Here is a 72,089-nt window from a genome sequence, read left to right on the forward strand (position 1 = left end):
GGATCGTGTTAGAATAGAGAATATGGGTTTTGGGTTTTCTGTTTTACATCATTTAACAATAATTATGTGCGAGGAAAGTACTCTCGCTTGTTTTGTAGAACTGGGTCATATGTCCTTAATTGTTTTATTAAGTGGTTAACCTCTTCACGACGAAGGGAAACATTTTTGCCCATTTTTAAATTGGTGATTGTCATATTTAATTATTGGTTATTTTTGGTATAAAACGCAATTTGCCAGTAACATGCAAAAGGCGGGAAAAATGAAAAGATGTGCAAATTGTACTAAACGCTACATAGAAAAAGGACGCATAATATATGCAATGTTCATCTTTGCTTCACAAAAGAAATTGCTCCGTAGAATATCATAATTAGCACATCATTTTGTATAGTAATTTTATTTCATAATTTTGTATTATTTTCGTTAACATTTTGTTATAATAAACCAATAAATGAAAGACAAGGCATAGTAGGCCTAACCAGAATTTGTGTTACCTTTATCGTCCATTGGGAAAAATATTTTCCATAAAATTCCAAAAAAACTACACATTGTTATGTATTTTCCTTATGATTTTTATTTATTGTACGTCCGAACGAACTAAAATAAACAGTCACATACTAATATTTACTCTCAGCAATCTTATGGTCCTGTAAAGGTTAAAGGAGGTGTTGCAAGTATGCCGCGGTCTAAAGGTACCGACTTTTATAGCCAATATGCCTGCAAATTCTAGCGGTCTCGGTAGACCTTCGATTAAAATATACAATAACTGAAATCTTTTTAAACTATGGAACCCGACACCATTGAAATCAAAGTAACTCTGAGGAATTTGTACCAGACATGAACAACGTAGCGAAACAGCGTAGAAGTGTAGAAGATGTAAAGTCCCATTACATGTACCAAAATACTTTGAAGGATACCATATGGTCGGAGACTACTAATTTACTGTAAATTATTATAAATTGGAATTAAAATTTATTATAACCTATAAAATTATAAGACTATTGAAACTTATATTAAACCTTTCCTGTTCACTAATAATTCGTTCGAAATCATTTATCAAACTCCTCACAAAATTAAACCAGCTATACTTTAGCATGAATTTACGTTCCGTAAGACGTGTGCCCTGTTGTTTTTTGTGGCACACGTTATTGAAACTTAAATCGTAGGGCAAGAGGTTAACACGATTTGTTTTTGCAGACGAACGCAAACTTGCCATCGCACCTGTAGTCGTCCATCCCATCTGTTATATTAGTCCCCCAGATGATCGCACAGTGTTGTAAGTTTCCGGAATTGTTGGGCTCGCCTTTAGCCCACGGATAATAGTCCAATTCATCGACCAACTCGTCGGTCACAGTCGTCCACGATCCTTCCTCAAACAGATCGTGGAAGCCTACCCAGAGAGCTCTCAATGACTCTCTAGCCAGCCGGCTTCTCAAAATGGCTTGCTTCTGCGCGGAATCGATCACGACCAACTGACCTATAAGATGAATGTCCTTTACTCTCTTCCTTTGCAAACATGCCGTGGCTTTGTCATACTCAGTGCAGTCAGGAAAAGTGACCACGCGAGGCGATGCATGCGCAGGGAGTCCCGCACAGCGGCGTAAGGCGTCGTTTAGAATTACAATTTACACCCGGTAAACGATTCACGCCGCTCTATGGGACTCCTTGCGCATGCGTTACCTTGCGAAGACACTTTTCCTGATTGCACTAGCCATACCTCCTTTCATGAGGCAAAACTTTCGAACAGCGTTCCATGTTTCCCGGCGTTTATACAGCTTCAAAGGTCCTGTGTCCTCCGTTGCAAAATAACCGCTCTTTTTCAGAAACGAATTTTCTAGAACCTCGACTATTAAAAATTGTTGTTACAACGATGTAATAATCATAATCTTACTAATTCTCGAAGCAAGCATAATATTCACCTTTGGACTCTGTGCTTTCGTTCTTGGTCGATCCTGAAATGTCCGTGAGGACCTCATCAGTAGCCTCACTGCATGGAAACACTGCAATAAAAAGTGCGGCTACGGCAAATGTCAAAAACGACAGCGAAAGCTTCTGCATTTCGTCAGCGTTATGCAACGAGTCACGATCTTTCTATCGCCTCGATTATTCTAATCGGTTTAATTATTGTTCTAATAAATACGGTTCAGCGAAAGTTCATCGATCACGATACGAGACGTTGCACTGAGCTGGTGATGTTAATCGCTTGGAAGAGATACCCTTATATTTCTATCGTCAAACTGATAATGCATCAGAAGTGATTAATTTATTACTTCGCGTAATCCCGAATGCAAATAGACAATTTTTTTTACGGTATATATAGTTCGTTCTCCGAGAATGCCTGTGATTCAATGCTTATTTGCATTCAGTGATGCGCTTGAACGATTACAAAAGCGATATCCGCAAAACACCAACATGTAGAAAAGACATGTGACTTCAGCATAGAAGTGAATTGAAAATTTTCTATTATAGTTGATCTTTTGTAACCTTGAACGATCTTCATTTATACATCATTATATTCGTCTCGAAAGGCTCTATCAAAAAATATATACATAGAAAACAATATTATCCCACAAAGAAAGAAAACCACAAGTTTAACCTTCATATCTCCTCTACACCTCCACTTATAAAGAAAAAACTATCGATACGACATTATGTACCCGTGAAATCGAACAACTATTGTCCGACACTATTTTTCTATTAATAAAAATAAGAAAGTGATTCAGGTGGCTTGTTTCAAGTTTCAGGTGGCCTATAAATGTACGAAGTCTCAACAAAATCAGCGACCTCAATACCTTGTGCTCTGCTTGTTAGTTTATTTTAGTTATTAAATTAGCTTTGTTTTTCTACATTCACGAATAAGTTTTGATTACAAATCTTTATGTTTCAGGCGATCCAACGATATTTGGCAACTTGAAACCACCAAAGGAAGCGATTGATAAAATTATGATACATTTATTGAATTTATTAATAAGCAATCCATAATAATAAGCTTCTTGATGAAAGTTGTCTTATAAAATATTTTAGGTTTAATATTAAGAAATAGCTAATGCTATTAACATTTGAAATATCATGGATCATTTTGATGGATGTTTATAAGTAAACATTACTATTGTGCAGACTACTAATAGTCTATATACTTTCTATATACTTTCTACAGACTAATAATAGTCTAAATATAGTAATCTTAAAATATCTTCTAAACCAATGATCCTTCGCAATAAAAAGGTTAGTACATTTATGTAGAAAATAACGAGCTCTTTGATTGGTGCAACAAAAAATATATGATTTTATTTAGAAAAACGAAATTGACTTCCATATCTCCTTTAAGCATCAGACTACGTGTTCCCTGAAATCATTCAACTTTTATTTGAAAAATTGTTCAACATAATCAAAAGTTTGTATAATACGTTTGACTGGATCGACTTGAATTGGTTTTACTCTGTATATACAGGGTGTCCCAAAAATGTCTCGCAATCTGAAAGTGGCGAGTTCCTCAGGTCATTCAAAGCAACTTTTTCCTTGAAAAAATGTTCTCCGAGGCACCGTTAACGAGTTATTAACGAAAAACAATTATCAATAAGTGGCGAGCTCGGCTGGCGCGAGGTGACCGAGCCCATGAGCGGAACTGGGCTTCGTGCGCTGGTTGGCTGGGCCGCCTCGCGTCAGCCGTACTCGATTCTTATTGGTCACTGTTTTTCGTTAATAACTTGTTAACGGTGCCGCGGAGAAAATTTTTGTAAAGGAAGAAGCTGCTTCAAATGATCTGAGGAACCCGCCATTTCCGGATTACGAGACATTTTCGGGACACCCTGTATATTAAATTTTCGTTATGCGAGACTGGGGGACTAGTCATACCATCTAAAGAAAGTTACTTGGTAAAATTTTAAGAACGCTATTCCAATTTAAATGGTGCCCAAATATTTATGTGTCCGATTATTTATTCGCCTCTTTCCTTTTCTCTGCAATCATTTGTTATCCTTGTCTACTGAGATGAGGTCTCTTGAAATTCTAGACTCGAGGTGAATGATGAGGTGATGAAGATTGTAATTCTGAACTACGATGGCGACGTTACGTAGCGCCTCTGTCCGATCGTAGTTCAGAATTGTAATTACGCTTGGTAGACGCACCACGCCGCTGTGCGGGACTACCGTGCATGCGTCGTCTTGCGTAGTTATTTTTTCTGATTACACTGAGAGTGAGTCTGGACAGTGTTGCTAGATATAGTGAGATTTCAGTGCTTTTCACGGTTGGGAGCAGGAGAGGGCTGCTATAATAGCAGCACGTCATTATCCCCTCCACCATGAGAAACACCGAAATCACACTGCTGTACAACAATTACATTTGTATCTCTGCAATTGTAATATTAATATACTTATATAATATAATACAGTAATTAATGTAATATTACATTATTATATTCATTTATTTTGTATAGTACTAATATTTTTAGTATTATTTATAGTATTTATAAATTTTTATTATATATAGTATTAATTAACTGATAGCGTTACTATCCCGTTTAAAATTATAGGTTATCAGAGGAGTAAGGAAGCCGTTGCAGAATACAGTTCTAACGAATTTGTGAAAGTGAGACCTGAGGTGCGTGAAACCCCATGGAATTTATGATGAACCTATTATGTTACCTATTTATGTATTTAGTATTGTATTTACATTATGACATGAATTGTGTTTTTATGGAATAGCTTGTGCGCATAAAAATAAATTCGTCTAAATGTATGCAAATCTTCATTGAATCTATATACATGTATGTACTTATTATACTGTGGTGAAATGTAATTTTAACAAGAAGTCAAATTTCCGAATTGAATTATTTTTTGTATTTTAACTGTGAAAAGGTAAAGCAGTGGAATATGTAAAATTCCATTATTCCAATTATAAAAATTGAATTCAATGCAAATTCAATGAATACGAGAAGATCATATATTATGTGTTACGAGCCGAGGGCCAGGCAGTTTGGGTGGCCGGAGGTTGCATGCAATTGGAATTTTTGGATGAGGTGCGTAGACCAGCCGATGTTTACTTCGACACGGGTGGCTACCTTTAAGGTTAGGATAAGGTGTTTGGAGAAATTGGTATTAGGGTGCCTCGTAACTTTGTTAGAAAAGAAATAAAGATATTACCTCGAGCGGTTAAGATATATCTTGGTGGGTTATACCAACTACTGGTTTGAAACGGGAGATGGAAATGATTCAACTAGAAACGAAAGAGAACTGGTAGAAACTAATTTATTACGCGTTGAGTTTTAACAATTGTAAGTGAGCGTTCGCGGACTCTAACGCGCTCTCAGTTTCTCGCACTGAACCGGCAGGGGCTTCTGACTTTAGGTTGTTACCTCGGAGATTGCTCGAAGGAGAATTGAACTCGATCTTACTAATGTTTACGCCTCGACGAATGTCTCGAAACTAGCCCAAATCCCGGTCGCGTTTGAGCCCTTTATATAGTGAGATTTTTGTGGAAAAATGGTGGTGAGGGCGTTCCTATGTGGTCCGATTCCAAAACGTTCGTCGTGGTACCCCCTCGGAGGTACTCGACTCACGATATACAAATGCACCCCCGGCTGGCTGGCGCCAGCCTGACGCATGCCTTCAGAAAGGAATATAGAAAATTCGTGAGAAGATTCTCCGTACGTTACATATACGTACATTGATGGTCAAAAGAGTATATATCATACTATACGTATATCTTGGAAACACAAAATTTTTAAACAAAGTGCAAAATTGAAAACTATATATCAAATAAAGTGAAGAGATTAAAGATGCAAATTAATGTAAAAATACGAATGAAAAGTGAGAATATGTGAGTAACTAAAACAGATTTTTCTTTATTAATTAATAGAGTTCTGCATATAATATTCTATTTGTCCGCTTTAAACTTCAATTGCAATAGATAATTGCCTTGATGCAACTAAACTGTTAGAAATTGTTTATAATCGAATATCATTCAATAAATTTATTTACCATTGTATATGTTTCAAAAGGTTTTCCTTGTAAATATTAATTTTTCGTTACTTTGAATCTAATGGTTCCCAAGAATTTTTAATTACCTTGGCACATAACCGGTGTCGTAGTGTCTGGGGATGTACACACAAGAAGTATTTTCTCAAATAAATGAAGAAAATATGCTCGATGCCAGTTTGTATTAGAAACTAAAAGTTTAATAATATCGAATCACTTTGTTGAGGAGTCTCTCGGACTCTGCAACACCGCTTATGTAACAAAAGTGGGACAATACCGGTTACGGGTTGAAGTTGGGAGACTGTGCAGGAGAATTTAATTGGTTTGGAATGTGTTCTGTAGCGACCAATCTTTAACAATCTCCGCGGTAAGTTTTGTGTCTCGATCTTGTTACCTAATTGGAGTTACTATATTGCAATACTTGTTCGGTAATTGGAGTCTTCTAACACTTTCAGTAAATCTTCATTTTAAAATACCTAATTACCCGAATATATCTGTAACACTGTTAATGAAAGGCACACACAATTATTCGAAATCATAATTAATATTATCCGTCGTATTTGACGATATTTACATTTTTGGGTTTTACTTTTGTGTTCATCAATTTGTTGATACATACATTTTTTAATACTATTTATCCGTAAATAGTATGATACCGTAATCATATTCCGATACTCAAAAGTTGTTTATATTGTAATCTCTTACGTAAGCGAAACTTACAGTATTAAACAAGTTGCTGTGATATTGTATGCTTTTTAACTTTTAACATATTATTATGATTTGTGATAATGTGGTAATCCATCGATTACTAACAGTAATCGAGTAGTTATTTTTATTTATATCGTATGTTTCAGGATAAGTGACAATGTAAGTAAAACAAGAGAAAATTGTGTGAAATTCCTATGATAAATTGATAGAGCTTTCAAGAATTGATCATCTGATTAATATAATATACATATAATTGTTATGCTATAATAGTGTATGTAACCAAAGTACAAATAACATCTGGACATTTTTAAATCGAAACTAACCGAAAGTGAAGAAACATTTTTATGTTGAAAACGCATTAGAAATATTTATTGTAGATCATTTATAGATTGTAATAAATGATAAAGTCGGCGACCGACCGTCACTCCGCGTTGCTCACCACGCACCTCATGAGATTCACGGTGGGTGGACTGATCAGCTTGTGTCTCGTAAGGAGGTTGCCGTGGACGAGGATTTGATCCCAAGTTTGTTGCGTCGGCGTTCTACAGTGCGTGTTGAATTTCTTAACAGAAACTAACTGAACTCCACTGAATGTTCAGAGGATTCCGAAGTTTCTAAAACAAATATCGTTTAACTTGGCTGCATGAATGCCACAACAGTTTGAATAGCTTGAAACGGTATACACTCATACACGAAAGTATTCGAACGCTTAACATTCACTTAATAAAATATATGTGTTAAACTGAAGCATTTGATATAATACGACACATACAACCATAACGGATGGATCTTAAGACTGCGTAAGCAAAATTAGAAAATAATTCAACAACATATAGCGTTTTTACAGTACATTTATTGTAAACACGTACCAGAAATGGCTCACAAAAGTATCCGAACGAAACAATTAATAGTTATTTAAATTCAACGATTAAAGGTTTTAACAGGAAGTTGATCCACCTTTTACTTTTGTAACAGCCCTAAGTCTGTTATCCATTGAGTGGACCAACTTAGAAGTGACATTTGCATCTATTGATTGCCATATTTCAATAATATTTCGTTTTAACACTTCTTTCGAAGTAATAACCGTATTTCTTAATCATTTTTCTACTTCATCTCATCAATGTTCAATGGGATTTAAATCAGAACATTCTATAATACCCATTCTTTGACTATTTTAGCGGTATGCTTCGGATCATTGTCAGTCTGAAACCAATAATCGCTAGGTGAATTCAATTTTGATACACTGCTTTTTAAATTTTTTGCAAAATTTTTAAGTATTTCGAATGTCCATTATCCCATCGATGAACACAAGGTTTCCCACTCCACTAGATGCCATGCAGCCCCAAACTAATACAGATTCACCATTATGTTTTATAGTCGGCCGTAAATTTCGCGGTTCTAATTCTGTGTGTTCCAAGAAGAAAGCCATTTATTAGCAAGAAAAGTAAAATTGTACGTTTAAAATTCGCCGAAAAATTTATTTATGAAAATAATTCATTCTGGGACAAAGTATTATTCTCTGATGAGAGTAAATTTAACGTTTTTGGTAGCGATGGACGTAAAAGTGTTTGGAGGAAAAAGGACACAGGATTAGGACCGCGAAATCTACGACCGACTATAAAACATAATGATGGATCTGTATTAGTTTAGGACTGCATGGCATCTAGTGGGGTGGGAAACCTTGTGTTCATCGATGGGATAATGGACATTCGAAATACTTAAAAATTTTGCAAAAAAATTTAAAAAGCAGTGTATCAAAATTGAATTCACCTAGCGATTATTGGTTTCAGACTGACAATGATCCGAAGCATACCGCTAAAATAGTCAAAGAATGGGTATTATAGAATGTTCTGATTTAAACCCCATTGAACATTGATGAGATGAAGTAGAAAAACGATTAAGAAATACGGTTATTACTTCGAAAGAAGTGTTAAGACGAAATATTATTGAAATATAGCAATCAATACATGCAAATGTCACTTCTAAGTTGGTCCACTCAATGGATAACAGACTTAGGGCTGTTACAAAAGTAAAAGGTGGATCAACTTCCTGTTAAAAACTTTAATCGTTCAATTTAAATAACTATTAATTGTTTCGTTCGAATACTTCTGTGAGCCATTTCTGGTACGTGTTTACAATAAATGTACTGTAAAAACGCTATATGTTGTTGAATTATTTTCTAATTTTGCTTACGCAGTCTTAAGATCCATCCGTTATGGTTGTATGTGTCGTATTATATCAAATGCTTCAGTTTAACACATATATTTTATTAAGTGAATGTTAAGGGTTCGAATACTTTCGTGTATGAGTGTATACCGTTTCAAGCTATTCAAACTGTTGTGGCATTCATGCAGCCAAGTTAAACGATATTTGTTTTAGAAACTTCGGAATCCTCTGAACATTCAGTGGAGTTCAGTTAGTTTCTGTTAAGAAATTCAACACGCACTGTAGAACGCCGACGCAACAAACGCAGCGTTCGAATACTTTCGTGTATGAGTGTATATATACGAAACAGTGCGTTCTGTAGGTCTCGGTAAGTTACATGCATGTTAAAAATGTCATCTAAACCGGTTAATGCAGAGTCAAGTTATAAATATTCAAAGATTAAAAAAGCTGCAAAATTCTAACAGTTATTGGTCGAAAGTATCAAAAATCGTGACGAAACTGCGATCTCCGTAATCTTTTGAATCGTTTGCAGTTCATATCAAGTTTATCCGATTTCGATGCAATTCTTACCATGCATACATATGTATATGTTACCGAGATCTACGAACAGAGGCGGATTTAGGTATAAGCTAAATAGGCTATAGCCTAGGGCGTTGGTAGCTGAGTATTTGAGGAAAATCCCGCTTTAAGTTTTTCTGTATACAGTAAAAAATTATGTGACTTTAAGCTGTTTTACATTTGATTATTACGAATTAAACGAAAACTATTAATTATTTCCTATATATTATATTATGAATCACTTGATGGAAATTGACATCTTGTGAGGACGGGGAACAAGATTTATATAATAAATGATATGTATCTATGATTACGATTATCCTTCCTCTTATCTTTCCTTGTCATTGCGAGACGGCAAAAATGTATTAGCCTAGGGCGGCAAAAATCTAAATACCTCAAAAAAAGACTCAGATAAGAAAGTTATTAAAGAACGAGAGTTTTTTCTATTTTCTTTTGGCGTTCCAAGTAATATCAAAATTTAAAACAGCATTTTAGTCATTGTTTAGTAGACTCTTGATCATCTAAAATATATCATTTAATCCAGTTTCGAAAAAGCTACACCTTTTTTCAAGTGGTCTTAAATATATGACCGCCATCATATATAAGTTAACGAAATATACAAAATGCATTTTTTAAATTTTCATTATAGGCCTGGATAAAACAGTTGAAGAAACATAATTTCTTAATTCTTTTATCATGACCACCAATTGCAATTATAAAAAGGTGCACTAATACTTTGTATACCGACTGTATCTAACATTAATGCCCGAAATATTTTACAACACCTTTAAGTTCAATCCATTACGTTATCCAATATGATTGACTTTTATGTACCATTGTCCAAAAACCAGAAATATTTCAAAATTGATCTGATATTAAAATTATGCACCACAGTGTATAAGGTATACAATAAGCTATAAATAACAGTTTCATTGAAATTTATTGTTTATCACGTTTATCACGTTCCGAGAATTTATCAAAAATTGTAACTTTCATTATCTAAAATATCCAATCGTATATTACTGCTTTGTTTGACAAGATAACGATTGTAACCAGGTGCAAATGCATACGCATGATTATTATATTCGGGATATTTATAATATCCTTATCAATACATGTTACATTCACTATTTAAAAAATGGCAATAAAACAGTAAATTGCAACATAATACCAGACATGATGCCCAGATAATTTTAGACAATTTCTCCCCTTTTCTCCACATAAACTATTGGTTCTTCTTTGCCACTCGTGATTCTCTTCCTAGTTCTCGTTATACCGCTAGGTGTATAGCTGTCTAGTTTCTTATCTTCTCCTACCTCTCGACCTATTCAATCCCTTCCATTACTCAGCTCCTTCATTTCACATTCCTCTTGTCTCGTCCGATTTTTTCTTAATCCTTAACCTGCAACTCGACATTTTTATTCTCTATTCGTTTCTAACTGGAAATCCTGTTAAATTTGTTATACTTAAAAAGATTCTGCTACACGTTTGGTTTTATTTGGTTTTATTGAAGAGTAATATCGTACAATCAGTATACGCTAGGTCTACGTATAAAAAAACCTTGATAACTTCGGAAAGAAAGAAAACCATGTTATTTTAGCACAAAAAGTTTCTCGTCGAACCATTAGCATCAGAATAAATTCAGCTCACTTTACGTGGTCCACCCTGTATATTACTGATTTTGTTTCTTTTTTATATTCTGTTTTGGTTTTTTCTCTTATACTTCTGGGTAAAGTGAAACAAACACTACATATATGTTTATATAAATTTATGTTAGTACTACATTATTACAGTGAGTATTGCGTAAACGAAAAAGATTGTACCTTATTTGATTTCTACAGAATTAATTTCAAGAAATATTCTGTTTTACACATCACGCTGTATGGTTAAGTATTCTTAATCCTTCACTGGCATGCTGGGGACGTGAGTGACCCTAACTTCGTATTTCTATTTTATTTTGTAGTGAAAGCTTAATTTTCTACGTTTTTATTATTTAGCTAAGAATCAAATACAACAGATAGTTTATCGAGAATTAGAATTATTTAGTGTAGAATTATTAAGTGTTAAGAATTATAGTGACTTCAAAAAATATTCACGCAATAAATTTTGAACCTTTTAAAAATTCACATTACTTACTTAGATGATATAATGGGTGGGAAACGAAACATATGCTTTTCATAAACAATGCTACAGTTTGAAACGTTTGGAACATTTTAAAACATTGGAAAATTTGTATTGCGACATATTGCTACACACATTGCTATGCCTTTGGTTTGTTTACTGACATAATTAACTTTGTGTTTATCGAGTAAGGCATATGAAAGTTTTTTATTCTTTTGTTTTGTCTATTTTTGCATGAAAACATTTAATTCGTCGTATTCGATAAATATAAAGTTAATGACGCCCGAAAACAAACCAAAGAGACAGTAATTGTTCACACCACAGTAACTGACTCCACTATCCCAGGTTTGCACATTGGAGCTTTCTCTTTAAAAACCATATTTTATATATGATCCCGAACATCAATTGGATATTCCGAAAACGCGGATTGCGTCAATCTCTCAATTCCTGTGGCTAGAGCAGAAATTGACCCCCCTTGCCGCTGTTTGCACGTTTGAAACAGGACATAATTCAATTTGATAAAATTTTTATGTCCAAAACGGAATTTAAATGCCGAAACTATCTCGCGGGAGACAAAATAGTTATCAGCGGGAAGAGAAGTTAATACTTCCCGAGCTGAATCATCTAGCGAAGCGACTGAGACGGTAGCTGTCCTCGCCCCGTCCCAACCGTTTATATTCGCGACTATCTCGAATTGGATTTAGTACTCCTCCCATGACGTGGAACCGTCATAATGCCGTCAGCTTTAACGTGTATCCTAAGGTAAATGTCCCAGTGATTGGACACACCCAGTGACTAGACATCAATTTACATTTTCGTTAATATCGAGCTTTGTATTAACAATCAGACTACTGATAAAACTAAATATATATATACCGTAAATTCTCCCTAATTGACTCTTAGCTTGGAAACAAAGATGGACAATTTGGTAAGAGGAAGTATGATTATTTGAACCTTGCGGATCGTTTTCTTCCTCTCTTCGGATCTAGTTATCGATTGCCAGCAACTATAAAAACGAGCCGCAAGGCTCGAATAATCGTACCTTCTCTTCCCAAGTTGTCCATTTTTGATTCCAAGCTGAGGGTCAATTAGGGAGAATTTACTGTAATGTTTTCAAAACATTTCTTTTTACAAGAGAACGGCCGTTAGTTTTGAGCTTAGAATAACGTTTGTGTAATATATACCTTTAATAATTCTGCTAAGAAAATCTAATCACACTTCTTAAGCATATAATTAATTTGTATTTTACATTTTTACAACAAGTATGATATTTATTAACTCGTTAAAGGATATAAAATCCTTACACCAGTCACGCCCCCACTTCGCTGCACGATACGAGGCAGCGACGGTCGACTTATTCTTTTTTTTGTCTACGCTGGTCGCAACTGACAAGAGCAAGTGTTTTTTGTTTTCACGTATGTTCTAGCACTCAGAAAACTAAGCGACACGTGTATTTTATATATAATTAATAATTATCGCGATAATTCGATTTCAAGGGGTGAAACCCATCTTCAGTAGTTGAACTTGTGACGAGAATAATTAGAATTTCTCGTGGAAATACTAAACTCTTAAATTTTACTGTGTCTTTTGGAGACTGGGTTTCATCCCTTCAAACCGAATTACCGCCGATATAAAAAAAAGACGTATATCTTAACTTTTGAGTACTACAACATATTGTTGCGAATATTACAATATTAATTACAATACTAAATTATACACAATAGCAATTATATAACAGATATTTGATAACGATAAGTTGATCGCTCGATAGCCCGATCTCGACTCACGACTGTCCGTCGATACAATAGTTACGTTCCATTATTTCCTTAGGGGTAGTCCACCACAAGGCAATATTACATTGCAGCGACTTAATTTTGACAAGTCGACGTATCAATATGTTGCAATGAAAATGATCAGAGAGGATCATTTGCAATGAGATACGATAATATTCGAATGCCTCTGAAATGATATAACTTATATGCATGGTGAAAAGTTCAACGAAATCGGCTGACCTCCATATGAGCTGTAAACGATTAAAAATCACAAAGATCGCATTTTTGTCATGATTTTTTACACATCTGGAAATCTACAGATTTTGACATCTTTCAATGCCTGTAGCTTGGATTTGAGTTGTCCGATTTCGATTAAATTTTCAGCATACGTATGTCTTACCGAGATGTACGAAACGCATTTTTTTAAATTTTCGTTACTGGTTCAAACAAAAAAGTTAAAAAATGAAAGTTCTCGAAAATTTTGGAAATAATTTTTTAGCTATTGTCTAGTAAACTAATCCTCCTAATATCTCAAAAAATGTTGATCGTTATTTCGTTTTAGAAAGCATTCGAATACTTTCTTGTCTCACTATACCGAGTGTTCCTTGTGAGTACAGCGGTACTTACTTACAAGACTTTACAATGAGAAATTCCGGGAACATTTTTACATAATGTATAATAACAATAAAAAGAAAACAAGAATTTTCAAGAGTCCTTAGAAAGGTTTAATCCATTAACTTATGGTAAATTTAGTCACAGAAGAAGATACCTAATGTTTCTAGAAACATTTTTTTCTAGTATTTTCGACAAAAAGCGTATTTCTAGTTTCCCACTTGCTATATGATATAAAAAGTTCTTAGATAACAATAAATAATGAATTGTGAAACTGGATGTTTTAAATTTTAACCAGTTTCATTGATATACAACGTATCCCAAAAATTATATTACTTTCGGGAAATTCGGGGGATTCCTGAGGTCATTTTTGAAGTAATTTTTTCCTTAGTGCAAATACAATTCGCGGTTTTGTTTACAAGTTATTAACGAAAAAGATTGACCAATGAGAGGCGAGCTCGACTAGCGCATGACGGCCGAGTCAACGAGCGGACGAAGCCCATTTCCGCTCATTCATATCGGAAACGCTTTTACAATTTCTATTTCTTTATGTTTGAAGGGGGGACGTGATCCTTTGCAGCGGATGTTCTTGCGCGTTGGATCTCTGCATAACAGCTTTAGCACGAGAAGGCCAGAATATCTTGATACCACAACCTGGATTTTCGATCTATCGAACCCTGGCAGAAGGTCTCGGGATCACCGTAAAATCATACGATTTACACTGAGAGCTCCGTAACCTAGTTCTCACAGGGTTTCGATATAACCTTTTCGTGTGAAATATACTTGAATTAAGCGATCTTCCTTCGCATTTAGTGCCACTCTATGTATAATTCGAATGTAATTTAATATTTTAGAAGCACTGTTCATCTATGAAGTTATAATATAGTATAGTAGTTTGAAGAAACATTGATCTTTAGCTGATACGCATTTTCAGTTTTAATGTTGTTGATATCTTACTCGTTATTAGAATTGAAAATATACATACATACATTCTCCTCCAAAAGTATTAGGGCACTCACAGATAATTAAATAAATTTGAGAAATTGTTATAATTTTCCAACTTATTTTAAAGTTAATTGTATGAAACTGTAATAGCATATAAAATATATATATGTAATATATAAAGTAATATATGAAAATATATAATATATAAATTAATATATATATTATTATATATTATTATTATTATTATTATTATTATTATTATTATATATTATATATATTTTACATATTTAATTTTGATTAAATTATTTAATAATTTTTCTAATTTTTCCTTGATATATCCACCGCATTTTTTAATTACTTCTTGGACTAACTTCTGCATCCGTTTCATTAGTTTGTCTATAGATTATAGTAAAACATATTTTTCCTTCTTGTTTTAAAGTATGAACCATGTTGATATTTACTTTGCATTAATAAGCATGTTATAAATCACAATAAATAATTAAAGTCTGAAAGTAACGTCGGCAGTCGGGGTCGGTTGTAAGAAATTTCCACGCCTGATTTTCTTCATCTGATAATTTAAATAAGTACCTATATTTATTAGGTTAACTAATCAATTTAAAATTGCTACAATTTAGAATCATGGATACAAAAGCATGCAGAGATGGTTAGGAACTTTATAGCGTAAGCAAAAATAAAAAATGGTTCCAATGTTGTGGCTGTTATGACTGGGCACATAAAGAGTGTCATGCTGTGTTACAATAATTAATTGAATATTCCTTAATGCACAATAAAACCACCGTAACTGAATAATCTCAGATAAGTGGGTAAGAGATTGTACAATATAATTTTCATTGCAAATACAATAGTTTATGTGTAATCGTGTTCTAAAATCAAAGTGTTACAACTGTCATCAGTCTCCCCTACTTTCAACGGTATGATGCCATAAAACTTAATACTAATGAGAATACTAAATGAGAAATTATAATTTACACTACATCAGCAGAGGTGCCCTGATACTTTTGGAGGGGGATGAATATGTATTGCATAGTGGCTAATTTCGTGACTAAGGTGCGGAGGCTATTTTAAATAGGATTCTCGAGCGAGCTATGCTATTTTAACTCTCGAACAGTGAAAACATGATTGAAAACCAATATTGGATCGATTGTGACAGAAAATCGCATTATTCTTACATTGAAGCTAGGTTTCTGAGTCTCTTAATAGTAGCACTGAATAATTTGCTACCACAGAATCGAAAGCAGAAATTTATTGACCACCAAGTATTACGTAATTTTACGAATAAAATATGCTGGTAATTTTGAAAAGCCTTAGTAAATATAGGTCAAAAGATCAACCGTTTCTGAGATATAAACTCTTTTGTTTGCTAGTATAATGATTGACGTAATATTAACTTTTCGGAATCGAATTCAATATACTTGTCAAATATTTCGTCAGAGATGCGGAATTTTCGAGAGTAAGCACTTCTATAAGAAGATGATACCAGATATGTATAGAAATGGAAGGAGGACACATGGAAAATCTTCTGTAAATTGATCGACCTTTTGACCTATGGTTACTAAGGCTTATTTACTCAGTACTGAGTGCTCTATATACTATTTAAATATTGAATGCTTTTCTTTAGCACCCTGTATATTTCATTCGAGATATTTACAATTTTCCATCCAAGCGTATCAAAAGTATTTTTCTATTATAGGACAAAATATTTGGTGAATTGTATGATTTTCCAACGTCACGTTTGTAGCATGTGACAACATATCTCTGAAATACTTCAATCACTTACACCACTTTCAAAATTAATAGTGAATTCTAGTCATTGACTTACAGTGAACAAAAGTAGTGAATTTTACTTTTATTTTTATTTTTATTTTATTATTGAACTAAAAGTAGTCAATTTTATTTAAAAATACGATAAACCAATAGATTTATTTATTTACTTATGCTTCTGCTAGTAATGTTTATTACATTTATGTTTTTTATAATAATTCGTGAGACTTTTATTTCCTGTTGCAAAACTTTGCACATTTAACTGATCACTTATTGCATATCAGTTAATATATTATCTACAGGCGATCATTTTATAATTTCCGAAAGTCCATAATTTACAGTTAAAAATTGCTTAATAAATAGTTGGGTACTTAGCCACTTGTGAGTTTCATTTTTAATAAGTTACATTTTCGATGTATGAAAATGTAAATGTACACTTCTCGACGAAAAAATTATCCTATTTACAAACATTCAACTCAGGTTTGAAATATTTTCGATTTCGAGAGTGTCGAACCGTGGTATAGTGGATTTCAAATGCTGGAAAACTTGAAATGTGTGCTTTCAGAGCTTCAATTCTATGATTTATACCTTACATCACTGTCGAAATGAACGTGATGTCGCTGCGGATAGAACTGAAAATGATACAATCGTGTCATTGCTTACTCCACGGCTGTGACACAATTTTGTTTATAATATTGAAATATAGATGGTCGTAACATGAGACAAATGAAAATCTCGCTTGTTTTGGTTTCGTGACTTACATCACTTTTAAGATCATAGGCACAAATTAAGATGTGACTAAAGCTGATTGAAGTCGTATATATTAGAGGGTTACTGTTACTTCGCCGACAATTAGAGTAAATTACTTGTTATTTTTATTTCATAAAAAAAACAGCAATGCAAATGATATAGTAAACCATTTGTTGTATTTATAATTTTATTTTATTCATATTATATTAATAACAATTAAATACGTAATATAATATAGATTTTATTAACTTTACTAACAGATACACATATTTTTAATGCGTAACATAACATGAGTCTGATTATTGTATGATATAAACATTGTTAGCAGTTATCGGTGTCGGTGAAATAATTGTCGGAAATCAAAACGTGTCGGTGATATGATTGTCAATGAATAGAATATTGTCGGCGAAATGCGGTGTCGATGAAATCGTATCGGTGAAATGATTGTCGATAAAATAATTGTTGATGAAATAATTGTCGATAAAATAATTGTCGGTAATTTCAACGGGTCCCGTATTTCAGTTTATTTTACCTCTGCATTACAAATCAAATTTAAAGGGCGAAGTCTTTACTTTGATACCCTTGACCTCGGTTTCATCAAAGACCTCTTTTCAGTGTAAAGCGGAGTGAGAAACTGAAATTCCTTTCCTGCATTTAAAATTTGTTAAATTTAAATGACTTCACCGAGCTTAAAAACTGTTTTTCCATATTTATTTTGATGTTACCATATAAAGCGAAGTCTTCTCTTTACAGTGATTTTTCAAAAATTGAACAATCATTTTGAAGTTATCGAATTAAAAAAATTTTGCAAATTCCGAACGATCCTTTGAATTTGTATTTCAAAAGAACGAAAACAACCATAAGATTTTCACTCTGTTTTATAACAAGATAGGGTCTCTGAGAAAACTAATTGCAATAAGCCCAGGTAGAATATTTTAAGACACTTTTACGCTTTTCGGGTAGGATCTGTTCGTAATTAAGTACTCTCGCGTGCGGTGGTAGAAAGTTCTTTTTATTTCGCGGACTATGTCTGCGGACGAGTCGCGATACAATGATCGAGTTTGATCTTTCGTTTTGCCGTTTGCCCTGGTAATATTCTTGAACAGCCCTGATTGGTCAACCCCACGCGTTGGGCCTTTCCAATCAGCGCTGCTCATTTTGACCTTCTCACCGCCCGCCCCTTACGCTCTTTGCGTATTTTCGGGACGGCTCGGTAATCGGAGGGGATGATGAGTCATACGTGACACGTGTGGAAACTTTCCTCCGGGTCACCCACGTCGGGCCACCTGGCCTTTGGGTCGCTGGGCCCGCTTCGAGTACCCTTCGGAAACTCTCCTAATCTATGACGGTCTCTTTAGCTATTGAGGAATTTCTTAGAAAGACTCTACTGTGTAAACATCTACTGTGAAAGACTCTACTGTGCTATCAGGTGGTGAGCTTGTCTTCTCAAAAATAGCTTCTTCGAAGGAGAGTCATAAATTACGTTGGCCGTTTGCACGAAGACTGAAGATCTTATTGTGCGCACGACTGGTCGCTACATCACCCCCTTACCAGTGCAAACGTTACTTAATTCTACTTAAATTAACTTATCTCTAGGTCTAAAACTACTATATACAAGATTTTACTCGGTACTTTTTACAATGGTGTCTACCTATTTCCGACTTGCAGTCTATCTGGAAATCGCACTCGCCTACCCGAACGAGTGCGAGGGGGTTCCTGCGTGCAAGTCGGCGGACCGTCTGGGTTACGCTCGTCGTTCGGTCTCTGTTCGTCCTGTTGAGTCTGTACGTACCCGTCGTTGTCGTCGTCTAATATGTAGGCGGGTTTGAGTCGGTCGATTGAGACCGTAGTCTCTTTACCTCGAACCCGCACTACGAATGTCTTTTCACTTCGCGATACGACCGGGAATGGGCCCTCGTACGGATTCTGAAGAGGGCTTCTTACCGCGTCTGTTCTAATGAAGACGTGCGATGCTGTCGCCAAGTCTTTGAAGACGAAAACCCTCTTCTGACCGTGCCGAGAACCACTCACAGGTCGCATGTCTCTAAAATGATTACGGAGCTGGCGCACCACTTCGGCTGGCTCTGCTTCGCTGGTGCTCTCGTTGCGAAACATTTCCGCGGGTAGCCGTATGCTTTCGCCGTACACCAGCTCGGCTGACGATGCGTGTAGATCATCGCGGTACGCGGCGCGGATACCTAGGAGAACGGCAGGTAACGCATCGGTCCACCGGTCGTCGGCGCGACACTTTATCGCGGCTTTTAACTGTCGGTGGAGGCGCTCGACCATATCGTTCGCTGCGGGGTGGTAGGCGGTGGTTCTGAGATGCGTGCACCCGAGCAACACGCTCAATTGTCTAAAAAGATGGGACTCGAATTGCCGGCCTTGATCTGTGGTGATCCTTGCCGGTGTCCCGAAACGCGCGATCCACCCCGAAACGAAGGTACGCGCGACGGTTTCGGCCTCGATATTCTCGAGCGGTAAGACTTCTGGCCAACGCGTAAACCTATCGATGCAGGTAAGGCAGTATCTATTGCCCCTCGACACAGGTAGTGGTCCTACCAGGTCGAGGTGCACGTGCTCAAACCTGCTCGACGGCGGCGCGAAGGTGCCCACCTGACTCGAGACGTGTCGGCCGACCTTTGCTTTTTGACACGCGAGGCAGCCTCGACTCCATTCTCGGCAGTCTCTTTCCATCGATGGCCAAACAAAACGCTGTTTTACCAAGCGGATTGTCGCCTTTGCACCTGGGTGCGACAATCCGTGTACAGCATCGAAGACTTGGCGTCGGAAGGGAGACGTTATGAACGGACGCACGTCAGCGGTTGAAATGTCGCAGTAGACGGGTGCGTCGTCGTTACACGTGCGTATCCGTCTCAATTCCAACGAGGTATCAGACGCGTTTAGGAATTTTTTCATTTCCTCGTCCTGCTCTTGCGAGTCCGCTAGCTTCGCGTAATCTAGCGGTGCCGTTACGGGTTCAATACGCGAAAGTGCGTCTGCGACCTCGTTGTCTTTGCCGCTAACGTGTTGGATGTCCGTGGTAAACTGACCGATGAAGTCAAGATATCGAAATTGCCTCGGTGTACTCTTGTTCGGTTTCTGTCTAAACGCGAACATTATTGGCTTGTGATCCGTGTAGACTGTGAATTCGCGACCCTCTACCGCGTGTCGAAAATGTTTTATCGCGGTGTAGATGGCGAGCAATTCGCGATCGTACGCGCTGTACTTCCTCTGTGCGGGGGACAAGACTTTCGTGCAAAATTCTAACGGTTGCCACGAACCGCCTTGCCGTTGCTGCAATGTAGCGCCTAACGCGAAATCTGATGCGTCTACCATGATCGCGAGTCGTGAATCGTTGGACGGGTGAGCCAATAATGCTGCGCTCGCCAATGCAGTCTTAAGATTCTCTAGGCCAGACTGCGCTTCGCTCGTCCATTGTAAGGGAGCATTGCTTTTCAGCTTGCGTCCCCGCAACAGTTGATTAAGCGGAGCCTGCAATGCGGCCGCGCCGGGTATGAATCTACGGTAAAAGTTTACCATACCCAAGAAACCGCGCAGTTGCTTGACCGTTACGGGTCTTGGGTATTCTTGAATGACCTTGACCTTTTCGGCCAATGGTCTAGTACCCTCGGCGCTAACCTCATAGCCTAGAAACTTCACCTTCGATTCCGCGAACACGCACTTGCTCGGATTTACGACCATGCCATACTCCTGTAGACGTGAGAAAAGCATACGCAGGTGATTTCTGTGCTCCGTCTCACAACTCGACGCCACTAAGATGTCGTCGAGGTATGCGTAGCAGAAATCAAGTCCCCTTACTACGGTGTCTATAAACCGCTGGAACGTCTGTGCTGCGTTTCTCAATCCAAAGGGCATGACCGTGTACTCGAATAATCCGAACGGCGTCGTTATCGCGGTTTTCGGGATGTCGTCCGGGTGGACGGGGATTTGGTGGTACGCACGCACCAAATCGATCGTCGAAAAAATCGTCCTCCCGGATAGCATCCTCGAAAAATCTTCGATATGCGGAATCGGATAGCGGTCGGGGACTGTGCGGGCATTAAGTAACCTATAGTCTCCACAGGGTCTCCAACCGTTATCCTTCTTAGATACCATGTGAAGGGCTGAGGCCCACTGGCTCTTAGACGGACGGATGTGACCGAGACTCAATAGGTCCTCAAATTCCGCTTTGGCGTCTTTAAACAGCTCCGGCGATAACCGGCGCGGTTTGCAAAATACCGGAGGACCTTCCGTTGTTGTTATGTAATGCGTTACGCTATGCCTCACCTGCCGTTCTGTGTGTTGTGTTGGACGCACCAGGGTCGGGAATTCCGCCAGAAGCTGCTGGTACGGCGAACTCCCCATTATCGCCTTGATGGACTGCGTCTCCGTCGTGGCGATCCTCCCGGTGGTCGTCAGCATCGTGGTCTGGTCCAACAGTCGCCTGCCTTTGAGGTCCACCAGCAGTCCGTAGTGTGCTAGGAAGTCGGCTCCGATTATGGGTTTTGACACGTCTGCGATGACGAACCTCCATGAAAAGTTCCGTCGCAGTCCCAGGTCGAGGCTCGTCGGCTTCAGTCCGTAGGTGCTGATGGTGGACCCGTTGGCAGCGAACAGCTCGCACTTTGCTTTGTCCAGGCTACCCTTTATACACGATCGAGGGTACACGCAGAGGTCCGATCCAGTGTCTATTAGATACACCTCGTTCCGTGCCCTCTCTCGTACGAAAAGGCGGCAGGTTTTCGGCCCGGCACTGACCGCCGCATTCAGTGGGCCCGTGCGTTTCCCGCGCTGTACGTGCACGGCGGCCTGCATTTCGTCGACTGCGGTCCGAATACCTGGTGGTACCAGCAGTGGTCCCTGTTCCTCGGGAACGCGCTCCGACGCCGCTCTTTGGATTTGGAGCGACCACGGTAATTAGGCCGGTCGGATATCTTCGGCGGGCGCGACCGGTCTTGTTCCGCCATTCGCGCCTCTATTTTCTCCAGTCGGTAGAGCACTTGTTCCATCGGATCCTTCCGCGCCGCCGAGACGCTGGCCACTTGGCCGCTGGCCGTTCCCTCATGGATCCGGTCCGCTATATCTGCCAGCGAGTCGAGTGGCAGACCGATTTGCGAATGGATAATAGCTTTCGTCATGTCCGGCATCCTGTTGGCCCACAGCGTCTTCAGGCAGGTTTCAGTCATAGTTTTTCCGGCCAGGCTCTGCATGTGCCGCAGGAGCTGGGACGGCGTACGGTCGCCGATTTCTTCCGTCTCGAAAAGTTTAAGCATCTTCTTACTTTCCGAGGCGGACATGCGCCGTATGAGCGCCCGTTTGAGCGTCTCATACTTGTCAGTCTCCGGGGGCGCCGTGAAGATGTCCCAAACCTCCTCGGCGTATTTGGCATCTAGTTGGGCCATCACATGGCAAAATTTCGTGTTATCCGCAGTGATGCCGCTTATCGTAAATTGTGCTTCGATTTGGTTAAACCAGATCTCTGGTCGGTCCGGCCAGAACGGCGGTATGTGAGTACCTACACAACAAACTTCCGGCGTCGCGGCACTCTCGTGGTTCACTTCGGTATTCATTTTATTGTTTCTACTTAATTGTCTATGTCTAATCGCACTGCACTAATAATCACGTCGGGGTCACCAATTTCGGGTAGGATCTGTTCGTAATTAAGTACTCTCGCGTGCGGTGGTAGAAAGTTCTTTTTATTTCGCGGACTATGTCTGCGGACGAGTCGCGATACAATGATCGAGTTTGATCTTTCGTTTTGCCGTTTGCCCTGGTAATATTCTTGAACAACCCTGATTGGTCAACCCCACGCGTTGGGCCTTTCCAATCAGCGCTGCTCATTTTGACCTTCTCACCGCCCGCCCCTTACGCTCTTTGCGTATTTTCGGGACGGCTCGGTAATCGGAGGGGATGATGAGTCATACGTGACACGTGTGGAAACTTTCCTCCGGGTCACCCACGTCGGGCCACCTGGCCTTTGGGTCGCTGGGCCCGCTTCGAGTACCCTTCGGAAACTCTCCTAATCTATGACGGTCTCTTTAGCTATTGAGGAATTTCTTAGAAAGACTCTACTGTGTAAACATCTACTGTGAAAGACTCTACTGTGCTATCAGGTGGTGAGCTTGTCTTCTCAAAAATAGCTTCTTCGAAGGAGAGTCATAAATTACGTTGGCCGTTTGCACGAAGACTGAAGATCTTATTGTGCGCACGACTGGTCGCTACACGCTATATAAAACACAGGAAACCAAAGATCGACAATTTTTCGGTGATAATTTAGGTGGGGGAATTGTATTATATTTATGATATGGAAAATATTGCTTATAGTTAGACCAGCAGATCTTTATGAAAATGCATATTTGTTTAGAATATAGGTTAATTGATGGGACTTGGAGTGATATTTGTTTCGTCATTACAAGATTCTAAGAATATAGTTTTTATTTTGCATATTGCATACATTTTACATATTACATATTTTTGAAATATTTTACATACAATATTACATAAACAAAGTGATCCACTTAATTTGTTTCAGGCAAATATCTTGCAAACCGTAAATGATACCGAAAAATGTTGAAAATAAAATCTTAATGGTTTCAGGGGGTACATAATCTGATATTAGCATGACTTTTCTAGGCGTATGCGTAAAGAAGACACGAAGGTCAATTTCATATAACTTGCTTTTAGAGTATCGTACTTCTGCACTGCGAGAATACTAAAAACAAAATTTCAAACGAAATTTGAATGGTTTTAGAGTTTAGTACTTCATTTCTTTACGTGGAATCATATATTTTTTATTAGACTAGTCGATTCAGCTCGTCACTCTCTGTATGAAAATGCTAAGGCATTTATTGCGAAAAATCATTGGTTTAGAAGATATTTGAGTTTTAATATCTTTTAGAGACCGAGTAAATCTTTGCAGTCAGGCTGAAGATTGTATTTTTGAACAGCAACTTTAGATATGCGACTGCTAAAACTATGTATTACTAAAATTAAGATATCTTCTAAAATAATGATTGTTCAGAATTCTAAGGCAACAGGATTTATGATGCGAACGTGACTTCGTAGCTGTTTTTTGAGCTCAAAGAGTCCTTCTCGACAATAATGGTTACTTTCGCATTTGGCACCATAAACGGGAAGAAACGCCAAAGCGGAATTAGGAAAAACACGAGGCCCCGAACTTTCGGTTTTTTAACAATGATTCTCCGCGTATTTGATATTCGCGGTTCCCTACGACTTTTCAAGATGCTAGGGATAATAAGCTGAGTTTCTTTTCTTTAACTTGGAATATATTTGAACATTCAACATCGATACAGAGTATAACTTTTAGAGAGTAGACTATTCCGTGTTCGGGTTGATTGTAGAATGCTGTTGTGTGTTGTGTGTTCTCGAAGGTAAATTCGGTGTGGGTGTGTTCTAAATTTGAGACAGTCGGATTCGTGGATTGTTCAATTCTTGCGAGGAGTGAGGGAAACGGTCACCCTGACTGATTCGCCCCAAACTAAGGGTCACCCGCAGGTTGTGCTCGTGCCCTCGGGTGACACCCGCGAAGGAATCCGAGTGTCCCAAGGATAAGCCGTAGCAAACAATGATCCGGAAAATGCCTCTTCTCGGTGGAACATGCATATCGTAAAAAACGACTAGGAATGACATTTGGTGACCAACTGTGGATCATAAAAGAAATACTTGAATAGAAGACGGAAATGGCTTTCAACGAAATTGCTTACTACGGGTGTTCTGGCATTTCGATTGCTTCGTCCAAAATACGCTATTTCCTAGGGCCTTCGGTCCCTGGGTTATCCACATCTGGCAATTTTCATCTTCCCAGGGACGGACGTGGATGGTCAATAACGTTTGACTCGAGGACAACATTTTTCCTCACTTGATTTATAGGGGTTCCGTCATACAACGGAACAAACAACCTAATGGGCGGTTTTTCCAACAAAATCCGTATTGGCTGGTGGGAGTTTCTATAAAACTTAGGGAGTTTCTTGAAACGAAACTAAACCAATCTCCCTCGCAGAGATCGGGTGTAGAACACGGCCACTGTCGACGGCCATCTTTCAAAGCTCTTGCAGGCCATCGTTGACGGCCACTTTCAATACACAATCGTGTTTTTGAACCAGCAAAATAACGCCACGCTCGAAACAATGATATTTTGCAATGAATGTTGTAGTTTCTCGTGCCGAGGATATTAACAACTCGTTCGGTTCAACAATAACGAAATTTATTGAACAATGTTTTATCCCGCACTTGTCGCCGACCGATTCAACATTGGGCGACTATTTCAACGGATCCGTGGTTGGGAGTTGGTCGGTTTAACAATATTTGGTCGATAGCCGTTTATCGATAGCTCGCTCGAATGGTTGTGAAGTCGCGTCTTAATTCGTGTCCCTTTCTTGTCTCTATCGTGTCTCTATCTTGTCTCTGGTTTGTCTTTCGTTTGTCTCTCATTGCTGCCTAGGAGTATCGTCTTTTTGTCGCCTCGCGGAATGCCTCGCTAAGGCCCCGTTTGGGGGAAACGTCATCCCCATTCGCTGATTGACTTGAGGGAGGAGAACCTTCTCGTTAGATCCCCTCTTCGGAGGAGGACGCAAGCCCACCCTCAAGTCAATATTCGGAAACTCCCAAAAAATGCCGAAAACGGCATGAGACTCCCGGAGCGAGACGTTACCCCGAGGCAGCATGACGACGTGGGCCCGAACGGCCCGCCGTGGATTTATGACCCTTGGCCTGGTGACGGTCCCGATGGCTCAAGGGGGCGACCGATTTCTCGAAATCCGACTCCGAGAGTCGCTGGTGGTCTATGGGGAGGGCGGCATGTGTCCTTTCGGGACCGTACAAATGTCGTAGTATTTTTATGAAGAGACCGGAAAGCTGAATCGACTAGTATAATAAAAAATATATAATTCCATTAGAAAAAATAAAGTTACATACTTCATACGTCCTCGACGCGTTCACCTAGAAAAAATGTTATTAATATCAGATTACGTGTCTTACAAAACTATTCAAATTTCGTTTGAATTATTTTTTAGAGTTATCGACGGTTTCAAAGATATTTGACTAGATCGATTTAAATGGGTCACTCTGTATATTTTCTAAATACTTTTACTAGTACAGTGGAATCTCGATATTTCGAACAAACGAAAATTCGACTAATTGTACGACTTGTGAAACTGTAAAGTAGGGTTCAGCAGAATTTCATTCGAATGATGGATAAGAGATAAATATTTAAGTGTTTTCTTCAAATGTTGCATCGGTGTGTCACGCATATATGCTTCCCTAGCCATTGTGCATGTTGGTCGATGTCGGACATTGATATCGGATATCGGAACTATTGTGACCACGGTATTAGTAGCTGAAATTGAACTGATTCTGAATATATTCGCATAAATATCTTCTTATAAAATTACGTAAAAATAAAAACCGTCATCAATTATTCGCATTATTATTCGAATAATTGTAGAATCTCTATTCTAGGAATTCTAAAAAGTAAAGAACTATCGGAATAAATTTATAAGAATAGAGAATAATTTCTGACAAATAATGAGTACTTATTCTTCGAATGAAATATTCGACCGAAGAAAATTCATTTGGAATCTGTTGTAGAAAAAGCTAACTGTAGTTCATAAAGCTAAAACTCAGAGAAATAAAGAAGTGATGATCACAGATCCGTTGATCCTCTTGAACTGATTCACTGATATGGTAGAGGTGAATTTCGATTTGTAAATACTAGAGTTCCTCTGAATTCAAGTTATGCAGGTAAGATACATAATTGAACACACGATAAATCGCTAGAGTTGAAGAATGTTTATATCGGGTTGTAGAGAGAGGTTTTTAATTTTTACAACTAGGGGAGATGGTGAGTAGAAATAAAAAAAATTTTCGACTTATAAAAATGTTCGTGTCATCGAAGTACAATTATGTAATTTTATTTCTTTAAACATTACCACTGATCTCACATTTAATGGGTTGATAATTTAACAAATTGTCCAACATATTACTTTCACGTAAAAATATTAAAATTATATATGCAGAAATACTATAAAATAGGAAATATAATATTGAAGAGCATGAATTAATTAAATGAGGATAAAATTATTAATCTGATATGATATATGGAAGAGTAATTTAATAATAAATAAAGAAGATGAAGCGTTAAGTGCTAATAAAATAGGAATAAACATTCTTAATAACAATGTTGGATATATAAATTGATTTATAACTATAAATGACGTAAATGCATATAACTAAAGGAATTTTGACATTAATAGGTAAAAAGACTATCATAAAATAAGTTATACCTTTCATTGTTAAATATATTCAATAATATGAAGGGAATATTTCTAATTTTAATTATAATCTTAATATTATAATAAAAAGTTTGTTTCTTGGATATAATTGTTTATACATCAATTATTTATAATAATTAATATAGAAGTTAATTCTGAAATAAGAAAGAATACAGTTCTTAATACTTGTTAAATTATAGTTTAATATAATTGAAAAAGTAATTGGAGAAATCTCTAATACAATTCATAAAAAATAAATACATTATTTATATAAATTGTATTATATCGTCTAACAAATAGAATTAAAACATTAAATATACTCAATAATAAAAACATTGAATTTTTATGTGATTTGCATCATCTAAACATATCGAAGTCGAAAATAACAAACGTTAATACGAAAAAGTTTGACGCAGATTTATTGAGGAAAGCATTAATGTTTATATGGAGATTTCATAATATTGTTTCAATCTGTGACAAATATGATATTGCAATCTAAATCTTTCCGCAGATAGCATAAAAAATAAATTGTATACTGCAGTACCAATCATTATTGATGATGAGCTTTAAATATATAGTGTTAGACACTTTTTCATTATGAATAGATCATTAATCAATTAAATCTTCTCTAAAATCATATAGAAAGTACACAAGATAAAGGAAGCAATTTGTATACGCAGCATGAAAGTTTAGAAAACTTGTACGGTATTTTCAGTTTAGCAATTGAGATTACGTATCCTTTATTTTTAACTAACACATTAATGAAGATCTTTGGAATGCTATACTACAGAATTAATGGCCCAGAAGTTTTACAAAAACTTACCTTAAATATGTCGTCTCGTCTACTAAAAGTGATTAATGATAAAGGAAGCTACACCTGAATTACTTAATTTAACTTAAGATTATCCTTAAATTAACAACGCTGTATCGTCAAAGAAATGTGTCGCAATAAATTAGTCTTTATTAGAAGTTTTCCAAAGTTCCATGCCGCGTTTTCAAAGTTTGAATTTCAAATTGTTGTATTTTAATTAAGTGTATATTATTGAGTATATTAATGAAGTGTACACAATTATCTATTTTGTAAAAATATTTTACATTACGTACGAGTCAATTTTCATAAATATTTAAGCAGCAACGATCACATATTTTCAATAGGTTTAATAATATTTCTACACTTACTAATATGCGGAAGGAGATATCTAGACCTATAAACTATACAATATCGTCTTCATATGTTGATTTTAATTTTATAAAAATATCTTCAACTTTCGCTTTATTTTAATAACCAAATCTGAAAACATGTCATTTAAAAAAAAAACGTTGTTCACTTTGAAACGTTGGAACATTGACATCGAAGAGAAAATTTCGTCTTATCGTAATATTGTATTAGCCTCTTTCGCTCGAAATATAGGTTAGCTGAGATATTTCATTGTCCTGATTGCAGATAATAATTCACCTTGCATATGAAATGTAAAACATTATATGCAAATGCAACGACAAAATAATTATGAGTTTATTGATAAGTTGATTATTAATTTTCAGCCTGAGCTTAACTGGGAAATTGACCTAGATGACTTGGAATCGCAAATTGACGAATCGACAGCAGCCATCATTATAAACAATCCTTCCAATCCGTGCGGATCTGTGTTCAGCAGGGATCATATACCCGACATTCTCGACGTGGCCACCCGTTACTATGTCCCAATAATAGCCGATGAAATTTACGAATACATAGTACGTGCTCAATAATTATCTGTTATAATAGCCAACAAATAATTTCATTTTTCATGAAAACTAACATGCATTCATAACTAATTGTAATTCTATTACTTTGTGGCAGAGTTAAGCATTTCTCGACAAAATTTTACGATTAAATTAGTCATTAGTTACAAATGTTTTATCAAAAGTAATTGCTTTCATTAGACGCGTTTGGCAACAATTCTTTCATTAGTCATTATTACATGTTAATTCTTAGTTACGATTACCGAGTCACGACCGTTAGTCATTCATCATTAATAATTATATTAGTATTGAAATTTTCGAACAAGATTTACCGAAGTAGAATAAGTTATCGGACAAGAATTTTGCAATTAGGATACTTATGAAGACGAATTCTCATTTGTTTACTTAAAAAATGCATTCACACTTATACTAGTATACTATTATGCTTATGATGTGTAATTGTAAAAATTTACTTGTTGTATTGTATTTACATAAAATACCAATTTCTGTTAACTCCATTAAGGTAACTAAAATCATTTTCTGTTTACATATAGGGGGGTACTGTTATTTATACATATCCCTACGTATTATTAATTTTAGAGAATGGTTATACCTTCTCATACCTTCATATACTTTCATATACCTTCATATACCTTCATATACTTTCATATACATTCATATACACTCATATGCATTCATACACACTCATATACTTCATATACATTCATATACATAAGACACCAGTTTCTAACATGAATTTTATTATGAATCAAAATGACCCTGCGTTCGTCTCCTGCGACAGTCAAAAACTATTCGTCTTCCGAAAGTTAATATTTATTTTCAACCAATTTTTGCAGCATGTATTAGTAACTATCGATTACCTCTTATCATTTTAATTAATGACTAATGACTAATTTGATCAAGTTTTCACGAATCACAAACTACAGTTAATATTCTAATCAACTACAATTAATATTCTTTAATTACTAGTAGACTGCGGATTTTATGCATTTTTGGCAAGGGTAACTACGTCAAAAGGGTAAAATTGTAAAAACAAACAAATTTGAAAATATTTTTATATTATGTACAACTTATTCAAATTATATTAAAAGAGGAAAGATATTTTCACTTAGACCTTAGTTAGATTTCCGATTACATTTTGTCCAACTTTGCTTCGTCGGTATTGTTTTTCCTTCTTCCCCTCACTCTACCTTTTGCCACCTTGTCTCTGTCTACCCCCTTCCACAACCTTTCTTTCTCGAATAGAATTAATTGGAGGACTAAAGTCAGAGATTCCGAATTAGGGTAGTGCTATGGCTGGTTCGATGGTTTTCCGGGATCTGAGAATGTTTAAGCTCGGGCTTCCAAACTACTAAACCTATACTGAAGAAGTACAGAGGTCCATAAGCTTGCGTCCATGGCTACAGAGTTCATCAAGGTCCTGATCTCTTAGTCCTGGTATCTGGAAACTTCGTATTTAAATATTGATAGCGATCGTCTGACGTAACTAAATCTACGTGATTCAAAAGCAATTGAAAAATTTACGTTGTTTTTACTAGATCAGGAGTTGATTTAAGGGGTTGTAGCGGCCAGTCGGCGCGCATAAGAGAAGATTTATTTCTCGCGCAAACGACTAACATATTTATGACTCTCCTTCGAAAAGGCTATCTTTGAGTAAACTGTTTTCTGTGCGGACGGCAATAAGCCAGTAGAGTTTCTTTTTTACCTGATTCTCGATAGCCTACGAGACCGTCATAAATAACGGGAAATTCCGAAGGGCACGCAAAACGGACCCGAACGCCGGACGTCCGAGCGCAACGGCCCTGAGGAAAACCCAGGCCGTTACATCATAAAAAACGCACCCACTCCGATCACCACGCGGTCCCAAAACGGGACGCGCTCAGGGCGTAAGGGACAACGCGGTGAGAAGGAGATGGACAACGCTGATTGGGAAAACCCATTCGCGGGTCAACCAATCAGGGGGTGTCCAGAGCCCTTGCCGGGGGCAAACAGGAAAATATAAAAAGAGCAACAGTGAGGCGCTCGCTCTCATACCTCGCATACCTTCAATAGTTCTCATACCTCTCTTGCTACGACGTCACGTTACCCGAAAGTGTTTCTACGCAACTTAATAAATAAAGTTTAATAGTTACACCGCACGCACCAGTTATTTACCAGAACACACATCCATAACTAAAGGGTCATGATTAATTAAGAGTTTAAAAAATGGTGTTTCTTGGGAATTTTCTTCTCAAAGATATCAAATAAACAGTTAACTCAATACTTTCAAGGTCACGATTCAACGTATATTTTCAAGTACGAAACTTTCGAATTCGAAACTTTCGATGACTATGGAAACTTTAAAAAAATTACTGTAGAAGAAAAATATACTTGCTGGAAATAAAAAATTCAATACTTTTGATTAATTACTAACTAATTTCAGCCTAACCTCACTTGTCTTCCTTAACCTATTTTGTTTATTTTGCTCCTTATCTCCAAGTCTAGTTTTTAATATTTTCTTCATTATCTCAAGGTTATACATGGCTATGTCTATATTATGTCAAAATTATAGAATTTTTTGCATTACAATGATTCAAAAAGACACATAGGTGGCTAGCATTAGCTAAGAATGATAGCTAAATGAAATATTATTTTTCAACTATTCAAATTAGTTGATGTTCTTTTTGCTTCTATTAGGTTTTTCCTAGACGGAGTTTTTATCCATTGGCGTCGTTATCAAGCGAAGTTCCTATGTTGTCCTGCAGCGGCGTGCCAAAAAGGTCAAGCTTTGTATGCCTTATTTTATCGACTGAGTGTATTGGTATGGTTTGTACACATAGTTATCCAAGATTAGTGGAATCAATAGTTCTATTTGTAATGGCGGAGGAAATAAATACCTAATAACATCCATTGGTGACTAACGATGTAACTTAATGAATCTCTGCAAGACTTACCTATATTTGCACAAAATTCAAAAAGCTAGAAATACGCGATCAACATTGTTCTTAACCCTAGGGTATTAAAGGTATTGCATGGTTTAAGGTCTGCTTAAGTGTGGGTCATTTTGTATCCATACAAGAAAAAATGCTATAAATATTATTTTTTCTGTTCGAGGTATATTTATTTATACTATATTGTTAAATAATACGTTCAGATATCTATTAATGCAAAAATAACATAGGAAATTTATAAAAGAACATCGTTAGAATAAAAATACATGTCACTTGTGAGTGCAGTAAATTCTCCCAGATTATCCCTCAGCTTGGAAACAAAAATGGACAACTTGGGAAGAGCAGATACGTTTATGCGAGCCTCGTGGCTCATTTTTATAGGCGTTGATAATCGGCAACTATAAAAACTGATAATGTTATCTCCTCTTCCCAAATTGTCCATTTTTGTTTCTAAACTGAAGGGCAATTTGGGAGAATTTACTGCACTCACAAGTGATATGTATTTTTATTCTAACAATGTTCTTTTATAAATTTCTTATATACGTATGTCAACGACGTTTTAAATTTTTTTGGCACAAAAAACAGTTAAAATTGGTGGTACTGCATACTCTCAAACATAGTCGCTTTTAAAAAAGGCCATCTCACGGCGTCCACGATTCCGGCCATTCTGCTTTCCTGATATAAAAAAAACGCGAAAGTTCCTTAATTAGCATGCATTTGGCTATAGCAACCACTAAAACAAAAGAAAAAAGTCAGTAATTAAAAAAGTGGCTGATTCTAGTAGGAGCCGTAGTTAAACATGTATTAAATATGTTCTTAAAATTTTTAATCAATTGGTCAAGTAGGTTTTGAGATATCATGGACACCATTCTGAAAAACATAATTTCGAGAAAAATGTCGTTAGTATATCGATTATGATATAAAGTCGTCACATTCTTCAAACAACCACAATTTCGTTAATTTTTGAAACTATATCCTTTAGGAATATGCAAAAAAATTGATTTTTTTAAATGTTCAGGCTAGAAAATCCCCTCAAGCGTTAAGGAACCATGTATGAAGTGCAAAGAATCCGGCGGTGGAACGTTTGTACATTTTTTCTTGAATATTTTTCGCATCTAATGGTTTTTACATTATTACATTAGAAGAAATTTTCAAAATTGAATCCTCATATTTTTTTTATTCTTATCAAAGAGAAGTTAATGATAACGAAAGTTGGAGAAAAAGAAAAATTGAGAGAATTATAGGCTGTATACATTGTATAAAGGAGAAATAGTCTTTTTTAGAGAGTGTAAAAAATCTTTACCACTATTGTCTTAAAAATTAACGCGACTCTAACCACAAGTAACAAAAATTAATGCGCAGAATGCATGCACAATCGCGGTTTATGAAATTAGCCTGATGATTTACCGTAATAACCATAAAACTGTCCGCTTGCAGATGTCAAGGGTTCGGCAGAGAGAAAACGTCCTTGACGTCTCTTTATTTTTTATCACTGCCACATGTACTGCAGGCCTAGTCGCGGAGAAAGTCGTCGGCCGCGTACCGCTACCCGGCCGAACGGCCAACGCGCCCCTACAGCGAGGGTTCGACGATGGCTGTCTCCCCCACCAAACTAAACGGGGGTAAAAGAAGACAGCGAGTCTCCCAAAAAGGCGTGGCCTTTTGCGGGGGTCTTTCGATTCTAGGTTGTTACCTCGAAGATTTGGTTGAAAGAGAATTTAACTCGATTATATACTAAAATTTTGTGGAAAAATGGTAGTGGAGGTGTTGCAACGTGATCCGGTTCCCCCTCGGAGGTACTCGACTCACGATATACAAATCCATCCCCGGCTGGCTGGCGCCAGCCTGGCGTATGCCTTCAGGAAGGAATATAAAAAATACGTGGGAAGATTCCTCGTATGTTACACAACAATAGGTAAATCACGAATATACTTCACGAATCATGAAATTTTCATATTATCTATCGTATCATCCATTTTTAAATCAAGTCAATATAATTTGTCTATGTTCAGTAATATGGATGCGATCAATAATATTTTAATAAATGCAGACTGTGAAATAGAGTAATACCTAATATCAGATATAAATTAAATTCCATCGTTCTGAACATATTGATTCCAGAATTCGGCTGCTATGACCAGGTGAAGAAGATGACTATCTTGTGGACAAGAACAGCTTTATACAGGGTGATTCACGGAACTGTAACACGCTATATTTTTGTTGTGTTTCAAGTTAGAAAAATATGTTAGAGGGAAAAGATGAATAGTCTTTAAGTGGTCATAATGCGAAATAAATAGTTTTCCCACAAGCGGACGCATAGAAATCATGTAAACATCATCGACGTTTTTCTAAATAGATACTTACATTTTTTTCGTATATATCGGAACCTTTCGTTATTCTGAGTAAGAAAGTGTTAGAGTAATATTATTGAAAATTAATAGTTTAAACATTTTTTTAAAAACATGTCTTCATCGAAGTAAATGTTCAAACAACTTCCCCTCACATTCGAAACATTTAACACAACATTTTTTAATCGTTTTCCATTACTGAATTAAGATGTTGCTTAGTTACTGCTCTGCAATGAACTGCAATTTGTTGTTTTAGATCTTCTACTGAATTAATTGGATGTGCGAGTACCTTATTTTTTACGTCCCCATAGAACAAAATCCAGGGGTTTTTGATCAGGCGAACGAGGTAGCCACTATTGGAGAACGTGTAGCACTTTTCGGCATATGCAAGTGTAAGGAATTGTGGAACTATCCTTGTATTGTGCGCTGATGCACCATCCTGTGAAAGATATTTTTAATTTGATTGAGTTTGTAACACAACATCATGAAAAATTTTTTTAAAAAGTCTTGGAAATTGTTCATTTTTCGATAATATTACCCTAACACTTTATTATGTAGAATAAAGAAAGGGTTCGATATATGCAAAAAAATGTATGTATCTATTTAGAAAAACGTCCATAATCTTTACATTAACAAAAAATATGATATAATCATCTTAAAGCTCTCCTTAAATCATGTTATTTTAGCTCAAAACATGTTCAATTGAACCATGAAATGGTTGATCACGTTCTGTGGTTCACCCTGTGTATTAATTACTAAAGTTAAGATTTTTAAACTTATACGACATAGAGAAGAAAAATATGTACATAATTTATGTATACATCCTGCACAGTTTCAGAATATCGTTTGTGCGTTTTCGACATATTTCTTACGTCTTCGTACACATAGTGTCACAAAAATATTTTAAGCTTTTGATATAAGATATAAGCTTTTGAAAGAAGTGATTCCTGAGGTCATTGGAAGTTACTTATTCCTTGGTGAAAATGTCCTCCGCGACTTTGTTAACGAGTTATCAACAAAAAAATACTGATCAACCAAAGAACGAGTTCGATTGGTGTCCCGCCCATGCGATCAATGTTGCATCGCGCTTGTTATCGTGCCAGAACCCGCCAACCATACTTGATCTATGATTAGCCTCTATTTTTCGCCCATAACTTGTTAGCAAAGCCTCGGAGAACATTTTTGCTAACGAAAAAGTTACTTCAAGTAACCCGACGTATCATTCCCTTCGAGAACTCAGAGCAATTTTCGGATATGTACGGTCCCGAAAGGACGGGACCGTCGCCAGGCCAAGGGCCATAAAGCCTTCGGGACCGTCGCCAGGCCAAGGGCCATAAAGCCTTCGGGACCGTCGCCAGGCCAAGGGCCATGAAGCCTTCGGGACCGTCGCCAGGCCAAGGGCCATAAGGCCTTCGGGACCGTCGCCAGGCCAAGGGCCATAAAGCCTTATCGGGCCGTTCGGGCCCACGTCGTCATGCTGTTTCGGGGTAGCGTCTCGCTCCGGAATTGTCAGCCGTTTTCGGCACGTTTTGGGGGTTTCCCACCATTGACTTGAGGGTGGGCTCGCGTCCTCCGCCGAAGAGGGGATCGGACGAGAAAATTCCCCTCCCTCAAGTCAATCGGCGAATGGGGATGACGTTTCCCCCAAACGGGGCCTTATCGAGACATTCCGCGAGGCGATAAAGGGACGATACTCCGACGCAGCAAGACGAGACGGTAGAAAACCACCAGACGGTAGAGACCACTGAAACCAGAGACGTAGAGACACGAGAGGAACACTAGTTTAAGACACGACTCACAACCATTTTGATTTGTTATACCAACCACGGATCCTTGAAACAGTCGCCCAAAGGTAAAACGGCCGGCGACAAGTGCAGGATAAACATTATACAATAAATTCGTTATTGTTGAATCGAAGAAGTATTTTGATATCCTCGGCACGACACAAAACATGGTCCTTCGAGCCGGATCCAGTGGCGTAATTGGAGTGCAAGTCTAGTGTCGGTTCAACCACATACACGAGACATTCCTTGGAAATTCAACGAAGGCGAACAGCAGTCAACCTCCGAAGCTCCAGAGACGTTCCTGCATTATCGTGACCAGGGACAACTCCGTGGACGACGGCATCGGCGAAGGTAGGCTCGTTTTAATTTTCACGCCAATTAAATTTCCTATTAATCCATTCGTTCCCCTGTCTCGAATTTCGGAATAAAAATGGCACATATCGAGAAGACCGACAAGGCCGTTGAAAGACAAAGTCGTGTAATTAAACAGAATCGAAGTTACTTTAAGGCTCAAATTACTTCATTAAGTAAATTTGTCGAGTCATTTACAGAATCGAAAAGAGAAAGTATTAAATTACAAGAACGAATAACTCGAATCCGATCTCTTTTTCAAAAATTTAACGACAACCAAGACGAATTGGGTATTTTAACCGAAGACTATGATGTCGTAGAATTAGAGCGCGAAGAAATAAGTAACGCGTATGACGAAGCTCTTGCGGCAGCTCTCGAGCTCCAAGAGTCGCTGTCAATCAAACCTAACGGTAATGATGAAAATGTTAAGTTATCCGAACCTAAAATAACCGCGAATAAAATTTCGGTGAATCTACCAAACATCAACCTACCAAAATTCGACGGAAGAATAGAGAAATGGGTAACTTTCCGCGACGCATTTTTATCAATGATCGATTCAGACAAGGGTCTGAGTAAGATTCAAAAATTAACGTATCTCACTTTGTCGTTAACCGGGGAGGCCAAGGAATCGATAGAAGCATTTACAATAAGCGAAGAAAATTACGACGTGGTATGGAATCATTTAACGGAAATATACAACAACCAACGCGTATTAGTTCTGCGCCATGCGACGTTATTACGGGAAACCCCATTTATGAAAAATGACTCTTCTGACGCGATTCGAGAATTAGTTCGGCATATGCAACTTCATATTCGATCGTTGGAAGCCTTAGGCAGAACATGGGAAGATATAGCGAATGATATCTTAACCAGCATTGTCATTTCTCGTATGGGAGACGAAACGCGAAAGGCGTGGGAGCATACGTTAATCGACACAGAAGTTCCGAAAGTGAACGATATATTTAAACATTTGCATAATGCCTCCCACTAATCGCAGGATTATGCATCCATCGCATGTATGAACAAACCGTCTATAAATATGTCGTCTCGCCCTGCAAACAAACGTGAAAATCAGTATATTCGACAAACGCGATCGCGAAATTCACCTCCTTCGTCACCGAAATTTCAACGCCGGATCGCTCTTGCAACTCAGGCGCAAGTATGGCCCTGCTCTTTTTGTAAAAATGAAGGGCATCGCACGTATCAATGTCCTCATTTTCTAGACATGAATGTAGAAAAGCGTATCGAAGCCGTGAAAAATGCGAAATTATGCCTAAACTGCCTGTTGCCCAATCATTCAGCGGAAAAATGCAGATTACGGAAATGCCAATTTTGCAACTTAAAACACAATTCGCGATTGCATAAACATGCGCACGCACCTTTGGAGAAGATCAACGCTCGATCGGATCCACAATTAAATGACCAAGAATGACGTCAACCCAACCACATCGATATTCCGACCAAATTCGAAATTCATCAGACGCTAATGACAGACGGGGCTACTCACGGACTGTTAACGACTGCAGTCGTACGCGCATTAGACCACCAACAAAAACCTATCGAATGTCGCGCGCTATTAGACACATGTTCGAACGCGAATTTAATAACTGAAGAGTTTGCAGCAAAATTAAGGTTGCCCACTCACGTACAAACGGTGAATATCGATGTGTTGAATGAGCTTCAAACAGTTGCGAATCGGATTGTGAAGGTCAAGGTTGTCTCCCGATTAAATCAATTTTCCCGGACTCTTGATTTTTTTGTCATACCGCGTATCGCAGGACACACGCCAGACCGCCAAATAAATCGCAATAAACTACAAGTTCCTCCGAATATTGTTCTCGCGGATCCACATTTTCACAAGCCTTCCCTTGTAGATATGTTGATTGGAACAGGACCAACATTAGCTAGTTTCAGTATTGGTCAACTGCAGATTCAATCGAAGGGAAAACCAGATTTGATTTTACAAAAAACCCAGTTCGGATGGGTCATCGGGGGGAGCGCCCCCACTGTTTCTTTCGGAAACCCACAAACTTTCCTTAGCACGGTTGACTTCGATCTTAGGAAGTTTTGGGAAATCGAAGTGGGACCACAACAACACCACTTGTCGGCAAGTGAAAATGAAGTAGAGTCTCATTTTATCCGTACCGTTGCACGCGAACATTCCGGGAGATACGTTGTCGCGCTTCCGTTCAATCAGAAGAAGCGAGACATCGGCGAATCCCGAACACAAGCATTAAACCGATTTATGTCTTTAGAACGCAGACTCGCTCGAAGTCCCGATCTAAAGACAGAATACACCGCGATTATAAACGAATACATCGCGTTAGGTCACATGACACAAATAGAATCACCCGACAATTCTTTCGGTTTTTATCTACCGCATCACGCCGTCATCAAACCCACCAGCTCGACGACGAAATGTCGAGTTGTGTTCGATGCGTCGGCTAAATCGGACACCGGCATCTCCTTGAATGATGCGCTCGAAGTTGGTCCGACGATTCAGGATGATCTCTTCTCTTTGTTGTTAAGATTTCGAAGTCATGCATACGTGCTAACCGGCGATATTGAGAAGATGTATCGTCAATTTCTCATTCGTCCCGAAGATCGTCCGTATCAACGGATTCTTTGGCGGAACGACAAAAGCGAAATTTCGACCTACGAGCTTAAGACGGTCACTTTCGGTGTAGCTTCAGCCCCATATTTGGCAATCCGGTGTTTACACCAATTGGCAAACGACGAATCGGACAATTATCCCGCGGCATCCGAGGTCGTTAAAAGGGACATTTACGTTGATGATCTTTTGACCGGTGCTGCAACATTCCGCGAAGCCCTTAAATTACGTAACGGTATTATTAATTTGCTAAAAAAGGGGGGACTCAATATTCGACAATGGGTATCAAACGACCCAAATTTGTTATCAGGGCTATCGGAAGATCAAATTCATCCGAAATATTTCGGCGATGAATCCGTTAAGACCCTCGGCGTGATCTGGAGTCCACGCGACGATTCAATTAGATATACCGTATCAATCGATAACAGACAAACGCATACCAAACGAACAATCCTTTCAACTATTGCAAAAATATTTGATCCGTTAGGGCTCCTTGGACCCGTAACAGTAAGCGCGAAAATACTCATGCAACGTCTGTGGCAACTGCGGCTAGATTGGGACGAATCCTTACCTGCCGACATCCAAACCGAATGGTCTAATTACCAAGCGCAATTAAGGTTATTGAAGAATTTCGCTTTTGCACGGCACATTTCACAACACGAGGTCAAACGAATCGAAATCCATGGTTTTTGCGACGCCAGTGAGCGCGCATACGGAGCCAACATTTATTTACGCACTACATCCATGTCTGGAAACATTGCAGTTCATTTGATTTGTGCCAAATCCCGCGTAGCTCCGCTAAAAACCATTAGTTTAGCGCGATTAGAGTTATGCGGAGCTAAATTACTTGCCGAACTGTTTACCAATGTTAAACAAATAATCAGAAAGGAGATCCACTCTACCGTATTGTGGACGGACTCTACAATTGTTCTTCATTGGCTACAACGGTCTCCGAATACATTAAAGACTTTCGTCGCAAACCGGGTTACAGATATTCAGGAAAGCACTGATATTAAGGCATGGCGACATATTCGATCGATCGATAATCCCGCCGATTTACTTTCACGTGGGTGCAGCGTTAAAAATTTCATGGCAAGCAGTCTCTGGCGTTATGGGCCCTCGTGGCTGAAGTTAGACGAAACATTTTGGCCAAATTCGCATTTCGAAATTCCAGAAGTTTTACCGGAGCTACGAAAACTCACGTGTCTAGTCTCCACAATCGTAGAACCTTGGGAAATTATCGATAAATATTCGTGTATCCGTCGTTTAACCAGAGTCATCGCTTATTGTCTACGCTTCATATCAAAACCCCGAGTTACCGGACACCTTTCTGTCAAGGAATTGCAACGCGCGAAAGAAAAAATTATTTTATTTACTCAGCAACAATCGTTCGCTCAAGAATTGCGCGATTTAAAGACAGATAAACAATTAAATTCAAAGAGCAAGTTGCTGCCATTATCCCCATTTATCGACGAAAGAGGCATTTTACGTGTTGGAGGTCGTTTGCAAAATTCAAATTTACCGTTTGAACAAATGCATCCGATTCTCCTCCCAAGAAGTAGTCACGTTACCGATCTCATCATTCGCGAATCTCACGTGCAAAATCATCATTCGGGTTTGACAGCGACTCTGTACCTCGTTCGTCAATTGTATTGGCCCATCGATGGGAAAAACATAACACGAAAAATCATCCGCCAATGTGTAAAATGTTTTCGATGCAATCCTCCGATGACTAATTATGTCATGGGGAACCTACCTGCCGCTAGAGTTTTAGAATCCCGACCATTCACGAATGTCGGAGTCGATTGTTGCGGTCCCTTTTATATAAAGGAGCGACGATACCGCAACCGTAACCGTGTTAAAATCTATGTTACCGTCTTCGTCTGCTTCGCGACAAAGGCCGTACATTTGGAAGTCGTCAGCGACATGAGCTCGGAAGCCTTTTTGGCAGCATTGAAACGTTTTATTGCACGGCGCGGCATTTGTCGGAACATTTACTCGGACAACGGAACGAATTTTGTCGGTGCGAATAATGAAATGGGGGATTTACTTCGGTCTTTAAGCGAACAAGAAGAAATCCGTCAATATGTCGTAGAAAGAAAGATCACGTGGCACTTCATGCCTCCACTGTCTCCTCATTTCGGGGGATTGTGGGAGGCAGTGGTGAAATCATTCAAACATCACCTACGTCGTGTTGTCGGCGACGAGTTATTTACATTTGAGCAGTTTGCGACCTTTACAACCGAAATCGAGGCAGTCCTAAATTCACGTCCCTTGACACCCCTTTCTTCTGACCCTAATGACCTATCCGCCCTGACTCCCGGTCATTTTTTAATTGGCGGTATAATGACGAGCGTACCAGAAGCCGATTTCACCAAAACAGTTACCAATCGGCTGTCCACCTGGCAACACATCCAAAAGATTAAACAGGACTTTTGGAGCCGGTGGCACAAGGAATATATTAACCACCTAAATGTACGAGCAAAATGGACAAGGGGCTCGCATTACATCAAGGAAGGGACGATTGTCGTGTTAAGGGACGACAACTTGCCACCGCTACAATGGACTCTTGGAAGGGTCGTCGAAGTTCACCCAGGCAAGGACGACGTAATACGCGCGGTAACTGTGCGCACAGCTAACGGCGCGTACAAGCGCAACATTCGACACCTCGCACCTTTACCGATCGAACCCGAAAAATCTTAATTTTAATCTTTGATCTTTCGTTTGTACAGCGTTTCGTTTGTTATCAGTGTTATTTGTATATTTGCCGTCCTAGTAGGTCAGTTTTATGACAGACCTCGACTCATGTCACGATGTAACCCGTAGTAGTAACATATTATGCGCATTTATAGTCATTAGTTTTACGCGTTTTAAGAATGTTTCGTATTTTCTTCTTTTGCATCATTGTATATCGATTTTCGAATTTTTCGTTTTAATTTACGCCTATGTTATGTTATGTTCCTTTCTATGTGATTTTGAACTACTTGTGTATGGTTCAACGGGGGGAGCATGTACGGTCCCGAAAGGACGGGACCGTCGCCAGGCCAAGGGCCATAAAGCCTTCGGGACCGTCGCCAGGCCAAGGGCCATAAAGCCTTCGGGACCGTCGCCAGGCCAAGGGCCATAAAGCCTTCGGGACCGTCGCCAGGCCAAGGGCCATGAAGCCTTCGGGACCGTCGCCAGGCCAAGGGCCATAAGGCCTTCGGGACCGTCGCCAGGCCAAGGGCCATAAAGCCTTATCGGGCCGTTCGGGCCCACGTCGTCATGCTGTTTCGGGGTAGCGTCTCGCTCCGGAATTGTCAGCCGTTTTCGGCACGTTTTGGGGGTTTCCCACCATTGACTTGAGGGTGGGCTCGCGTCCTCCGCCGAAGAGGGGATCGGACGAGAAAATTCCCCTCCCTCAAGTCAATCGGCGAATGGGGATGACGTTTCCCCCAAACGGGGCCTTATCGAGACATTCCGCGAGGCGATAAAGGGACGATACTCCGACGCAGCAAGACGAGACGGTAGAAAAACCACGAGACGGTAGAAAAACCACGAGACGGTAGAAAACCACCAGACGGTAGAGACCACTGAGACGCAGAGACGATAGAGACGATAGAGACGATTCACAACCATTCGATTCGTAAAACCGACCAACACTGCCAACCACGGATCCTTGAAACAGTCGCCCAAAGGGAAACCGGCCGGCGACAAGTGCAGGATAAACATTCAACAATAAATTTGTTATTGTTGAATCGAAGAACTTTTAATATCCTCGGCACGACACAAAACAGGATACCCTGTATATTTCACATGCGTAAAAATCCCCAGTCTAGTCATCACCTTGTAAAAGTATAATAAATGAGGTTCGATTAATTTATGGAATTCTTGATTTATTTTTAAATGCACATTAATATACCGAGTGAATCTCGCAATATGACGACATAAAATTATTGTACGAAAAAATGTTTCAGATCGAAGTTGCATGGTTTGCAGGGGGACATATAATTCTGTAATCAGTTTTACGTTATTTTGCTTTTTCATCAAGATATGAAGGTCACCTTCAATTTTTTAATGGAATGGTTTATATTTCTTCCCGAATTCGGTTAAATCGTCGAATTCTACATAAAAAAGTATTACACCAAATAGGGTCTGAAATAAATTTTTAATGTTTTTTGTTTACATACTGAAAATGCTATATGCTATGATGCTTGCCAAATTCGTCTCAGCATCCCCTAAACGATGTGTACACAACAATTATAGGTCAACTTATAAAAAATTGAAGGTGTCCTTGACAATTCCAGGGAAGAGGGTTAACAAAAAATTTGGTACAATCATGTTAAAGTTCACCTTAAACTATGTTATTTCAACTCAAAAAGTTTCCAATTAAACCACTAGCAACAGAATAAATTAGCTAATCGCGTTGCCTGGTCCACCCTGTTTAATTTGAATATACAAATAAATAAAATCACTTTTATTTTTCTTACAAATTATACGTTACTTTCTCATATAGATTCACCCTTCTTCATGATGTGCATATGAAAAATCAATAGTATTCTATAATTCCAGTAAGCTATTTCGTAGCTCGAAACTTAACCACTTAGCTGTGTCGATCTATTTTTAAGATCAATTTTGTATGCGTTTTATCGATCACACTGAGTGCAGTCTTTTTCGGCAAGTTGTTTCAGAAATATTTAAAAATGTTCGAAATTTATGAATATGTTTCACAAGGATTTTAACCTAAATAGTAGGAGAAGTATGTTTGTTGTAAAATGTAAAATTGCCATTTCTTTATCACGCGTCGTCCGTAGTTAAAAGGTTAGTACGGACACTGAGGAAGAGCATTTTATATTTTCAATTGTATTTTTGTTTCAATTTTACCAATTCAATGAATTACTAAAATGTTCGACGATGTTTTGTTTCTAAATACGAATGAAAGAATCAATGTCTTATTTGACATTCCCAATCATTACGTATAAAATATGTAATCTTACATCTTTTTTTCAGATAGTACAAAATTATCATCAATTTTATTACAATTTTAAAGTGTTATTGTTAAATAATTATAGTACTGTTCTAATCTATAGATTAATGTTTCCAGATAACCTAATGAACATTGAAATATTTATTTAATATGAATAAGAAATAATGCGAATAAAGTAGTAAAGTACGAGCACGGATCAGTTATTCAGTTATGGATCATCGTCTTACATGTTCAATGTCCCTATTTTTGAATGTGCATTTTTCTCACAGAAGCAACACATCCACACATATTCATAATTACAAGCCTCTATTGAGTGTAAGATATGTTCTTTGTGCTGTTACATCTTTTAATTTATGTTAATAAGAAACATATGTACTTTGAACTATATAACATTAACATTGTAAAAATCTATTCTCTTTGGATGCAATCTTCTCTTGCTGCAATTTTCTTTTCTCCTCGGCTAACTTTTCTTTTCTTCCAGCGACTGTTCCTACCTTAAGGCCTTTTCCAGTTTTATTATTTGTTTCGATTCATTTACTTACTCGTATGTGACATGAACACTTGAGTTTTATATACTATCTACACTTCCATAGCGGAACAAAAAGTATTCAATTTATTTTACATTCGCTGCAAAAAATGCGTTTAAGGAAACTATGCATGTGTTTCATGAACTGGAACAATCAGTAACTACACTGTCCTTGCTTATTAAATACAAATACCAACTGTTAAAACACACGTATTCGAATAAACATTTCTTTTTACATTTGATTGGTACACAACAGTATCTCTATGAATGAATTATAGGTTGTGTCAAGAGTTACTCGTAATCGAGAAATGAGGGCTTCCTGAGGTTATTTGAAGTAACTTTTTCTTTAGCGTAATTGTAATCTGCGGCCAAAAACTATGACCAATGAGAGGCGAGATCAATGAGCAGAATTGGGCTTTGTCCACTCATTGGCTCGACCACCTCGCGCCAGCTGATCTTGCCTCTCATTGGTCACTGTTTTTCGTTAAGAACTCGTAAATAAAGCCGCGGATTTCATTTGCGCTAAGAAAAAAGTTACTTCAAATAACATCGAGAACGATTGCTAGTGACTTTTGGGACACTCTGTATGAAAAGCAATGTTAAAAAATATGGATAGAATTTTTTATCATTTGTATCATTTGTATTTATGATACTGCTTGAGGATGGGGTCACAATTGGAGCGATGTTTCATAGTAAATAGTTTTACCTTCATGATTTAGTTTTTCGTTTTATCGCTTGCTGCAGTTATTGGTGTATCATAAATGCATGAAAGCCTGCCTTTATTAAGCAACAATCGATAGAGTTCAATACGAACGTATTAATCCGCCTACGCTCGACTAGTACTAAATTGTCAACTAATTCTCATTTCTGTCTGACTGTATCACGTACACGAGAAATTCACTTTTAAATACAGTGTTTCGAACACTTTAATCCGGCCTGTTAACAAATCCTACTAAACGAATTGCTAAATCGTTTTCCATTTTCTGACGGATTTCCCGTCGAGCTGTGGTCCAATCATCGTACCGCTCATCAAACGGCCGCATTACAATGGTGTTTCTGTTTCATTGAATTGTAAACGAACAATCCCGACGATGTTGCAGATTTTTAGTACCAGGTTGGCGTATGGGCTGGATAATCATCCATGATCGTGAAAACGTTCTAGAGAAAGAGGTGGGTACCAGAATGGCAAGTTATATACATGCCTACGCAACAGCTTGAAAATAATTGCTTCTTCTGTTGCAGATTTTTAGTACCAGGTTGGCGTATGTGCTGGATAATCATCCATGATCGTGAAAACGTTCTAGAGAAAGAGTTGGTAACAGAATGGCAAGTTATATACATGCCTACGCAACAGCTTGAAAATAATTGCTTCTTCGCTCGTATTGTTTCTATAACGAGGGCCGCCGCGTCCCGCGCTCCTCGTGCTTCAACACGATTGGATTAAATTCCGTTAATTAAACTTTATCCCGTCATTAAAGTTCGCTTCTTGATACCATTCGCCTCGTCCTTAACTATACTCCAGGATTAATTCTGATACAAACAAAAAAAGGTTGAGTAAGGAATGGTCAGAAACAATGAATTAGGAAGCACTAGATGCGAAACGTAAAGACCTGAACTTCACCCGGTGGGATCTTTACGTACAGGGTATCACAAACTTATACGGTGTGTTCCACGTAACTGTCGTCACGATTTCTCGAGCACTTCCGACAGTCTGACAAAAAAATGTTCTTACCAATAGTCAATCAGTTCTTAGTCAGCTACAGAATGCTATATAAAAAAATTCCAGAAAAAATGTTTTATTGCAAAAAATCAAGGTCGCCTTCATTTTTTAAAAATTGCATTTTATATTTTTTACTTCATATTATTGTAGCTTGTTGTCAAAACGAACGACCTGTTTTATTATAACCTCTCGGTGATCTTGAAGTTCGAAAAAGTGATCATCAATGAAGCGATGCTCCTGTAGCTGTTCCATATTTCGAATTGATACAACGTAAACTAAAACAATTTTCAACGAAAACATCACTTCAAAGGTTTCATTTTTTTTAAGTCAAGTTCATCTGGAGATCATTGTTCGTTGAATTTGACCTAACACGAGCTATTATACTATAATATGAAGTAAATAATGTACCATGCAATTTAAAAAAATGAAAGTGACCTTTATTTTTTTTGGATTAACTTTTGTTTGGAACATTATTTTGTCAGATTGTTGAAAATGCGCGAAAAATTGTGGAGACAGTTACGTGGAACACCCTGTATGTCATTCGTTTGAGATTTGTCTGGCATTACTCCTTCTTGAATTATGACACTGGGTAAGAAAGTGATGTGTGCAAATTTGAAAGCAATCGGACGACGAGTATTCAAATTTTTATGATTTCATTGTATTTGCGATGATAATTGTATTTCGTTATTTTAGCAATATTGGTTATACGTTCTTTTTTACTAAAATGCAATATTTTATTAGATGGATAGTAATGAACTATATGTACTACTTTTAAAAATATAAACAAAAACTTTTTTGTTTACGGTAGTCGCCCGATTACACTGTCCGATAAAATCAAACTTTTTTTCTGGGTTCCTATAGCCACTATGAAATTCTTGTTGAGCTTCACTCCGTCAACAAGAATCCGAAAATCGAATTGCTCCATCACCCTCAGTTTTTTAAATAAACGAACTTTTGTAAAAACCCAAAATTTTCGACAAAAATGAGGTATTGCATGAAAAGTACAAACGTTAGAAAGTTCTAATTGGTGTTAAAAGATAGGGGAGAGTTTCCCGAATATAGTGGCATGCAATTTATTAATTGTCTTTGGTCCTAAATAGCAATAAATTGATGTCAAAGTTTAAAAAAGTGTCGACGTGTGCAGTTTCTCCGCAATATTTTTGTATTTTTACGAAAAGTTCTTTGTTCGGCACGAATATTTTACCCAGGATCGGATTCTGTAGACATTTCTGAAGAAGAAACATCGTTCTGACACTTCTATCAGGCCGTTTCTTCTTCAGAAATGTCTACAGAATCCGATCCTGGGTAGAGTTTTCGTGCCAAACAAAGAACTTTTCGTAAAAATAAATTTCGTAAAAACTTTGACGTCAATTTATTGCTACTTAGGACCAAACACAATTAATAAATTGCATGCCACTATATTCGGGAAACTCTCCCCTATCTTTTAACACCAATTAGAATTTTCTAACGTTTGTACTTTTCATGCAATACCTCATTTTTGTCGAAAATTTTGGGTTTTACAAACGTTCGTTTATTTAAAAAACTGAGGGTGATGGAGCAATTCGGTTTTCGGATTCTTGTTCAGGGAGTGAAGCTCTACAAAAATTTCATAGTGTCTATAGGAACCCAAAAATCGTGTCGGACAGTGTTATCCGGCTACGCTTTACTGGGCTACATTTTTTTAGAATGAAAACTATTCAACTATTCATATTTCATGCATTTTCTTGCGTAATTCTTCTCATATTTATTAATCATTATTGAGATAATCTTCCGATTACTAATTTTTTTTTCATTAGTACTAAATCTCTGAGAACAGGATTCTACATTTCTTTCTATCATTATCTCAAATTTAATAAGTGATAAAATTATCGAGTCTAACGTTCAACCAGAATTTATGGAAAATGAGGAATCAAATAATTTAAGAACTTCGAGTACAAATGGGGATGGCAAAGTGAGTCATGCAGAAGGAAATGAGATATGTTGAACAGCATGAAAATTTAATATCACATTAAACAGCGGAATTTTTTGGAAAATGACATTCAATAATGTAGCATTATATTAAATTTTGATGCTATGATTTTATACATATATGTACCGTATGTACATACCTAACTGTACACACACGCACACACACACACACATTATTAAAAAAAGAAGAATATTATACTTATGATTTATATATATAATTTTTTTCAATATACATAATCCATAAAACATGCTGTCAGATTAACCGACCATTCGTTTATTCGGCCATAGTCTGATCCCGCAGAGAACAGATAATAGGGAGTCTACTGTACCGTTAAGTAGAAGTAGTATATGATGCAGAATCTAATTCTCATGAAATTTTTATGACAGATGTTCTCGGAAAAGTACGTCACACATATTTCTTTGATCGCCTTTTTCATTTCTTCAAAAAAAGCCGTGGAACCGTGACTTTCATTACAAGTAGCATAATTCTATGATGGGATATAAAATTCCTAATCAATTATGACCAATTCCTTAATCATAATAAAAATTGTGTAAAATAGCAATTTGAATTATACATATAGTAAATACCAATGAAAATAAAATATTTTCCAGGGATCAAAACCGAGAGTCATTTGTTAAGTGTTTGTAGAAAAAATAATCGAAACTTGAGATCATTTATCACGAAGAGATACGAATTTATATGATTAAAAAAATAGGATTAAAAAAATTTGTAATTTAGTTGCAAATAACTATTATAACCAACTGACAAGATATTTCCTTATTGGTAATAATTTGACTGCGAATTTTATACACTTATGACAAACATAAATAGATAGAATATAAAACTGTAAAAGAATAATAACAAAATTAAAACTAATAATAATAAAACTATTAAAAGAATTTAAGGATATTGTTACGTTATTTTCAACTTATTAGAATTATTAGAAAAGGAAAGACATCTTCGTTCAATTTCAGTTTCTTACAATTAAGTTAGACAAGTTTGATTTTGCATAAAGATCCGCAGTCTAGTAATCATTATTGATGAGGGGAATTCTATTTCGGTTACTTATAAAATAGTTATTCACGAAGGAAATTTATTTCAACTGTTCGTGACAATTATAGGTGAGAGAAGCTCTACTTTGGTTGCTCATAATAGATATCAATGAGAGAAACTCTACTTTAGTCGTTTATAATAGTTAGCGACAAGGAAAAATGACTTCGGTAGGTGATAACTTGGACAGAAATGTGTTTTGTCATTAAAAGGTCCTAAAATTTGTTATGCATACATTTATTTTACATTTTACACGTGTATGTAATGTACTTGAACGAATGGAATTAATTCACTGTCAATGGTTGTATTCATATATCTTTTTTTATCTTTTCGATGGGGTAACTTAAAAATGTTTTTGATACAATTTTATCAGTATTTGGTGAGCTACATGGTCGCATATTCTTGAAACTCAAGAAACGTTTTTTACGTAAAAACGTAATAATTCTGATACAAGATGTTTTATAGCTATTTACTAGTTTCTTTAAACTGATTTATTTAATAACGCTAAATACGATAACATAACAATTTCATAATATTTATTAAAAAACTTTATGGGTCCCCTGTAGATAAGCAAGAACATACGTATTCAAGTTATAAAATCATACTTTTACAATGAATTTTGTATTGTTATTATATTAACGTAATATCATTATATTTACAGAAAGGAAGATATTAATGAACTAATAAATAATCACAGAGTAATATTCGTTGTGATGCATATTAATACCTCGCATTTAGATCGATACATGAACTGATAATTTCAATCGAATGATGTTACAAAATATTTCCATTTACAATTTGAATTAACATATCGTTTCGTAGCTATCTATGATGGGAAACTGGTTTATTAACATTACTTTAGCTGATGTAACAAATGTTATAATATTTTTCATTTTTAATAGGCACAAAGTTTATTAAACAAAATTTATTTTTTTTTGTAGATATGAAAAGCTCTACACTGCCTCAGCCAGAGAATTATCGGTAGTAATACGATCATACAGGGTGCTTTACCTGCTATTTTGGGAAACACTCCGCAGACTTTTTACGCCGACGCCATCCATACTTTATACGTTAGTATCGAATATCTCTAATTAGTGATGGATATTTAATGCATTTTGTACAAAACGTCAGTAATTTGAACTCTGCGCGTCCGAACGCCAACTATAATCTATGCTTAGAATATTATTAAATTCTGCATAATTTTACCGGATCTACGCTATTATCTTCAGACAATTCACTTCGTTAATGTAACACAAATATGTTATGGTACATGTGCCATAGGTAAATGGTTAATGTAATATTTGTCTATTGCATTGTGTTCAATTACTGTCTATTGACATAACAAGACTTTATCAGACAAGAATTCATTTAATGTATGCATACATAGGGTGCCCTGGAAGTCACTCGCAGTCGCAAAATGAGGAGTTCCTGAGGTCATTTGTAGTGAGGGGGTGGTGTATTCTAAATGTCCCGTATACGGAAAGATGACTCCCACTGACGACCAACCTCGTATTCCTCAATTATAATAATATGGACTTATATACGAACTTATAACTTAACCAAGACTCGACGTGGCCGCACTGTTCTGACCGAACTGTCCTGACCGAACTGTCCTAACCGAACTGCTCGAACTGAACCGCGGCAACCGATTTTTGCCGCTTATATTCCTCCAGCGGAAACATCGTCAGTCTCCTCTTCCTTTGACACCAAGGTGACGGCCACTCCTAAGGGTTCACCCCGGCCGCACGTTTAGCGCGGCCAGGTAGCCCTGCAACATCTGCTGTACCCGTGGGGTTGTTAAAAAAAGTCAATAAAATAATTTTCGACTTGCAACGACCAGGGAAAGTATATTACTTAGTCCTTGGCCTCTACAAGCGAATCCTCTAACTGTTATTATTGTCACCGGTCGTTTACCGCTATAAAATTGAAAGTTTCTCTAGGCGGGCGCGTAGTTGCAGCACAATGGCTGCTACAGAAGTAACATTTTCCTTAGCGCAAATGCAATCAGCAGCTTTGTTTAGGAGTTATTAACGGAAAACAGTGACCTCGTAAACAAAGCCACGGATTACATTTGCACTAAGGTAAAAGTTGTTTCAAATAATCTCAAGAATCCCTTATTTCCCGATTGTGAGTGATTTTTGGGACACCCTGTATATATACGCTGTAGAAATCGAAATCAGTTGATACAAGTTATGAACGATTATATTATATTTTTATATATATGTTATGTTTTATGTATATTATAATATATTTATAGTATATTATATACAGGGTGGTCCATCTAAATAAGGCCACCTAAATATCTCCTCTAATTGTGAGGATACAAAAAATATTTTGTATGCTATTTCAATGGTCTGGGAAAACCATCGCATTACAATAAAAATAATTTTTTTGAAGTTTTTAAGGTCATCGATGTTCTTTTGCGTACAATTGTATAATTTTTTTATTTCATCGCGTAACTGATGTAAAGATATGTTACACGACTTTAAAATGACCTTCGAGATCAAAATTAAATGGAATCGATACATTTTATGTATTTTATTTTATTTTATCCTCGTCTGTATCGAGATTTCAGAGACGAAGACGTCGTTCGGGAATCTGTAAGTATAAATAATCATGCTTACTGTCACACTACGAATAACTTCTGACACCTCAAAAATCTGATCATTCTCGATCAATACGTTAGTTTATCGATATTATCGTTCAGATATGATTCTGATTTATGGGAAAAGTGATCAGTGTTTAAGGCAAGTTGTTCGATTGTACCGAGAGAAATTTTCTGGACGGAACTGTCCGTTGCTTAGTACATATGGAAAGATAGTCAAATATTTTTTTGAAAGTGGCAGTGTCAATACGAAGAAGCGTATGCGAACCAATTGTGTTACGAACGAATTAAACACAAGATTTGTTATGGAAAAAGTTGCTAAAAATACGCATGTTAGTACACGACAATTGGAACGGATAACTACTATTCCCAAAACAAGCATATCACGAATACTTCATAAAGAAAAATTTCATCCGTATCATGTGTCTCTCTATCAGGATCTTCATGGACAAGATTTTGAATATCGCCTGAATTTTTGTCGATGAGGTTTACAGTAGTATTAACGGGATGAATCGTTTTTTGAAAGTATGTTGTTTACCGACAAGGCATCTTTCACCAATTATGGTCAATTAAACTTGAGAAACATGCATTATTGGTCATTGGAAAATCCATATTTCTATTTAATATTTGATCTAGAAGGTAATGTAATGTCTCATTTAATGTACATAACTAAACATCAGTTACACGATGCAATACAAAAATTATACAATTATACGCAAAAAAACATCGTTGACCTAGAAAACCTCGAAAAAAATTACCTTAGAACAAAAATTTTTGGTGTAATACGATGGCTTTTCCAAATCATTGAAATAGCATAAACAATTTTTTTGTACCCCAACAATTAGAGGAGATATTCAGGTGGCCTTATTTAGGTGGACCACCCTGTATATTATTGGGTTGGCAACTAAGTAATTGTCGATTTCAGTTATAGATGTCTCTCACTCCCATTTTTATGATATCCGTAAATGTTATATTGTAAAATTATTATTATTATTATGTTATTTTTTATTATCCGTGAATGTTAGCAACTGCATAAATTGAATGCAACGGTGAAGGAAAAGCGACCAGAATTGGTCAATCGTAAAGGTGTCATTTTCCACCAGGACAATGCTAGGCCGCACACGTCTTTTTTTTCCACTCGGCAAAGATTGATGGATATTGGTTGGGAATTGATGTTACACCCACCATATAGCCCTGATCTCGCGCCATCGGATTACCACTTATTTCGATCCCTGGACAACTTCCTTCGTGGTAAAACTTTTAATGATGATGACGCTGTAAAATCTCACCGAAAAGAATCCAAGTAAAAAAAATTTTTTATTTCATTGAACAAATCGGCAATTACTTAGTTGCCAACCCAATATTACGATAGTGTTGTAATGAAGTGGGTGCCGCATATACGCACACAATAGAAACTCTCACCGATAGTACGAATATTTTACAAAATCATCTAGCGGTCTGTATGAGAATTAAATCTTTAAGATCACAGGGGTAGAGATGAAGTCTGTGTCTAGCTCTTCTTCTTATAATAATAACTCTATTAAAATAAACATTCGTTTATGAGACAATTTTTGGTGTCATTACAAACAACGGAGATATTTCACGGGCACATGACAAATGAGTCACTCACAATTAAACTTGAAACGTTTCGGGTAGAAGAGTTTTAATTCACTAACTACATTTATTTATGTACGCAAGTTTAACAAACAATTGTTCACTTTAGTACCTTTATTCAATTTATATTTTTCAGAATCATTCTAAACTGGCGTACGATTGTGTCGTGAAAATTCCTGGACTAAAACCGATAATGCCAACGGCAGCAACGTACATGATGGTAATGTATGCACATTATGTATACATATGTATATGGAGAATAGTTCTGTTAGTATGTGATATACAGGCTTAAAATAACTGGTAAACGGTTTACTTAATGAAAACAACGTCAAATGCATTTTTATGTTTTTTTACGTAGAATGCGTGAACATAAGAGAAATTTTATTATTAGTTCTTTTCAAGGTTATTCGAAGGTTATTTAAATTATTTTGAATGGAATACCGTATTTTTGTTTCGTTACAATGAAAGAGCGTAAAAAGATGAATTCAAAACATTATTTACGACTGATTTTGAAGTACCTTCTCCAAGTCGTAAAACGAAAACTTTTTCGCAACAGATAAGAATGATCTTTTTTGATCATTTATTTATTTTGTTTATAGAATATGTTCAAAATTTCTTCCTTTGACTGCTAAACATTGGCGTACTCTTCTCGGAAACGATCTTTTCGCAGCAATAGTATTCATTTCTGAGGAGACTACGCTAATATTTAGCAGTCGAAAAAAGAAATTTTGAGCACATATTATGGACGATTTGTAATACATAAAAGGATAAAAAAGCCCATCCTCATCTGTTGCACTAAAACTTTGCCTTGTACGTCTTGGAAGGTATTTGAATTCATTTTTTTATGCTCTTTCATTGTAGCAAAACAAAAATAAAGCATTCCATTTAAAAGAATTAAAATAATCTTCAAGTGATCTTGACAAATTTAGTAAAGAATTTTTTTCTTGCGTCAATGCATTCTTCGTAAAAAAGAACATAAGAAGTTATTTGACTTTTTTTTATAACGTCAACCATTTTTACCTGTCACTTCAAACGGCATTTATTGATGGAAACCCTGTATTTTAGCAATACCAATAATTGAAGGGTTCGAAGGAATTTGCGCGTTTCTAGAAAAATTGTGTTTTCTTATATTCGGTAACAAAGTTTCAATTCATTAATAAAACCGTGATACCAGTGCAATTACTTTTTCGTGTTTTTAATCCTATTACTGCGATATGGTGATTTATTGAAAATTATTTTTCGAAGAATGTCCATATATCTAAGAACTTTTTAATTATATTTGCTCTATTAAAGTTATATTTTGCCTATTAAATCTTCATGCTTCTTAGAATTGTTCACCGTAATACTTAGAAATGTCTGTATCGATGCATTCTTTTCTAATATAATCATTCAGTTACTAAAACTGACAAATGCAAATGGTACTTATCACTCTGATATCTTTTAAGGTAATCATACATCACTCAATAAGTTGTTAACATTTTCTCTTTGACTTTACTAAATTTTCAGAACAGTTTTGCAGGCATTTTTTCCCGATATTAATTAATCCCCAATAATTATGTTTGTATTCCATTATATTGATTTCATCTTTCCGGAAATATTCCGACAGTTATTTCTATTTTATAATATTATTTGAATATTCTGAAACACTTATCTCGTGTATTTAATGTTTCATCTGTGGTTTCCTATTTTTTACAATTTATTCATAATATGTATTTTTTGTACAATTAGTGAAAGCTTGAAGTATAATATTACTAGACAGCAGATTTTTATGCGAAAATAATACAGCGTCATTTTGAAAATTTTTTTCATTTTTCTGCTAACACATATTAATGGAGATATCGTTCAACTTATTTTATCAGGTTTCACCATTTTATCAGATTTTTAGTAACTGACAATTTTATATCTTTTTAGATGACGCACACTCTATAATACGTAATCGAATTGAGAAATATTATACGAATCTAAACAATACGAATTATGAGCGCCAAAGATGGAAAGAAGTGATCTATGATAACTGTCATGATTCATTTTCCAGCATCGTCCTTATACTAACATTTAATATTTTCAGAAAAAATATGGATTAAAACCGATATTTTATCCCCTTTCTTTGCTGGACAAAATGATTAACTTTTCTCACAGTCATTATACTCATTTCAGGAACCTAAAATAACAGTTGTTTGGAAAATTTTTACGGCAAAATCAGTAACAAAATTGTGTTTATTATTCAAGTTGATGCTGTTAATCACGAAATGTAAATGAAACTGTTCAGAAAACCACTCAAAGACTGCAACAGTTATCGACGAAGAATATTTATTTACATTGTTTTTAACAATAAAAGAAATTGTATTTTGCAAGGTACTAAATAGTTTCACGTTCTACCAAAACGATTGCCCAGTATTCGCACCAAAGCATTCTTTTGTTGCTCCAAGAAACGAGAAAATGAGAACATTATTCTAATGACATATTATGCGCTGCTGCGTAATAACTTTGTTATTGTTGTGGGATTGAAACAATTTACAACTTCAGTAACGTAGACATGAACCTCTTGAAATCATTAACATGTTAAGCGCCAAGCCTGTTTTGCCTTCCTTTTCGATTAGCCCGCATTATTAAATTCTGTCAGTTCTTCAAACTGTATTAATAATACTTATTAAAAATTTTGTTGGTAACAAGTAATGTTTAGTAATGATCTTTTATGATCACCAAATTATTTAAAATTTGTTTATATAAAAGAATATTATTTTTGAAATTTTTTCAGTGTGACTGACACGACGCTTAACGTGTTAATAAATTTATATGAACACAAAATATGCGATATGCTCCGTACAATGGCATGTTTTACTTGTCTAGCGCGTGTATTTATCCCCCCCCCCCCAAAAAAAATATTCGCATACTTTTGCGAAAAATCCTGTATAATATGTGACCGAAATTTAATTTCTCCCAACTATAACTACTATGCATGATCAAAGCAGAACTTCCCTCTCAGATATTAGCAGGCGATTTTCAGTCGCCGGTCTCTCAGTTGAATTTGGTCGCTCAGTCATTTCGTACATATACCTTCTCTCAAATAAAAGTAAAAATAAAACTTTTAAGAAAAAAAATTAATATCATATTCATTTGAGAAATAATCCAAGCCATAATCCCAATAGACCCAATTTAGAAATCGATGATGTTCGATGATTCTGTCCAAGAATCGGATTCTTCAGAGGAAACGAAAATTTGAAGCGGCTCAAATTACGAGTCAAATTACAAGAGCGTCGAGCGTTGAGGTTTCAATCATACATAAATTTCTCACATGATTTTGGGATACAATGTGTCACCCAATCGCAGCTCATCACAAACACCGTGGCAACTGTAAACAAATGAACGAGACAAACCAAAAGACTTATAACGTTACAACGAGACGAGACAAAACTGTATTCAGTTACGTTTTTCACATCAGCATTCTACAGAAAAGCCTAGTAGTAGTCAGCAGTTAACCGCAACATGTGTTAAATAAATTTTTCTAAAATATACATGTATAATTACACAAATGTTATAATTACACACATGCAGTGCAATATATGTCAAAAAAATTGAAATCTAACAAATGTACATCCAATATGATAAAATATTTAAAAGTTTGAATATATATTTGAACAACGACTGGGAAAATAAAACTTTATACCGACGATAACTGCAGAAAGCATGGAATTGATGAATTAATTTTAAAATTAATCATGACAGATTTTCAGCCGTTTTCGACAGTTGAAGATAAAGTTTCAGACAATTACTGAAGTACATACCTCGACCCCAAATATGTTTTAAATATTGAAAACAAATGGAGGAAGTAGAGAAAGAATTACAAAAAGTTAAATATGTGTGCATAACCACGGACACACTTGGACGAGCATAAACACTAATACCTTTCTCACAATTATTTGACATTTCATTAATCCAAATTTTGAAATGAAATCATCTACATTCGAAACACCTGAAATAGTAGAAGACAATGTTATTGCAGTCATCACCGAGAATGCTGCACACATGATTTCCGGTGTGAAACATCTTCAAAACTCACTGTCAACATACCTTATTTTGTCCATACGTTGAATCTAGTTGTTAAGATATCTTTAGAAAATATTCCTGACATACGTGTTCTACGTGAAAAATGCCAACGCGTAGTAACACATTTTAAACAAAATTTATTAAATTAAACTAATCTAATCAATTTTATTAAATTAAATTAAATTAATAAATATTTTGAGTTTACCATGCAACAAGTTAAAAATGGAAGTAGAAATTCGGTGGAACTCTACGTATGTAATGCTCAATAGATTACACGAACAAAAGCAAATCATTATCATTCCTAAAAATTAATTTCGACACCTTACTCGACGCTGAGGGGAAGCTAACAACTAACATTCTCTACCTATTTCAAGACTATTCTTTTTCACAACTGAGGAAATTAGTGCGGATAAAAAATAACCATTTCTAAAGTGAATGCGATTAAAAAGCAATTGGCCACTTTTCTGTGTAGTTTTTCGGACGAAGATAGTATAAAAAAATTGCCTCCGAGAAGAATTAATAACTCAATTGAATAAATATCTTAAACATATAGAAGAGAGAGAGAAAATGATACGTATGCTACTGCTACATTAACAGATCCACGGTTTCGTGAATTATTGCTTTCAAGCGACGCAAATTTCATTGCAGCACAAGACAATTTAATCAGATTAGCAACTTCAACTGATTAAGTGATTTATCTTCATTTTCTACGTCACCGATGTCAATACCTGAACAATCAACCTCCACACTGGAAAAAGAGAAGTCGAAGTTTTGGACTATTTTTGATAATTATGTTTTAATGCAAAATAAGAAAGTGTCCCAACTGAATTATTTAAAAGAACCGCTTTTAGACCAAAAACTAGATCCATTGATCTATTGGAAAGATAATGTACAAAAATACAGCAAAATGTCTGCGTTTGCCAGGAAATATTTTTGTATAATGGCATCTTCAGGACCGGCAGAACGCGCTTCTCTAAAACTGGAGAATTGTTTTGTAAAAAGTGAAATAGACTAAAAGACAAAACCATTCATAAAATTTCATTTCTTAGTAGTCGTAGTAATATCTAGTTTACATATCTTTGTTTTTAATACCGTTTGGGATTGGACAAGGTTAATAACCGCGAGTCGCGATTGTCTTGAATACACGTTCCTATTTCTGAAGCTCTTCTTATCCCATTGCAACTCGAGATACATACTCTTCGTGTTGCGATAAAAAGGGTCCGAATACTTCGAATCGGATCCGAACAAATACATTTATATGATATATATATCTTCAATTATATATAAAATAAAAAAAAATAATATAAGATATATATTATATAATTGTATGTAATGTTATATATATACCTAATAAGAAACAAATTAAAATTAATAAATAAGTCATGTATTATTGAATACTATTATCTCATCGATTTATATACTTATCAAACAGAAATACGGTTTTATGGTAAATATAAAGCAAAAGTTTAGTACAATAGGATATCCTTTTTGGAATGTGCGTTATTGCACTATCTATTATCCGAATATTCTTTCTTGTACTCTTCCGATCATCTGAATAACAGATTCCCAATTAAAATGTGTATATACTGTAATGTACATATACTTAGTTAAGCAGTTATAATTCGATAAAAATTTTAATCTGCATTATTTGTATAGTGTAAAGATGAAAATGAGAACTTTAGTTTAATATTATTGCTATTACTATTTTAATAATTTTTAATATGAGAGAAATATAAATGTTTCAGTGAATTTTCGAATGAATATTGAACGTTTCGAAAGATATAAAACGGGTGTTGAAATTCTCATAGATTGTCTCAAACGAGTATCGATAGCTTTGTTATCACATCTTTGATACTATTCGATTCGGTATCAGAATATGCAGACTGCTATCGATAATAATCGATGGATATCGATTCGATTACTAACTGTAAGTACTACGTTTGTACGATTTGACGAAGGCAATAAGAATAAATATGACAAGTTTCGCTTGTCAGCAAATCGTACGAAATTCATCTAGAAAATGGTAACAGTCCGAAAGAATATATTCTTCCACGTAAAAACTCGAGAATTGTACGCAAGTAACGCGATACATCGCGGAAGAACGCGGATGAAGCAAAATTCTTTCGATTTTACGAGAATATGTTCGAATACGTACCGCGTATTAAGACTAATCCCGTTTTCCGTATGCGCTCGAATATACCGAAAAGTTAATATATATGTGTCTGCATAAGAACGCTTTATTATGTGTGCAATTTTGCGTCAACCTTGTTTGGCAGCAATAGATTTGTACAGTTCCAACAACAATGAAATTATACTCTTTTGCTTATAGAGTTCAGTGAGATGGAAGACGTCTTAACGCACTCAATCGATAGAACGAAATGAGAAGCGTAACAATTATCTGAGCCACCTAACGAGAAATAAGAAAGGATTTAAGCGACTTACCGTTTCAGAATTCGCTGCCCTAGATGTTGGGGCAACGAAATTACGCGAATTATCGTCCCGAAGATGATTTCTGACCCCAGACCGTTTATAATATATCGCCTTGTCGACCGAACGCAAAATTGTCTCCAGGGTGTGTCCACACCATCTATCTTATTGTACGGGGCGAGACGACAGCAGGACGTCGGAAGTGGAGTCCGTGACGATTCTTGTCTACGGAAGCCCGACGTCGACAGGTGTTTCTGGTGTCGTGGTTGTCTTTGCGTGTAACATCAGTTCCTTCTCGTGACCCGTGTACGGATTTCGTGGTGTTGCCAGTATTACGTAAAATGGACATCCTTCCTCAATGAGCAACCAGTTGGGCCTATACGAGGAGCTGATTCTGTATTTGGCTAATAACTAGGTGCTTGCTTTATCTAATAAATTCTAATTCTGTCACTTCTATATGTCGAAATAGTGATTGCCTTTTTTATTCATATTTTCCGCTTGTATGAGTTGTGTTGAATATTTTAAAATGCTGTTTATAATTACGTAACCAGTGTCAGATGTATCGCGGTGAGATCACAAGCGCAGCCCTAACAGGAATGTGTTGACATATGTTAAAAATGCTGGTAGGACTGCTCAGAGACGGATCACACCTCCTAGTCTGATACCCATTTTCGACTAGAGCGCACTATTGGTCGAAGCAATCATACACACTGATCGGATCGCGTGATGGAAAGAGACGAAGTACGAGAATGAGACGTATGGAGTACGAGTGAGTAGGATAGAACGATTGCAGTAATGGTGTCTATTAAGCGTAGCTACGCCACTGCCGTGTCGGTGTGGGTGAGCAATGCCTGCTTGACGGCAAAGAGTCATGCACATGTCGCCAACGTATATTTTCTCGACCTGTACGTAAACGTAAAATTGCCGCGACACTTTTTCTCCATTGTTCATTCTTCAGAAATGTCTACAGAATCAACTGCCGCAATCAGTTTTCGAGTTAGGTAAAGAACTTTTCGTAAATATGAAAACATATGGCATAGAAATTCGGCATTTTTTAATGCTTTGAGGTTCATTTAACACTGCTTAGAAACATAGAATACTATAAGCGTCGATACTGACTTATTCAGGAATCTTCCATCTATCTTTCAGGACCAATGTGACCTTCCTAACGTTTTTAGTTTGCGCATAATATCTTGTTTATGTTAAAAATTATGCGTTTGTACAAAAATTAAAATTAAAATTTTTCTAAAAATGAGGATGATACAGCAATTTCGTTTTCGGATTCGTGTTTGCGAGGTGACGCTCTGCAAGGAGAAACTATTGTATATTACAAAATAAAATCATGCTCAACAGTGTTATTGATGTTGCGTATTTTGGAGAGCGGAAGATAAATTAACATGAATTTCCGTTCATGGAAACTGTACGAATATCCGCTATCGCAGACGACTACGAAATACGCGTGGGCAACAAAAATAGCGCCGTAAATGGAGAAATCACGATACGTGTTATTTGCTTGGCAGACAGGATGCAAAAACAATTTGAAGGGGAGAGCTACACGATTCATTTATTTCTCGTTATCGAATATTCAGCTTTACTTGAATTCCGATATGTGCCGGTACAATGATACTCGAATATCGATTGCGAGAAAGGTAAATACGCGTTGTTCTAAATACGATATATGTTTCAAAAATCCTATTACGGAAACGATGAAGCACTACTCGAAACTTTGTATAGTACAAGCCATTCGTCGTCATCGATTGCTGTCGGCAAAACGGAGCGCTAAAAAATGCCGCGACCGACGTGCGAATTGAATACGAATTCCCATCAGACGTCCCGCGGAATATAACCCATTAACAAACATTGCTAACAAGATTACTTGATTATGAAAATATTATAAGGAGAGAATATTTTTATTCTGGAAATTAATATGTATCAAAAATGTTTCTCTCTCTCTCTCTCTCTCTCTCTCTCTCTTCCTCTTTCTCTTTTCTTTCTTCCCTATCGACCGCTAAGAGAGTAATTAACACCTTTCCCATTAATCGGGTTTCTAACGCTTACCGACCGGTAACCTATAAGGATCGAAACACACATGTCAGGCTCGGGCCGTGGTGCAGCGTGCTAGGTTAACAGTATTGGCCGCACGTCATAGCACGGCACGAGAATAGCGCGTATAGTGTGAACTTTCTAATACAGTGCTTGGAACGCTTCTCGCTCCAAGTGGGCGCTTCTTTCGGCACGGAGCACCTCAAATGCGTCTGCCTGTAGCTTTACATGCGTGTTTGCAGCATTTTGGCGATCGTTATCAGCGAGGCGCTGCGGCGGCGATCAGGAGGCGTAACCCAAGCAGCAGATATGTACCGAAGTGTTTCGGCAATGCTATAATGTAAACCAAATGAAAGAATATCTCGCCCTATGAGCGCGACTGAGCCTGGTAGGTACGTGTGTTTTGATCGTAAATCGGCTTTTTACCCCGACCGGTAGCCTGTAAATCGATTGTCATGACAACCCATTGTTATTGAGATAGAAGTGTTGGATTATACTGGTATAAGGACCTATAATATTGTTACGGCGACTTGTCCAAATCAAGTCGCTGTAATGTGAAACTGCCCTGTTGTGAACAACTCCTTAAAGAATAATAGAACATAGGGGTTGCCACGGAGGTGTGTTTTCAACGGACAATCGAAGAGTCGAGAACGGACCGTCGAACGATCAACATCCCACTTCTGAAAGATCTGAATTGTTATTGTATCGAATTGTGTTATAGTTGATATTCCTTATTGTAAATAAAATGCCGCGACGCGAGAGAAATGGTGTAATTCGCAACAATATAATATTACATAATCTTTTTAATATATATAACATTCCTTTCGCGACGAAAAATAAATAAAATAAACAAAATGGATAAAATAATTATACTGTTTAATGCTAATGTTATAAAAATATAAAAGTTGTTTGATTTTATTACCCTATAATAACAAAAAACGAATAATATAGAAGGCACTTTCACATAGTATAATTTAACATTTTTATAAGCTGTAACGCGTGTTTGTTCGGGGTACAACGGAAGGACACAGAGTGAAATTGCACTGGACTTTATTCGGAGATGTATATAAATGACGCGCGGTGCGGATTGTTACAAGGTGGAGCGCGGCGGAATAGTTAAACGTGAAGAAGCTCGGCGAGATGTTTAGACGAGAAGAAGTTCGCAGTTTCTTGCCACTGTTATTTATATTATGTCCCCCAAAAAGGCCACGCCGAACCCTCGCTGTAGGGGCGCACTGGCCGTTCGGCCGGGTAGCGGTACGCGGCCGGCGACTTTCTCCGCGACTAGGCCTGCAGTACATGTGGCAGTGATAAAAAATAAAGAGACAAAGGAATTTCCAGTTCTTGCAAACGTAAAGGACGTTTTCTCTCTGTCGAACCCTTGACATCTGCAAGCGGACAGTTTTATGGTTATTACGGTCGCCGACCGTGTGCCGCTACAAAGCAAAAGAAAAAGCGTATATAAGTAGTATTATAGTATTCGTGCGTGAAAATCTAAACCGAAATATAATAAAACCGGTGTCGGGTAAATCTTTACGCCTGAATGACCGGTGAGACGCGTATAGGCCGTTAACAGCTACTAGTCGGTAAAGTGTTAAGTACTATTCGGAGCTGAAAAGAATGGCCTTTATCAACAAACTAAACACCGCAAGAAGGAAGGGGAATCGATCGTCCGCTCCACACAATCACATCTTCTGTCTAGTGCGAAAATTAGCTAATAACGACTCAGAATCTGAAAAGTGAAAGGGATTCGGTGGAGCAAGCGCTCAATTCAGAGATCATACGATTGAGGTCGAGTTAGTAATGCAACCGCAAAGATCTTGTTTTAACACGTCCGTCGACCAGCGCAATTCGGTTGAGTTTCTCGCGGGCCCAAATCCGACTAATGGAGCACCGAAATATAAACAGAGCGATACATTTTTTAAATAAATAATTTTAAATAAATTTAACCTTGACATAACCTGAACGTCAAGAAACGAAAAAAATGTAGAAAAAACTACGATCTATTGTTCGAATTGTCCAAAATCACCTCGAATGTGTTTAGAATGTTTCAACGCACACCATACGACATAGTATAATGTAATGTGTTATGCTAAATATAAAGTAATAAAAAGTATAGAATAATATGTATATGGTATAATATTTTTCGTATTTTTAAGTTGTATATCCTATATTTATATTTCAGTGTTTATTCCATTTTATTCCTTTTAAAATCCAACTGAAAGTCCTATAAATAGAATAAGAAGAGCGTCACCCATATTTGGGTGACGGGGCCGCCACGGAAGCATACCCGCCACCCAGATCTGGGTGACGCGGCGACGAACGTGTTAAGCGTAATTTATAGAGAATTTCTGGACGTATCATTTAACTTGCTCTTGGAAGGGGACGCTGGCCGGCGCCGGCCAGGAGATTCGCTTTGTGTATACATTTCAACAAATGTTTACGTTAGAAATTCTCCCTAGTAGCCTATGTTACGAACTTGCTGGGAATGGCCTTGTGCTATTCCTACGCCTATGTGCGTTACTGTTACTACGATGTTTAGGTTCGACGGAATTGGTCAAGCGTACGATGTGGCACGCGACGCGATTTCTTTGACTCGAATTCCCGAAATGATAATTTATAATGCAATGACATAAAACTGATTTCTTTTTGACAACCTATTTGTTGAAATTGAACACGACTCCTCAAAAGTTAACCTGGAAGCAACTTTTTAAAATTATAATAACATTTCTCATATTCTGAGATTAACTCTACAATATATATTTATATATATATATCTTCCTTTTCTGGGAAATTACAATATGGTCTAACATTTGTTGCTACGGGTTAAGGGAAACCCAGAGAAAACCTGAGCAGACCATTAACACATTATAATTTTTAAACAAATAAATAGACAATAAATAAACACATTTCTATTCTCATATTCAAGAATTTCCTGTAAGTGATTTAGTCAGCACATCTGCCACTTGCTCACCTGTAGGAATATATTTCAATATTACCACATGTTTCTCTATCCGTTTTCTGGTAAAATGATATTTATTGTCAATATGTTTTGATCGTTCATGATTTATCGGATTCTTTGTTATACTAATACAACCATTGTTACCTTCATAAATTGCAATGGATTCTGATATATTCAATTTTATAATGATTGCTAAAGCCCTTAGCCACGATGCTTCTTTAACAGCCTCAGTTGATGATGCCGCCACTGACAATTGCTTTTTCGAGTTCCGAGTAATTGCGCATTTTTCAAACATAGTCTCTAGTGATTTTACGGGCAGCACCTGTCCAAAGGCTTATCCACACGGCCCCCATGGGCGCGGAATTGAGATACGCTCAATAAGCGCGCTCCCACATGCCAAGCCATGCAGGAGCTACCAGTTACTACGAGGAGGCGGACTCTCGTCAGCAGACAACTGGTGGTGCCGAGCCCTTTCTATGCTCTACCGGCTCAGCAGGTCGGTTCCCGAGCTGAATACCGCAGCTCACCCGGCGAGGCCCCCAACAACTTTATGGTGGGGGGCATAACGAGGAGGGTGGGAAGAGGTAAGGAGAGGAAGGGAAGGAGCCTCTGGCCAACTTTAGCCGTTTACCACTGCCCCCTCGATGGACCTACCCACTGCCGGCCCGAGGTATCCCGGGCCAGATGACCGGGACCTCGTGGGCACGCCGACACCCGAGGTACCAGTATTTAGAAGGCCAACTGGTAGGACCTGTCGCTACTACCATGTTCGGAGACACCGCATCTCCAGCACTGGTCGGCTAGCGCTTCGGGATCGTGTAGTCGCTACTCTACAACGCCTAGCCCTTAAGGAATCAGCAGAATAGGACCCGGCAAGCCGTATCCTACCCGCCTTTCTACCTGTGTTCAGCGCCCTGCGTCAGCATTTTTCAAACAATTTAAATTTACAGGGTGTATGTACAGGGTGTATGTACAGGGTGACATACTTATGGGGATATTTAAAAAGCCTAGTTTAATCCTCGCCGATAAATGACTTAGAAGAATTACGTAACCGAATCCACCATGCTTGTCAAACAATTCAACAGAAATGTGGAATTTTCGAGAGAGTTCGTGACTCTGTAACAAGAAGATGCAAAAAAAATTCAGTAGTAAGTCAATCATGATACTAGCAAACAAAAATGTTTATATCTGAGAAACAGTTGACCTTTCGACCAATGTTAAGTAAAACTTTGTTTACTCAGTATAATGTATCCTATACACCACATAAATATTGAATAGTTTTTTTAAACACCCTGTATACCCTGTTGCACTTCTTCAATCACAAGTAATATTATTGTTATTGTATTCACCTCTTGTATACGTTAATTTAATATCTATAGAACCTTTCAAATATCTTAAAACTCTTTGGAGACAATTCCACAATTTTTTATTTCTCTTATTTCTATACCGACTCAAAATATTCATAGCTATAAATAAATCAGCTCAAGAAACAATATAATTTCTTTCAAATCTACCATTGCGAATTTGTTTATTAAATAGTTTTTAAAGCTATTCGTGGTTTTCAAAACCTTTCTCTGTATCCCTTTAACTACTGTTGGCGCCTATTGGCGTCCGAAACATGTTGGCTTCCCGGTACTGTAGGCGCCTATTGGCGTCCGAAACATATTGGCTTCCCGGTACTGTAGGCGCCTATTGGCGTCCTATTTTTTCATTTATTCGATTTAGCAGTATGTAACACATTTATGTTATATAACTATGTATCTGGAAGAAATTTAACATTTCGCTAATTTCATTTAAATTTAATAAAACAAATATTAAGAAAATACAGCTTAGATGAAACTAATGAATATAAATTAAAAGGTAAAGATACTAACAATGAACCTTTCCGTTCGATGCAAAAGCAATTACCATCTCCATATGAAAGCTGTTGAAAAAAATGAAATTTTAGCCTCGAACAAAAATTAATCTATAGTTTACTTAGTACTAAGATACTAAGATATCGGTTTACATTTTCGTCGGTTCCGTCAGCGGGCAACGACGGTGATGTAAACTGTATATAATAGATACCGCGATACGTCATCACCGGTACCACTAGATACACATCGTACCCTGACTGTTTGGGGATCCCAGCGTCACGTATATAATGTGAAACGCGACAAATAAACGTCTCTGATTGGTGGATAAGACGAACCCAAGAAGGGTATAAAAGAAGCGTTTTTTCTTACCGGACTCTCAGTAGAGTTTGGTCGCTCGATCGTTTTCGCCCATATCCCTTTTCTCAATAAAGGAATAAAATAAAGTCTTTTTAAGAAAAGAATTAGAATCATATTCATTTTCATTCCATAATCCCAACAAAAGCAATAGAGCAAATCGGAAAAGTGCAAAGCGTAAAGTGTAGTGTGTGTAAAAAATGATAAGAAAAAGGATGCACATTACGAATGAAAAAAATGTAATGTAGGATTATGTATTCATCCATGTTATGAAATGTATCACATGTTATTATATTACTAAATTTGATTATTAAATATTGTAAAAAAAGCTTAAAATTAATGTTCACTTCAAGTAATATTGGTTTAATGTAATAGAATTCAGTATTTTGAATATTTTAATATACTTCCTCAGAAATGCATGTCTAACGAAAAACTTCGCTGTACCCAGTGGACGTCGCGATTGAATTCATACCGTACCGTACGGCCGGTGCGTGTCAAAGTCTGCCGTAGCCAAAGGGTTAAGAGCCTTTCCAAATTCTTCAAACCAGCATCTTGCTGCTTGTTTTAAAGTATGCAAAGATTTATTTAATTTACAGACTTTATCTTTATCACTTTTAATTCCATCAGTTACCTTTATATAAACGTCCTCTTTTAATTTTCCATTTAAAAATGTAGTTTTAAATTGATTCGCATAAGCAATTATAAATCTAAAACTTGAAATTCTTACAACGATTCTTACAATCTATTAAATATTTTTGACTAAAACCTTTCGCAACCAGACGAGCTTTATATTTGAATGGGTTTCCAAATTCATCATTTTAAATTGTAAATACGCATTTACAATCTACAATTTTTTTATCTCTAATCGCTCGTTCCCATTTATCTCTATCATTTCTACCAATAATTTCTTGATATGATATAGGAATATCACACACTAATGATTCTGTACACAACAAACAATCTATTGGTATATTTTCTTCAATATACGAAATGTGGGGATTTTTTTAAACCTATCACACCTTCAAAGTTCCGATAACATTCTTTTATTAGTTTCTTTATTTTCGATATTTACACTGTTTTAAGACAGAGACCTACCTTCTGAAATTATTTCCATTTTTTTAAATTAGGGAGTTTTTACTATTTGTGCATTCTAATTTGCCTGTTTTCTTATCACCAGACTTATTAAATTTATCTACTAATTTTGACTTTATGTCAGAAACATAAGTTTTATCACCGAGATATTTTAAATGCAAACTATCTTATTAACCATTATCAGACTTTATTAATTCTTTTATTGAATTTGACGTTACGTCAGAAACTTCAAGATTTAGTTTCGAGATTTATTACTTTCAATCTCTTCAACTTTTGCTACTGGCCTTGACTTTAAGACAATATCTCTAATAACAATATACTTTTTTTCATATCTCACGCTTTATATCCGTTTGTTTCATAACCTACCAGTATTCCCTTCCATGACCTATCGTCAAACTTTGTCTTACTGGTTTTATTATATACGTATACCGTAGAACCATTATTTGCGGCTTTTTACCATGCCACAAATCAAACGGTGTTTTATCATATTTCAATACCCTCGTATTTTTAGTAATTAATTTTATTTATTGAATATATTGCAGTAAGAACAGCTTCACCCCAGAAAACCTTATCTAGGCTAGCACCAGCTATCATTACTCGAGCTTTTTCTGTCATTCTTCTATTCATTCTTTCTGCTACACCATTTAACTGTAGAGTTCATGGAACAGTCAAATGAAACCTGATACCCTTACTAATACAATAGTCCTTCATATCATTTGTTACGAGCCGAGGGCCAGGCAAGTTGGGTGGCCGGAGGTTGCATGCAATTGGGATTTTTAATAGGGGTTATCCTACCTTTAAGGTTAGGATAGTATTTGGGGAAATTGGTATTAGGCTGCCTCGTAACTTTGTAAGAAAGAGAAATAAAGATATACCTCGAGCGGTAAAGATATATCTTTGTGGGTTATACCAGCTACTGCTTCGAAATAGGAAATGGAAATAATTAAACTTGTAACCAAAGAAAACTGGTAAAAGCTAATTTATTGCGCGTTCTGGTTTTTTTAGACATGTATCTAAGTGTTCGCGAACTCTATCGCGCTCTCAACTTTTCGCACTGAGTCGGCGGGGGCTTCTGATTTGATATCTAATTACCTACTGGATATAAAAATAGAGATATATAATAGAGTAATGTTTTTCATAGATCTTGGTAATTTATATGCATGCTGAAAATTTTATTGAAATAAAATTTTATTGATGTTGTCGCGAGTTACAACAAATTAAAAATGACAAAAATCGCGGTTTTGTCACGATTTTCATCAAAAACTGTAAGAAGTCTGCAGTTTTTAAAATCATTTAACGCCTGTTGCTCGACTCTCGGTTAACCGATTTCAATCAAATTTTCAGCACACATATAAGTTGCCGAGATTTATAAGAGGCATTTTTTAAACTTTTGTTACAAGGTCAGATAAAAAAGTTAAAAAACGAGAATTTTTTATTTTTTTTCTATCATTCCAAATAATAGCAAAATTTAAAAAAGACATTTTGGTAATTGTCTAGTACAGTCTACTCGTCATTCAGTATAGTTTCGAAAAAGTTATTATGTTTTAAAAGGTGTACGAACACTTTTGTGGGTAACTGTATATTTGAACAACCGAATTCACTTTCACATTTTCTACTTTGAAATCTACAGTAATGGGATTATTTGAGGACTTACCCATTATAATAATCTTACCAATTGTCGTACCCATTTCTTGTACCTTTGACGCGGACAACAAATTAAATGGAACATCCGGTGAATATAAATTATCCCTCAGCTCGCCTTTTATAAAAATTTTGCTCTTTGCACTGAAATCTTAATTAGCGTCTTCAAATTTTGAATTTTGCAGTTAAATCTTCTCCGTTTATAATATGATCCGATGCTTCCGCGAATCCAGCAAAAATTATATTTCTTCTTTTCTTTTATTTACACATTTATAATCACCTGCCATGAACACAAACTCGTTTTCATTTGTACTAATATCTGGTTGTACACATTGTACAGTTTGCAATGTTCTTTGGTTTTCATTATTTTTATATTCATTGCTCTTTTTCTAATAATGACAGTTCTTCTTCAAATGTTCCTTCTTGCCACATTCATAACATTTCATTACATATATTGAATGTGGTTTTGAACTACGAGACAATATATAATTTGTCATCAAATTTGTCTTCTTTCCAAAATGTTTATTTTTAACAGAAAAATTTTCATCATATTTCTTCTTATTTTTATATCTCACCGCCTGGAGTATCTTCGTATTTGTATCACGGATTTCATTCTCCAGCTTTACTTCATGATCTAAAAGTCTTGTTTTTACAAAAGCTATACTTAAATTATTTTCTGCCAGGATCTCATTCGCAGTTATGACTCCATTATATAATGATGGAAGTGTTAAAAGTAAATGTGATATTATATCTACTTCTTCTAATTTAGCACCTGCTGATTTTAGTACGCTTACTAACCCGTCAAATATTGTGAAATGTTTCATTAATGATATATCGCTTTGCAATTTTAAACCAAGCAGTTTCTTACGCAAAGCCAGTTGTGTTGCAGGAAGACACGTACTCAAAACTTCCATACGCTGAACCTCCCACCATCAAATACTTAAAAATTTCGTTTTATGCCCGTGTTCGTTTATGATCATATTTTAAATTATGACAATTTTACCATACACGAATCAGAAATAGTATTCACTTCTCGAAAAAATTAGAAAACGCTAACTAGGCTTATAACCTATTGAAATATATTTAGTTACGGAAATTACTTTAATATTTTTCACTATTTGAGCTTCTATTTAACTAAAGAAGGTGTAAAATATGTTCTCTCTTTATGAGACGTCTGCGTTAACTGACAAGATTCAACTCGGTGAAAACACTAGCGATTAGAAAAGACAAAATACAAAATCACATGCCTTCACGATCAAATCATATAAGGTGGTAAATAAAAAACTATTCCCTAGATTGATTTTTGCATTCAATCTATTTGTTGAAATTCAACAAAGCTCTTTCGGACTTCGCAACGCGGTGCAAACGTTCCAGCGGTTCATGGACGAAGCACTGCGCGGAATCGAGTGATGCTATATATACATAGGTATGACCAATTTTTAAAGCTGTAGAGTCTATTTTCCTCGCAGTGATAATCAACATTCCAAGTCTCGGGATGTCGAAGCATATCGTACGTCATTCTCTCCCCCCCCCTCTCTCTCTCTTTGTAGGAAAATGATAGGAATAAAAAATCATTTGAACTAATAAAGAAGAAATATTACACTACCTGTCAATTTATTCACGTATTTTATGTTATATTTTCGCGACAATGATGATATTTAGCAATGAACTCTGCAAGGTACGTTACATATTTCATAGATTCGTTCGACGATACTTGGGGCAGCCAAGATCTAAATCAACACTGCATATTCCCATTCCGTCTAAAATGTCCT

General features: G+C 36.7%; 1 pseudogene; it reads left to right on the forward strand.

Annotated features, from left to right (window-relative positions):
* Positions 1 to 4,023: 4,023 nt before the first annotated feature.
* LOC143260555 (tyrosine aminotransferase-like) lies at positions 4,024 to 54,488 on the forward strand (annotated as a pseudogene).
* Positions 54,489 to 72,089: the final 17,601 nt, after the last annotated feature.

This window comes from Megalopta genalis, chromosome 14 (assembly GCF_051020955.1).
Source record: "Megalopta genalis isolate 19385.01 chromosome 14, iyMegGena1_principal, whole genome shotgun sequence".
Lineage (NCBI taxonomy): Eukaryota > Metazoa > Arthropoda > Insecta > Hymenoptera > Halictidae > Megalopta > Megalopta genalis.